The sequence below is a fragment of the Miscanthus floridulus genome, chromosome 18 (genome assembly GCF_019320115.1).
Source record: "Miscanthus floridulus cultivar M001 chromosome 18, ASM1932011v1, whole genome shotgun sequence".
NCBI classification, from domain to species: domain Eukaryota; kingdom Viridiplantae; phylum Streptophyta; class Magnoliopsida; order Poales; family Poaceae; genus Miscanthus; species Miscanthus floridulus.
Window position 1 is genome coordinate 19705364 of NC_089597.1, and position 71021 is coordinate 19776384.

The 71021-nt window shown below is 45.4% G+C and overlaps 4 protein-coding genes, 1 long non-coding RNA gene and 1 pseudogene across 6 annotated transcripts; 1 reads left to right on the forward strand and 5 right to left on the reverse strand.

Moving 5' to 3' along the window:
- Positions 1 to 8845: 8845 nt before the first annotated feature.
- On the reverse strand, positions 8846 to 10321 carry LOC136522324 (uncharacterized). The gene is made up of 3 exons (XR_010775858.1): positions 10110 to 10321; positions 9655 to 9685; positions 8846 to 8978 (listed from the first exon to the last, which is right to left on the reverse strand). It is a non-coding gene; the product is annotated as an uncharacterized lncRNA (long non-coding RNA).
- A 3795-nt stretch (positions 10322 to 14116) lies between these two features.
- Positions 14117 to 15095, reverse strand: LOC136522323 (early nodulin-93-like). The gene is made up of 3 exons (XM_066516156.1): positions 14888 to 15095; positions 14728 to 14789; positions 14117 to 14581 (listed from the first exon to the last, which is right to left on the reverse strand). The coding sequence occupies exons 1-3, from the start codon at positions 14976 to 14978 to the stop codon at positions 14360 to 14362; spliced, it is 375 nt and encodes a 124-aa protein (XP_066372253.1). The 5' UTR covers positions 14979 to 15095; the 3' UTR covers positions 14117 to 14359.
- A 12730-nt stretch (positions 15096 to 27825) lies between these two features.
- LOC136522586 (uncharacterized) lies at positions 27826 to 30171 on the forward strand (annotated as a pseudogene).
- A 2194-nt stretch (positions 30172 to 32365) lies between these two features.
- Positions 32366 to 36565, reverse strand: LOC136521183 (pre-mRNA splicing factor SR-like 1). 2 transcript variants are annotated; one of them, XR_010775502.1, is made up of 6 exons: positions 36385 to 36563; positions 36002 to 36300; positions 35534 to 35614; positions 34835 to 34906; positions 34578 to 34755; positions 33110 to 33247 (listed from the first exon to the last, which is right to left on the reverse strand). XR_010775502.1 is itself a non-coding variant. In XM_066514887.1 (5 exons), the coding sequence occupies exons 2-5, from the start codon at positions 36287 to 36289 to the stop codon at positions 32510 to 32512; spliced, it is 1179 nt and encodes a 392-aa protein (XP_066370984.1). In that variant the 5' UTR covers positions 36290 to 36300; positions 36385 to 36565; the 3' UTR covers positions 32366 to 32509. The 2 variants fall into 2 exon arrangements, 1 of the variants encoding a protein (XP_066370984.1); XM_066514887.1 differs by lacking the exon at positions 34578 to 34755 and having other exon boundaries at positions 32366 to 33247; positions 36385 to 36565.
- Positions 36566 to 39445: 2880 nt separating this feature from the next.
- LOC136519649 (uncharacterized) lies at positions 39446 to 40410 on the reverse strand. The gene is made up of 3 exons (XM_066513027.1): positions 40226 to 40410; positions 39940 to 40155; positions 39446 to 39862 (listed from the first exon to the last, which is right to left on the reverse strand). Exons 1-3 carry the CDS (start codon positions 40385 to 40387, stop codon positions 39578 to 39580), a joined length of 663 nt encoding a protein of 220 aa, XP_066369124.1. The 5' UTR covers positions 40388 to 40410; the 3' UTR covers positions 39446 to 39577.
- Positions 40411 to 40475: 65 nt separating this feature from the next.
- Positions 40476 to 41109, reverse strand: LOC136523412 (uncharacterized). The gene is made up of 3 exons (XM_066517101.1): positions 40957 to 41109; positions 40696 to 40869; positions 40476 to 40613 (listed from the first exon to the last, which is right to left on the reverse strand). The coding sequence occupies exons 1-3, from the start codon at positions 41107 to 41109 to the stop codon at positions 40476 to 40478; spliced, it is 465 nt and encodes a 154-aa protein (XP_066373198.1).
- Between the last annotated feature and the right edge of the window lie 29912 nt (positions 41110 to 71021).

Below are 71021 nucleotides of genomic sequence, written 5' to 3' on the forward strand. Positions count from 1 at the left end.
GTTTTCAGCATATAGCAGTGGTGGAAGAATTGAAATATGGCAGCAATCTAGAAGTAAAATGAAGCTCAAATTTTTACAGCTGCTAGATAACTTAATAAAGAACATCTCCACCAAATTTCGTGGTATTTGGATTTATACTTTGAGAGATATGCTTATTTCTTTGAAGGGTACAAAATCTATCAGAAAAGTGACAAATGTTGGATTGATATAGAGTCACTTTAATTGAAAGGTCCTCAAGCTGGAAACATGTTTATAAGTGTTTGAGGTACCTAAGTTTGGTTTTGAGATGATCTAGAAGCATGATAAGCAAAGAGTACAAGGCCATTTGATTGTGGAGTGTACTTTGCATATATTTGGTACTCAAATTGAAATATCAAGATCAAACTCAAGATGAAGTTGAAGTTTAAGTTCTAGTGACTATTGGAAATCATTTAGTAGAAAGAAAAGAACTTAAACAAGAAGAAAGAAAAGGACGTAAAGAAGGAATCAAGGTTACTCATCAAGTTAAGTCCATCACTTGGATCAATCAATCAAGTCATTTCAAGTGAGTATCAAGAATGATTCTTAGAGAGAGGTCACTTCTCCCTAGTGTAGGGGCTTGCCGCCTATGTGTAGGTAAACCAAGTGTGATACTTGGAAGGCTAACATGGAAGTGGTGATCCGAGGAACATTTGAGATGTTTAGTTGAAGTAATCAAAGGGGTTGATCAAGAAAAGCAAGCAACACCCAAAAGAGAGCTAATCATGATATTTCAAGTGGTATTCTCAAATTGATACTCTCATGCAAGCAAAGATCAAAAGATAAAGCAAGTCAGCAACAACAAGAAAGTGCACTTGATCATAAGTGGTATTCATCTCATATGGGTGAAGAATGAAATTCAACATGGTATCTATTGGTCTTTACCAAGCTTATAATTGGACTTCACATTGCTATTGGAGTAATGAATTGGAATCTATGTGACTATCCTCTACTCCAACATAGCAAAGGTATCATTGTAATGTGCATGATCATTTCATCCCTTACTAGTATGTGGTTAGTGCATATAGTACATGCTTCATAGGATCATGCATAACAAATGAAATGTTTACATTCATAGCCTACCACTATTGTTTGAATGATTACTTGATCTAGTGGTTAGTACATGAATTTGTTCATGAGCTAGTGATCCTAAGTACTTGATCTAATTTGGATTACTAACAAGTGACAAGTACAACATTGGCAAGATAACCCTTGCAAGAGGTGTAAAGAAGCTTGTCATTGGTTCAAATCGGACTTGGAAGCTTAGACAAATCAATTTAGTTCAAGTCAATCATAGAAGCTCATGATAGTGATAAGAGTACAAGCACAAGACAATAATACAAATGGATATCTAGTTTGTTTGTTTCAAATCGTATCTAGACTCAAGTATTTCATCAAAAATCTACAAATGATGTCTAGATCAACTCACAAGGGATATCCTATAAGTGGTACTCATAAAGATAGCAAATGTTCAAGAAATGGTTTATATTGAAAAATCCAACAAGTGGTTCCATACAAGAAGATTCTTTCAAGTGATATCACATCTATACATGGTATCAATCATGCAAGACGATGGTTCCACAAGTGATCCTCAACTTTAAGTGATCATCAAATGAAGAATGCATCCCTCATCTACAAGAGCTCAAGTGTATCAAATGGATGACCCATGCTATCACATAGGGGGAGGTGTCACACAAATTGGTATTAAGATCAAAGATCTTATGTGTGGTATCTTAAGAAGCCCTACACAAGATTCAAGTGGTACAACTTTCAATTGGTATCAAATTGGTATCTACAAGTGGGGTCATTCCAACAATCAAGTGATGTTCATCAAAAATACAAGACTCAAGCCTCAACCATCTACCCCAAAATGTATACCCTTGCATCAATGAGAAACACACATTTTATAGAAATTGATGACAAAGGGGAGAGATTGTACAAAGATATGAAAGCCTCTATAGGGGGCAGAGATAAATTGTGTAAGGGGAGAGATAAGATATGAAAGCTTAGGAGGTTGGACATGAACATGGACAAAGAGGGAGCAACATTGGAGAAAAGAGATGGATCAAAATTCTTGGACAAGAGAAGTACATAAGTAGAAGGAGCAAGCTCATGAACTTTGATTGATTGCATTTGATATGTGCATATTCATGTGCTTGCTTGCATTGCATAAGCTTTAAGATTCAATATGCATGCTTGTGTGGTGTATGCTAGTTGTAGAATTTGAATGATGATTTGATAACTAGCATGCATAGGAGGATAGCTAGACACTTGGTATGCTTTTCAAGTAATGCTAGTACCTTGCTTTTAATGTTGATCTCACAAGGTATCTAGTGCTTTTATTTCCAAGTGATATCTAGCTAACCATGGTGCTAAATTACACGCTTCAAAGGTTTATTCTATGGGGCTTCAAGTGATATCGGTATTCACGATCGGTGCGTCCGGTGCTGTGTTCGGTCGGCCCGAAAAACGGCTAGTGAAGGGGTAACGGCTAGTTTAGCCTATGGGGCTATAAATAGAAGTGGCCTTCGGCCATGGCTGGTGCTGAGCACCTTGGGGGACTTTGTGTCTATGCTTGAGAGTGCTTAGGAGCCCTCCATCTCACACATACTTGATAGTGATCATTCGATTGTGTGAGTGAGCGATTCTAGTGCGATTGCATCGTGAGGTTGCATCGAGTGGCACTAGGTGATCGAGTTGCAAGCTGGTGGTGCTTGTTACTCTTGGAGGTTGCCACCTCCTAGACGGCTTGGTGGTGGTCTCCGTGGAAGCCCGCAAGAAGCTTGTGCGGCGCTCCGGAGAAGAGCTTGTGATGGGCATTGTGCTCGCCCCGCGGGAGTCGTGAAGAGCAACTTTAGTAAAGCGTGTCATTGAGCTACCCTCACCTTCGGGGTAGGTTCTTACGGCGCCCGACGTGCGGGCTTGGCGGATGATGCCAATTAGCCGCCGAACCACCAAGTGAGCGGTCGACACAACGGGGACTAGCGTGTTGGCAAACACGTGAACCTCAGGAGAAAAATCATCATGTCAACCTTGTGCACATGTGTGTTAGCATATTTTTCACAAACATTTTCAAGGGTGTTAGCACTCCACTAGATCCTAAATGCATATGCAATGAGTTAGAACATCTAGTGGCACTTTGATAATCGCATTTCGATACGAGTTTCACCCCTCTTAATAGTACGGCTATCGATCCTAAATGTGATCACACTCACTAAGTGTCTCGACCATCAAAATAAAATGGCTCCTACCATTTATACCTTTGCCTTGAGCCTTTTATTTTTCTCTTTCTTCTTTTCAAGTCCAAGCACTTGATCATCACCATGGCATCACCATCATCATGTCATGATATTTATTTGCTTCACCACTTGGAATGTGCTACCTATCTCATGATCACTTGATAAACTAGGTTAGCACTTAGGGTTTTATCAATTCACCAAAACCAAACTAGAGCTTTTAGGTGGATGCACACTTGTTACTCTCTTTGCACTAATGAGGACCTTAATCTTGTATTCTCAAATATCAATCACCTCACTAGGCTCTTGCTCTCCCTTACACTCTTAAGGTGTTTCTCAGCTGAATAAATGGGCAAGAGACCTCCTATGGACGAGTGGAGTAAGTATTTATACCCCTCATTGAAAACATAATATTTGGAGGCTGAGTCATCACTCTGCGGGGTGACCGGACGCTCCGGTTAGGGTGACCGGACGCTCCGGTCAGTTATACCCACCACTGTGTCAGAAAGAGCCGTTAAGTTCTGATTGGACTCTGACCAGCGTCCGGTCAGCACTGACCGGACGCGTCTGGTCACGAAAAAACGCTCTCTAGAACCTTACTGATGTTGACCGGATGCTGGCACCCAGAGTCCGGTCACTTCACTGTTCAGCGTCCGGTCAGGTACCGGATCCTGACCAGCATCCGGTCAGCACTGACCGGACGCGTCCGGTCAAGAAAAACCTTCTCTGGAACCTCTCTGGAGTTGACCGGACACAGATACCCAGCGTCCGGTGCACTACCACTCAGCGTCCGGTCAGTACCAGACGACTGCAGTTGATCAAATGAACTGACCGGACTCACCCTCCAGCGTCCGGTCACAACCAGACCAGCGTCCGGTCAATCATTTGACCCTCCATTCACTTTCAACTCGAAATCCTTTGTGAATGAAGTTTACTCCAATTGATCTTAGGGCTATTTCTGAGCTACCTAGTGCTAGGTTTGACAAGTGTGCACCACACATAACTCAATAGACTTACCTAGGTCAAGCTACTAGTCCATACCCCCTTAATAGTACGGTCAAAGGAAAAACAAAGTCCTAAACTATTCTAAGTGTCTCTCCATCACCAAACGACACTTAGAACTAGTCCGCCCTTAACCTTGTCGTCCATCCTTTGAAAACCGAAACGATTTCCATCGACAGGGGCATGACAACCATGATTGCCCAATCAATTGTCATTACCATGACCTAACTCAAATTGCCCCTGCAAAACACACGTTAGTCATAGTAATCTCGTGTCGTCATTAATCATCGAAACCTAACTAGGGACATAGATGCTTTCAGGTTTCCTATGTGGGCACGGGTGTGTTACCTCCGGATGTCCCGGCGCTAGCCCTTCCATCGAACGAAGCGGCGATGGGTTGCGAGTTGCAGGGCTTGTGCAAGTGAGGCTGAGAATTTGTAGGAGCTAGCCTCGGCGGTTGGATGCCGAACAGCCGAACAGGGAGATGGTAGAAGGGCGGGCAAGAACCTGGTTTTGGGCGAAACCCATGTGTTTGTGGTGCCTCTTTGCTATCCACTCGTAGCTTTAGATGGTGGCGTGCATGTATCTTGGGATTCCAGCACCTAGTTTAGTGCTTCCAGTACGAGTACTTGTCATCACCGTCCAGAGTACAGAGAAACCGAAAACAAATGCGTGCAAGAAACAAGGCTAGTAGTTTAAACTGAATTACTGTGCCTGTTAGATGCCCAAGTCCCATGCATAATCATGTGCGCAGTGCTCAAACCCAGAGAAAACTTAACCAGGCTCTAAGTTGGCCGGCATCCGTGTGCTAGTGCACTGATGGATGGAGTGAAGGATCAAAACAAGTCTCCTCAAAACAAGACGGGCATGCAGCTGCATGCATGACTGCCGCGGCGGAACTGGAAGTGAGCATTTTTATTTTTATGGTTGGAAATCAGGGTGGCGCTCCCAGTTTTCGGCTGGGCAGGGCAGGTGCGACAGACTACGGAGACCACCGACCCCGTGGCGTCTCGACAGAGGCAGGGAGAGAGGTAGGGGCTGGCCGGACCGGCTGGGGCTCTTAGCAAGCCGGCTGGCAGGGCCGTCAGCGGACTCCTTGTTCTGTAGCAGGTCGTGTGGTGTCGGTCCACGTGTCTGGGGTAAGGCTCATGCACAACCTGCTCCTCCGTGTTGGGCTAGCCCGGGACCGCTAGCCGTCGGGTCGGGCCGTGTTTAGGCTGGGCCAAAAAAAAAAGGCCTCGGGCCAGGCTGACGGGATCGGACTGCATGGCCATATATAGGGGGAATTCCTTGCGTGCCATTAAAAAAGATCGCAATACCCTGTGTGCCCCTGAAAAAGTTCAGCGGTCTTCAGCGCCACTGGTTCAACTTTTTTGTGCCCTCCATGCCACTGTCGTCAGTTTGGGCTCTAACGTCGTCAAACTGCAGGTGTGAAAAGACGAAAATACCCTTAAGTCTAAATATGTCATTAATTTTTTTGAGCATCTTAACAACTTCAGATGAAAAAACTCAAAACTAGAAAGTTGTAGATCTCGTCGAGATCTATAATTTTCATGTAAAAATTATCTTCATTTAATTCCGCAAAAAAATGATATGATTTTTCTAAAATATATTAATCATATCAAATCATATTTTTTTGCGGAATTAAATGAAGATAATTTTTATATGAAAATTATAGATCTCGACGAGATCTACAACTTTCTAGTTTTGAGTTTTTTCATTTGAAGTCGTTAAGATGCTCAAAAAAATTAATAACATATTTAGACTTAAGGGTATTTTTGTCTTTTCACACGTACAGTTTGACGACATTAGAGCCCAAACTGACGACAGTGGTATGGAGAAAACAAAAAAAAGTTAGAGCAGTGGTGTTGAAGACCGCTAAACTTTTTTAGAGACATACAGAACATTACTATCTTTTTTAATGGCACACGAGGAATTCCCCGCATATATATACTGCTGCCTGCTGCCTGCTGCTTTGCCTTTCCGTTGCGAGCTTTTGCGCCCCCACACACTCCAGTAGTACGTGTACGGCATGGATAGCTTATCATCGGCTGTCTCCTGCGATTTTCAGATCCAATCCTATTACACCTAGTATGATCTTCATCCGGTAGTACTACCGTACTATATATTTAAGTATTCATGCATCCAAACTAGTTTTATTCACAACAGAGCTAAACCGAAACTCCTTTTCAATTCAAGAGTTCTGAGTTCCGACTTTCGAGTCCTATAGTCATAATCGTTGTTCACCAGGTCATGGAAAAGGTTAATTAGAATCTAAGTCTTTTCTAACGACGCTGGTTGGTGGCGTGTCCTTAGTTTTGGGGTGCTCACATGTTATATTATTATTATTAGCAGAAGAAATGTGTGTAATTTACAAATATAGACATGCTCACATGCCTACATTTTTGTTACTCTTTTTTATAATATAATATGTTGGTAAGTTAAAGTGGATAAAATGGGTAATCTAGATGCGAATTTAGGGATTATGCTATGTTGTTTTGATTAATGGTATTCTGGGCAATTCCTTAGAAAATGGAAGTAGATCAAGTGGCTATCATTGTCATAGTAAAATAGTTCATCACTTTTTTTTGGCTGCAAAGACAATGTATATGGGCACTGTTGATATGAAGACGATTTCTTTACAAGAAAATAGCGCATAAAGTTGCCTAACTGCTAGTATCAGAAATTAAATTTGCATGCATCCATTCTGAATTAAGCACCAACAGTACAAAGTAATTACAACGCTATATACTACAGTATATAGTATTGGAGTTTTGCTACCAGTACATCGATGATGATTAGTGCACGACTAGAGCATCAGCCGAGCAGCTTATTATTCAGACATCGACGACATCTGGTGGTGCCTGACCAGTGGGGTTGATGTTGGCCTTCGCCCACGGCAGCATCCTAACGCTCGCCAGCTGAACAACCGCAGCAAAACGATTAAGTTAGAGATAGGGCAGTTTCGCGACTGCGCGTGCCGCGTGCGCCACCCTGCATCTAATGAATCTACAGAAAAAAGAGCCACTCAGATTTATATTATAGCAGGTAGCGTGCTCGTGCGTTGCTACGAAATATCTAAACTTTTGTATAAAAACACATAGACGCACGATAAGATAACAATACTGTGAAATTAAATATCGACGTTAAAATAACATTTAATCCAAAAAACAAATTTTGTGAAATTAACATAACTTTTGTACTAAAAACACACGGATCGCACGATAAGATAACAATACTGTGAAATTAAATACCGACGTTAAAGTAATATTTATTCCAAAAAGCAAAGTTCGTGAAATTAACACTCTCACGGAGAGCGTGGCGTCGCAAGCTCACCAACTCTACTGTATAAACCTTTCCGTGTGTTGCAACAGGATAAATAATGTCCTAATAATTTGAGCATGAACATGTTGTATTGTTAAAAAAACGATAATGCGAGCATGATGTTCAATATTACAAATTGAATCTTGTGCATGGCTAAAACTCTCCTCGCTGGTTTGCAATCATAAAGGTATGCATTTATAGTATTGTACATTTGTGCATACGCACATAAAAGTTCATATCACTATAACAAGATTAATTGATTCATCAACTTTTTAAAACTAACCGTCTCCATGAATTACCAGTTTACTTCATACAGGACTGGTATACCAAGGTCACCCTTCTTCATATTTTAGATAATAACATAACATGATTTCAACCATATGCCCCTAGTATTGAATTATGATCCAGTTTAGTATGCTTTTGCCGCTTTGAAACATTGTTCCATTAGTAACTCAATGAGATGTCGACAATTATTTAATTTAATATAAAAGACTTGTAACGAATAGACTATAATTCTAGCATACTATAATGGGATTATTATACTTAAGAAGTCACAGATCATGAAATTGCAACAAAGCTACTCACCCTTTCTAGAGCACAAGTAGTTACAGGAGGCAAGCAAAATTTCAATGTAATTTAGATTTCAGAACTCGGTGTTGTATATAGAAGAAGGGATAGACAGTGTAGTCAAATAAGAAGCATCTCTTTCTAATTTTTTGTAACTTGAACATTTTTCAGTGACTCTGGAATAGGAGATGGTCCCTGCAGACGGCTTCCTAAGCTGCCATGGCATCTGTTCACAGTCAAGTTTTATATAGTATTATGCAAAAGAAAAACTTAAAATATGAAGGTATTCCTGTGTCCTTTATTATTTCCCCACTACCTAGGTAGATTAAAATATATCTGGCAATAAGGTATTAACTACTTAAAATCGCCACTTGCTATGAAGCTGATCAAAGTACAACTCATTCTGCATGGATACCCTTGACCGGACATCGACGAGGCGCGGAGGCCTCCACTCTCCTCTAGGCTCTAGATTTGGCGTTCCACGGCGGCAAGAACTACAGCCTAGCGATCCACTTCCGGCCCCGCAACATTAAGTCAGTAACTGGCCAGGAAACCGCCCCTAGAGAAGAGATCACAAGCAACCCATGACCACACAAAACCACGGATCAGAGCAAAGGCGATGCCTTTGGGGACCAATGGCGCGAGGGGAGCCGAATCCGATGTTAAGATCGCACCTTTGCGTGTCCCAGCGGTTGCGGCGGTGGGGGGAGGGAGACGATGCCGGAGAGGAGGATGCGCGAGTGCTGCGTTACCAGGGCGGACGTGAGTGCCACGAAGTTTGCGCCCGCCAGCCTAGCGCGGCCATTCGGGACTGGATCGCCACTGCTTGATCTAAATACCAAAATGATGCATATATTTCCTCAAAAGAAAACAAAATGATGATATACCCTCTCTTAAGCATGTTCATTAACTTATTGGTAGGAAGTCCACATAAACTAAATATATACTACTAATAACACTAAAACGGTTACACACCGTGGGAACCGCCACAACAATACCAGCTATTGCGGCATTCTTGCTCCCAGTAGTACAGCCTCTGCAACACGAAAACTATATGTGGATCCATAACGAAAATTCTAGGAAGCTCCAAAAACACAGAATTTGAATCATGAATAAATTGCACTGTGCTTCTGTTCGCAAGATGACCCAACTACTGAACTAAAACAGAACTGCTATGCTCTCCTGCTCTTATGCCTTATGATCAAGCAAATAATATTGCAAAGAATAACTAAATAGAGCATTTTAATTCCTATAGCTACTGCCCTGCCATCTGCTGGCCAAAGCTCCAGCATGCACAAGGTCGACATAAGCATGATGCATGAACAATTAAAATGTAATTTAAGAGATGTTCAGAACGTTTGTTTTTTGTAAATTCGTCTTCATGATGCGTGAACAATTAAAATATAATTTAAGTTTTAGCATAAAATCGAAATAATCTTATTTTTTGAAGAAATCAAAACAATCTTATTACAAACTGCCAGGACAAAACTCGATCTTAATATGTCACCTGCAGCTGTCCTGTTTATGAAAGTATGGCCCTGCATATAAACAATTATTGTTTAAAGTTATAGTAACATTAATTATCATAAATAAAAATATAAATTTGTATTGTGGTACTTGCTCGTAACTGGCTTGTTTAGTTGGATGACATAGAACCTAAATGGAGGCCTCAAAAAAATTGAAAGCGGGAGAAGCAACCTGAATACTATAGGGAACGTTCAAACAGGAATTACACTTGAAAGCTGGAGAAGCAACCTGAATACTAACCAAGTGACGATTGGCCACGAAAGTTTTGGAGACATATATACCTGGGTGATGATGCGGTAGACGGGGTTATGCACGGTTACGTCTAGTACTACCGAGATCGATGGGTGCGGCGGCCAAACTGTCAAACTGACGAGGACAATGGACTTTGCCCTACCAAGAGGGCAACAACTGTGGAAGACGCTGGCGGAGACGTACCGATCCTTTGACGACGGTGACCCGGTGGGGAGGGCCTGGCGGAGACGCACGCTAGCTGTCCGGTTGACCGTTGGACGCTGTTCCTTTCCTTTCTTCCACGGGCAGGACGAGTTGAACGGCGGCTTGCGCGATGATCGATCCACTACGATGATCGATGACGGCCAGAGCGACGATGGTTCGTGGTGGGGTGGGGAAGCAGGATATGGCGTCTGATCTCGTCTGCCTCTCTTTTGTGCGGTTGTCGTACAAGGAAAGAGAGGAGGAGAGAATATGAAAATCTAGGCTTGCATGTAATGTGATTTTAGGAAAGAGAAGTGACATATTTTTTCGCAAGTCTTAATTACGCCGGATGGACGTCTGTTTCTTCCCTTCCTATTTGGCCGGCCGGAGACGTGAGATTTTTTTCACGAGCGTTAATTACGCCCAGATGGACGTCCGTTTCCCCTTCTTCCTATTCGGCCAGGCAATTTGAGATTTTTTTTCACAAGCGCTTACGACTGGTGGACGCCGTTTGGCCGTAGGTTTCCGTCTATTAGTGGCATATGATGAGACGTGATCACGTGATTCTCATGTGGAGTGGTATTTTTAGGGAAGAAGCGCCGTGTGGGCCATTGTGGGGGGCGACGACGCCGGGTGGGATAACGAGCGTGGGATCGCACGCAGGCAAACCAACGACCCGACGTTGGATTGTCGCATCTAAACGGTGTCCACTTTTTAGTCTTTTTAGACGTGATGAGAGAAGAGATTGATGAGCCATGCTAACGTGCCGCTTGTGGTTGGTGTGGTCTTTGATGATGGCAGTTTTCTTCTTGATTGGTTGCATGGCTTCCTTCTTGATTGCACATGCACGATTCCTGTTTGCATGCACCATTGTGGCGCCGTGCATGGAAGGTGGTCTGGTTGCTCGGTTTCACGTAATCCTTGATATTCTTTCTTCCTTCCAAAGAAAAAGAATGAAGATTGGTCTATAATCAATCATTCGTGTATAGTGTTGAGCCTTGTCAAGCTTCTCCGTACCCAAGACATGTGGAATTCTGCATGTTATCACTATGTGGGCAAGAGGTGGTTAACTGGTTATACTTACCAGCACCATAAGACCAAGGCTATGTGTGACTCATAAGTCATAATCGGTTATTGTGTTATACTTACCTGCATCATATGGCAGAACTCATATTATTTGTAAATTTCTTCTGTGAATGGCGTAGTATGTTGGCACTCTACAATGGAATGTTTGCATATGTCATTATATCCTTTTGCAATGCTACCATCTCTAGGCTATTATTAAGTACATTATGCTCCGTGTGTTTGTTCACCTATGGTGCCTTTTGTTTTACTTTTATTTTTCCCTCTGTGATGGTTTACATGTGGTCCTTAAATCCTGCTTTTACAAGCTAAAAGCATGAAATGTTCATTATTGATCGACCAATAGACCTATTTAGATAGTTAATCTTGAGGGCCCATTCTCTTGCCACGGAATCATCCTCATGACATCCAAACTACTGAGGGCATGTACAGCGCGTCTTTTTAGCCTTTCTGCCGTGTGGTGTTTTTTTGTGCAAAGGTCCCTCGCGAGCCGGGAGGAGGCCGAGCCCGTCGTGTCGTGAGACGACGAGTACGGCTCGTGCTCCAAGACTCGAAGCGACGAGGACAGCCGCGCTGTACAGGCTTCGTCGCCAAGACTTGATCTGATGCGGCGCGAGATTAATCAAAGCTTGAGCCACGGCCGCTGCGCGCGAACCGCTGTTGCGACGCCCTGCTCCAGCTAGGTGGCAGCCGCGCGCGTGTCACCACCGGCCGCCCTGCTCCGCCACAGCTAGCCACCGCCGGCCACCCTGCACGCGCCGCTGTCGCCCGCCCAGCGTAAGCCACACCGGGCCGACACGCGCGACCCGCCCTACTCTGCCGCCGTCGTCGTGGTTTTGGTCAAGAAGCAAAAGGAAGAAGGAGATAAGCTTGCAGCACATGGGCTTGGCTGGCTACCACACAGCGAAAAGATGAGAGATAGAGAAGCCCCGAGAAAAACGGATGAGACAGGAGTCATTGGAACAGCATATGAACTGGGTTCATGGACCATGGGTGATGGGTCCACATGTAAGAGAGTGAGAGAGGAGCTACGGGAGAAATTGTTGTAATCACGTTGCTCTTATTTATGCGATATACATTTTCTATCAAATAGCAACACAATAGTGTACAAAAATTTATTTATCGTTGATCATTGCTTACGTGCAAAACATTAAACAGTATGTAGACAATGAAATAGGCTATGGGTTGTATAATCTGTCTTTTTACCGGTCTATATGATAAATTCGATACGCTTACAGACGGCCTCTTGTTTGTGGGTTGTACATGCCCTAACAGAGAGGCGGAGAGGATGAATGTTTGCCCCACGCCCTGTCAGCTGCCAACACGGCGTCGGTCCCCCGTCTCCACTGTTGTGGCGGAGTTTCTACGCCCGCCTCCCACCATCTCCAAAGTTGGTCTCCTCAGCCTCAGTAGTTGCACTCACGCCAACACATGCGCCTTGCCTTCGCCCGATGAAGATGACAATGTTGGCGTAGACTGGTTGAGCACGCTTCCCAAAGCAACATTGTAAAAAAATAACTAATTACACAGATTACGACTACTTTACAAGACGAATCTTTTAACCCTAATTAGATTATAATTTGACAATAAAGTACTACAGTACACATATACTAATGATGAATTAATTAACCTTAGTAAATTCATCTCATGGTTTACTGACAGATTCTGTAATTTATTTTTTCATTAGTATTCGAACACCGTATATAACCCCTCTGTGACACCCAATGTGACAACTCAGAAGTTTACATCCTAAAACTAAACAAGCCGTAGTATATGCGGAACTGGAAGTGAGCGGTTTTTGGTGGCGTTCCCAGTTTTCGGATGTGGAGACCACCGACGCCGTGGCGTCTTGGTCTGTGGGCTACTTTGCCTTTCTGCTGCGAGCTTTTGCGCCCCCACTCACTCAAGTAGTACGTGTACGGCATCGATAGCTTATTCTCCACTGTCTCCAATTTTCAGATCCAATCCAATCCGGCTGTACCAGTGTCTATATCTAAGGGCGCGTTTAGATGCAAAAAATTTTGAATTTTGGCTACCGTAGTATTTTCGTTTGTATTTAGCAATTAGTGTCTAATTATGGACTAATTAGGTTCGAAAGTTTTGTCTCGCGATTTCTTACCCAACTGTGTAATTAGTTTTTTTATCTACATTTAGTACTCCATGCATGTGCCGCAAGATTCGATGTGATGGGTACTGCACAAAAATTTTTAGGAACTAAACAGGCCGTAAGCTACTTTTATTGACAACAGAGCTAGACCTAAACTCCTTCCAATTTTGTTTCGCTGCATATCTGAACTCATGGTAAAAATGCAACTAGTGTGCTATGCATGGCATACAGGTTCCGTTCAGCTTACCCTATTTTCAGCTAGTTTCAACAAGATTCAGACAACGGACGACGCCTTTTGCCATTCTACTGGATAGGCTGGCTACTGGGCTAGCGATAATGCAAAAGGGCAATCTCACAAAACTACTAGCTGAGCCGCTGAGGCTTCAAGTTCCTTCGCACATGAATTATTAATTAATTGTTACAGTATTAGTAAACCAGTGTAAGTTTGACACGGTGCATGGATTCCGGACACACGTCAACAACTAAATTAACAAGCCACTGTCACTGCTCCAAGCACGTGCCGTATACGCAGATCAGTGACCCGTTTCGGCTTTCCAGTCCTAGGACTGGAAAAGGTAAAGAGTAAAAATTTTAGAAAATATATGTACGTATATACCAACATTTTTGTTACACTCTTTTATGATAGAATATCGTGTTTCGTGAGGATTATGTAGAGGTTTTGTCAAGGCTCTCCAGTCAGAGATGGTAAAAATAGTACACCATCTTTTTCTTTCTGCAACGGCAATGTATATGGCTATGGCCACTACTGATATGAAGATGATTTTTTATCAGAAAAATAGCACATAAAGTTGGTTAATTAGGAACGGAAATTAAATTTGCATTCATTCTGAATTGCCCACCAAAAGTACAAAGTAATTACAACGATATATAGTACTACTGGAGTAATATTACTAGTACATGGATGATGATTAGTGCGCGACTAGAGCGTCAGCCTAGCTAGCAGTTTATTATTCAGTCATCGACGGCATCTTTTTTTTTTTGGTGAAACATCGACGGCATCTGGTGCATATACTGACGAAGAGGTAGGTCGATGGATGTCTCATGGCCTGAAGAAAGCCGGGTGCAGGCGACCGGTGCCCTGGAAGGAGGTGTTCCTGAGGTGCTCAGGAGCTTCCTCAAACGAGTGCCGCCTCGCGAGCGAGAGGATCTTCTTGTCGGCGGCGATGAAGTAGGCCATCCCAGCAACCGTTGAGATGATGAGGGCCTGGCCGGTGGGGTTGATGTTGGCCTTCGCCCACAGCAGCATCCTCACGCTCGCCACCTGAAGAACCGCAGCAAAACGATTAAGTTAGAGACGTACAGGGTTGTTTCTCGATTGTTACGCGTGCGCTACCCTGCATCTAATTAATCTACGGAAAAAAGAGCTGAGATTTAGGGCATGATGGAATGGAATAGAAAGAAACTCACGGTGGGAATCGCGGAGGCGATAGTTGCCACAGCTGCCGCCTTGGCTCCGGCAAGGGTCGCCTCTGCAGACGACATGTGGATACAAAAGCATCAGTTCGAGGCAAGCTTGTTTGAGGCCATCTATGCACTATGCAGTATGTACACCAGTATACCTACGTACCTCGCGAGCAGCGCTTGGAGAGGGCAAGCTTCTGGTCAAGGGATGCACGGCTCACCGTCGACATCTCTCTGGTCTTTGCAGTAGCAGACATGCAATAGCAAAGGAAAGCTAGTGAAATGGCGAAGGAGCTAGCTCTGTTAGCAGTGAGCCAGTGAAGTAGTGAGTGGCACTGAGAGTACAAGGAGCGAGCGAGGACGAGGACGGTGGATGTGTTGCCAGATGCAGGGGAGGCCGAGGATTTATAGGCGGCATGCCGGCATACGAGGACCCCAAACTATCGGCGGACGGGGCGAGAAGCGGCGGGCGGGCGCGGACGTGGTTTCGGAGCAGCGGCGGAGCCCATTTGTTGTGTGCGCGCTGGGCGGTGCAGTGCAGTGCAGTGGATTGCAGTTTTCAGGATAGATGCCGTTGCCGTTCAGCTCCTCGTTCTATGCTATCAGGGGACCACGCTCTGCTCTGCTATCCTCCACGTGCAGGTCAAGGTTACAGAACCCCTAGTCCCCAACCCAACCCAGGGATTATCATACTGTGATGTGATGAATGATGTGGGTTACTACTTACTAGCTAGCTTCGGCATTATCTGTGTGCTACTGAAAAAAACTTCTTGAAACGAAGAGAGTTACCAACCACAACCACTACTGTGAGTTTGACACGCGATGGGAGCTAGTCATGCATGGCACGCGTGAACTGGCAAGGGGCAACAGGGTCAGGCTCAGGCCTTTGACACTGCTGCATGAGTGACCAAAAGTCACAGGTTATTAATAGGGGCTCGTTCACTTTGCAAATTTTTTTAAACCTGATAAATAGTATCACTTTCGTCTTATTTGGTAAATATTGTCCAATCGTAGACCAACTAGGCTCAAAAGATTCATCTCGTGATTTTCAACTAAACTGTGTAATTAGTTTTTTTTTACCTACATTTAATACTCCATGCAAGCGGCTAAAAATTGATGTGATGGAGAGAGAGTGAAAAAACTTGGAATTTGGATGACATCTAAACAAGGCGTAGATTCAAACATTTGGCGTATCAAAAAAAAAGTTCAAAGATTTGGCAGGGTGGCCGTGATTTTAACAGTGCTGTAACTGCGGTGACTGTGGAGAGAGAAGCAAGCAAGAGTTTCCCAACTCGAGAAAGTGACTTTTTCTGAGGACGACGGAGTTCTGGACTCTGAAGCCTATGCCCTCGGTTTTTTGGGCGGAAATCGTGGTGGTGCTCTCGGTTTTTGGCTGGCAGCAGCAGAAAACCGCAGACGTGACGTCCGGTGTGGACTCCCCGGTCCCACACAAACAAGGCCACACCCACACGACACGGGTTAGGTGTCGCAAATCTTGATTGGCGATTAGGTGTCCTCTTCTATGATTTCCTACGCACCACAGTAATGTAGGCTGTGCAGCCTTATCCACTGTTTAGTCATGCTCGAATGGTTCCAGACCTTGCCAATTGTTAGAATAAATTAAATTGTAAGAGTCAACCAACACTACGTCAGATTCACGCTACAGAAACGGGGCATTTTTACTGTAGGGATGGCTGGGGTTGAGGACGCCCCTACCAGTGGCGGACTCAGGATTTGAAACGAGGGTAGTCCTAATAAAAAATTTTCAACACAATACAATAAAATCTGAAAAAATTCGCTGACCAAAAAAATTGCAATAAAATCTAAAAAAGTTCACTCACTAAAAAAGTTGCAATAAAATCTAAAAAAGTTCAGTGACTATAGATCCAATCAGCCCAAGCCCTTCTCTCGCTCAGTCACTGTCCAGCGGGCCTACCTGTTAGGCTCTTCCCCTACCTCTCGATGTTGCCTCCGCCATCGTCGGCGCCCGTGCGACGAGGCCACCCCACGCGAGCGATCCACCTCATCGCTGACGCCACCGGACTGCTAATCCGATCCTTCTTCTAATCTAACCAACGGCCGAGAGCGGAAAGCCAGCGGCCCTCCCCGTAAACTACTCGACTAGATAGATTGCAATCACTAGCACTAGCATTAGCGTCGCCTAACTGGGCCTCGACCGCTGCTTTTTTTTATTACCCAGAAAAACCCCATTCCGTCACGTGGCTCCAGGTTAGGAAAGTTCAACGAACCGCGACGCCGGTGTGAACCCGCCTCCGCCTATATAAACCGGCCCCCGGCCCAGCCCTCGCCGTTCAACTCGATCACTTCTTCCATTCCCATTCGACACACACACAGCTCACTCCCTCCTTCAGTTTCGTCATCAGCTCACAAACCAAATCGAGAGACAGAACTCGATTCCAGCCTTCCAGGATGCTGCTGAACCCGGTGTCGGAGGCGTTGGTGCTGAACACCATCCGACAGCATCTCCTGGAGGAGCCAGCGGCGGCGCGGCCGGCCGACGAGAGCTTCGGGAGCCTGGTGGCGGACCGGTGGAGCGGCTCGCTCCCGTTCCGCACCGACGACGCCGATGACATGGTGGTTGCCCGACGGCTCCTTCGCGCACGTGAAGCCCGAGCCGGCGAGGTCCCCCGACGACTCGGCCTACTCCTACTCCTACTCCTACGACGGCTCCTCCTGCTTCGGCGGCTTCCTGGACCTAGCGGAGCCGCTGACGCCCAGCAGCGAGGGCGGCGAGGCGGCCGCCACGCCCAGGCGGGAGGAGGCCGCGGCAGCCGTGGCCAGGGGCAAGCACTACAGAGGCGTCAGGCAGCGCCCGTGGGGCAAGTTCGGGCGGAGATCAGGGGTGGAAGGAGGTCGGCCATGGGCGGCCATGGATGCGGCCCTGGAGTCCTTGGCGAGCTGCCCGACGGCGGGTAGTCCCGGGCCTACCTGGACTACCCGCTGGGTCCGCCACTGGCCCCTACAGTGGGCATCTTCGGACCTCAGCAGCCCAATCGCCCCTACAGATAGCACTGTAGGGGCGACTGGTAACCTGAGCCGCCCTTACAGTTGGTGCTGATCTGTAGAGGCGGCTCAATCACCAGCCGCCCCTATAGTGCCCATTTGTAGGGGCGGCTGCATAAGCCGCCCTGCTGTTCGACTGTAGGGGCGGCTGAATTCACCAGCCGCCTCTACTGATGGACGCACGAAATAAATAGTAGCCACCCCCTTCTTCCACCTCGGGACACACTCTTTAAAAAAAGGTTGGGAAGGTATTGGGCTCCTCCTAAAATTGCTTACTAAGGAGGAAGTTTTGATCTCAAATCCTTTGATGGAGAGGCTCTAAAAAGTAAGGAAAATGCTTCCTCCAACTCTTATTTGAAGTTTAATTCGTTGGTTAGTGAGTAATTTGATTTTTTGTTTTCTCTCTCTTCATAGAGCTTGAGCTAGTTATGAGTGAAATTGGACCCTAATTTTCACTATACTAGAATAAATTAGTTAGGGAAGTAAGATTGCACCCTTGTTAGTACAGCTTTGTTGATTTTAGTGTAATATTAATGAAGTTTGGTGTATGTGTCATGAAACCCTATATCTAGATCTAGATCTAGGATTTTTTTTTTTCTTTTTCCAATTTTTTCTTTATGTGACTAGGGTTTGCATGTAGGTGAATGTGTAAGATTTAAATTGTTGCTAATGTGTAAAATATCCTCTACCATGGCTACTAATTATTATTTAATATTTATTTTGATTCATTCTATAATGTGTGTTTTAATTAGTTATGGATAAATAGGCCATTAATTAATTATCCTCTACCATGAAATTGGAATGGAGGTTTGTATGAAAGGTAGTGGATGAAATATTAAATGTTGCTAATTATTTTCTTTGAAATTGTTTATTTGAACCAACTAATTTATATTTTAAAATATTTATGCATTAATAGTCAATTAATTAACTATCCTCTACTACCATGGTGCGTGTCTCAGGTATATACCAATTATTCTCGAGTAATATTCTTTCTTTGGTGTTTTGTTTCTATAAGATGGACTACAGGAACTCTGGATGTATGGTTCGTTAAGACACGACGTTCTTTTCTGTGATGAGGTGGACAAATTCATCCAAAGCCGTAGAGAAGCATGCAGCAACGTTGAAAGAGAATAGTGACACGATTATTTGTCCCTACAAAGATTGCAAGAACCTTATTGCATTTCGAGATGGTGAGTACCATCAAAGAACATCTGATTAGGAGAGGATTTGTTCCGGGACTACACATTGTGGATTCATCATGGTGAAACAGTGGTTGTTGATAACAACGACGATGATCTAGTTGATGAAGCTGAAACCCAAGCATACTTGTCTCGATTCACAAACGATCTTGAGCAACAAATGGATCGTGACTATGGCAATCAACAAGGTGATGGCTTTGGCAATCAACAAGGTGGTGGCTTTGGCAATGAACAAGGTGGTGATGATGCTGGTGGTGCCAGCAATGATGGCGAAGCACGTGAGGGGGATGCAGATGACGGTGATAACTTGAATGAAATGCTTGGGGGCCTTTGGACCAGAAATATTAGAAAAGAGCAAGAGAGGTCTAGAAAATCTTTAGAGTGTGACAAAAGCATCGAAGAAGACTGTGTATGATGCTGAGAAGGGCTGTTCGACATACTTCACACTGCTACGTTTTGTGCTTGAGCTACTCATCCTGAAGGCTAAGTACGGCTGGTCAGACTGCAGTTTCGATGATCTGTTGTGCCTCATGTCACGGTTGCTCCCACGGCCGAACATAGTTCTCGCCAACACATACCAAACGAAGAAGGTTATAAGTCTACTCACATTGGGGGTTGAAAAAATCCATGCATGCCCCAACCACTGTATCCTTTTTCGGCGTGGCATATCGTTCAAGACTTTAGATACATGTCCTAGGTGTGGGGCTAGTCGGTACAAGAATAATGACCTTCAAAGTGGGGTGGAAGCTTCCTCTTATTTTACTCCACCAGCTCCCACATTCCGACCAAAAAAAATGATAACGTCCCCCAATCATCATATGACTTATATGTGTGCCTCCCCTCCCTCTAAGGATCAGGTGACTAGCTTCTGAGGAGGGCACCACTAGCAAACTGTACAAAGGGTTTAACAAGTATCCAGCTGTTGATAACCTCAAATGGTTAAATGATTGCCCGGATAAATATGAAAAAGGCAAGAACTTCCTACCAAACCGAGTCATACAGTGCTTGCCACGTGGAATAAGAAAGTTCCACGATTGGTACTTGCGTGCTCAGATAACAGAACTAGAAATCTTACAAGCATGGATCCCTACCGGCATATTTGGAGCCCCAGGTGGGCAAATTGCCGTTGAGTTTAAGGATATCTAGGCATGCTTCCACCTCGGACGAAATGGAAATGAATCTAATTCGCATATGGTGCCTGTAAGTCCTTGCCCCTCTTGATATGATATGAATGTAATCTTTTAATTTTGTTGTAACTAACCCGCGCCGTGATTTGTAGAATGCAAGTGGACTTTGTGAAAAGAGGCCAGCTCTGAAACACGGGTATATAGACCCTTCACCTATAGCATCAACAAATTTTAATTACCCTAAAGAGTGGAAACTAGATTGTAAAGAACTAGGAGCTGAAAAGACACTTAAGAAGAAAGAGGACATCAGGAACAAGAAAATATTGGAAGAGTCCCTCAAGGTTGCGGCATACATTGCCCTATGTTTTAAAAATCTTCAACAACACGATAATATATGGATACCATACCACTTCAAGTAAGTTCGACTGTATACTTAGCTTTGTTCAATATACTTTGTTCGATGCAAAAGAGCTTATGTGTTCCTTCTATGACTAAATTCATACAGCGATCACTGGATTTGCATAGGCGTCTAGCTCTCACATAGCATGGCATGAGTCTTTGATTCAGCGGATTTCCCAGTCGAGACATACAAAGACTTCATAACGATTGTCAAGACGTATACATATTGACAATCCTCATTTTAGCTACTATGTTTGTATATATACTTGTAAGGTTCAATGTGGGATACTAACAAGATGCATTTGTTAAAACCATTGGAACAGGGCATTCAGGCACTATGTCCAGGAACATAAAGGGAGGCATCATCCAAATAGGAAGGAAAAGTTGTATGTCAAAACTCTATGTGCGGTAAGTGTCATTTACTTTGGTACTCCATATATTACCTGTCTGTCAATAGCATTACTTAACATCTCCATATGCAAAACACATAGTGCCCCAAGCAGAAGCCTGTGAGTCTACATTGTGGATACTACACATGTATTGTGGTAAGTACCATCGGTGGCTACAATAGAAACCCCAATCTAGTAAGTTTGAACCTCTTCGCTCATAGTATGAAAAGTTTGCATATGTTGTGATATAGTAAACTTAAACTTGTTCTCTTGTAGTTGGAGAAAGATAAAGACACGAGAAGGAACCCACACAAGGATGACGAGCTCTTAGAGATGGTCGGCGACCTTTGTAATTTCATAATGGACTAGATTGTGTATCATAAAGGCACATACCATCATTTTCTTTCTGACTTAGGTAGTAATCCTCTATACCAACACCTTCGGGAGATTGATAGGTTAGCCCTAGGCTGTTGATGACAATGTGGACTTGTGGTATGATTTGGATTAGACTTTGGAACGGTTTGGACTTTGTTTTGCATGTGGACTTATGGATTTCTTAATGGACTATGTTATAATGATGGACTTCATAATGGACTATGTTGTAATGATGGACTTATGTGAATTATGATTTGTGATGATGTTCTAAATAATGGTCTTGTGTTTGTGGATGTATATATGTATATTTGTGGCGGTCAGATTCAAATTTGAATTATATATATATATGTGGTCAGATTTGAATTTGAATTATTTTTTTTGCTGAAAAATCTATAGTAGGGGCGGTTCTTGATTGAACTGCCTTTACAAATACACACAGCAGGGGCGGCTGGTGATACAGCCGCCCTTACAGAAGTCAACTACAAGGGCGGCTGATATTACCAACCGCCCTTACAGAGGGAACTGTAGGAGCGGCTGAAAACACCAGCCGTCCCTACAGAGGGCACTGCAGGGGCGGTCAGAAAACCGTCCCTATAGAGACACCCTCTGTAGGAACACCCTGGGAAGGGCGGCTGGCGCAGCCGCCCCTACCGTTAACTTCAGTAGTAGTGCAAGCTATATAATAGTTGTCTCTTATTTCTCTTTTAAAAAATTAGCATTACTCTCATCTGTGTCTCACCTTTTCTTTCTTAATCTTCCTCATATTATGACTGGACCCACCATTGCATAGACTCTTGTTTCCAGCTTATTACTTAAATGAGAGCTAAGTTCTCCTCTCTCTCTCTCCACTTCTCTCCTCCACATCTTCATAGGAGTCTACGTCCGTCCATCCTATAATAAATTATGTTTTATCTCTGAGTACGAGAATTAAATAAGGATGAAAAAGATAAAGTGCACAAAGAACAAGAAAGAAAGAGAGAGAGATATATTGAAAATAATAAAAAAGGTTCATTAGTAAGTGGAATGTCAACTAATTTACAATAGGTGTAAAATGAAGATCAAACATTATAGGATGGAGGGAGTACGAACAAAGCTGCAAATAAACCTATTCCTTTTCTTTTTCATGTGGACTATGATCTGTGTTTACAATATATTATGATTAAGTAAAAATCTCATCAATATTCTATTACAAATAATTTGCTGTAAATATGTTTCTTATTTCAGCCAAAAAACGATGAAAGTCTTTTGCTTCATTTTTTAGGGGTCATGCATGGGCCTTATAGGCTTGGCCACACACATGATGGGAAAACGGAGGAAATTCACGAAGAACACCTTATTTGAACACATCTCGTATTGTTCGATATCTTGAAATCTTAGCATACTTTAGGCGACGTCGAACATGCTAATGTTAGGGAGTATTATGCTCTAGGACCTTAGAGTGGGGCTCGGAAGAGACAAACCGACCAGGCAATTGCCTTTCTTGTTTGGACGATATGGATCCGCAATTGCCTACGCTACCTCTCTTTGCGCGATTAGCAGGAGATCATCGGGTCGCAGGGGCGGATCTAGCGGGGGGGGGGGGGGGGGGGGGGGGGGCTCAAGCCCCCCCTACCCAAACCGAATCAGTGCAAATTACTGTAGAGCCCCTATGAATTTTTAGGCAAAGTTCTATAGTATAGGGGGGGCTGAGACTTAAGATCAAGCAGCAGTGTTGTTCAGTCTCCCCTAAAATATTTCCTGGATCCGCCGCTGTCGGGTCGGGTGACAGCCCATAGCCGCCTCTTTCTGCCGTCGCGGGGCCGTCACCCAGACGACGAGCACAGCACGGGCATCAACACGACACTGCCCCCGGACACACGCTGGACCTCCGCGCAAGGTTGCCGTCGACGCGGACCCACAGTGCACCTCGCTCGATCGGCTTCTGAACCGTCGTCTCCAGGTACTTATCCATTCAAGTTGCAGGCTGCTGAAGGCCACGTAAAGAGACACATCGCCTACTCTGTGATGTTCCTGAAAGCGTTACCAAAAACAAATCAACTATACCAATCCGACAATACTGCTACTTGATGAAAATCAGTCCTTAACTTATTTTATTAAAGTCTACTTCTTTTGTGTTCAGTGCTTTACTTTCAGTGTACCAATATCGGAACCAGTATGATACATCAAGTTAGTTTTCAGTACCACATTTCAACAAGTGGACACTGTTTTAGGTACATGTGTATCAAAGCGATTCCCCGTCATCTCAGAGATGATTAATTGATTGTCCGACATGTCTGTCTCACTTGTTGTACTCCTTCTGTCCCCAAATAAATCAATTTCTAGAATTCGTGTTAGTCAAACTTTTTTAAATTTGAGTAAGTTTATAGGAAAAAAGTAACAACATCTATGTCATACAATGATCACCTTATGAAAATATATTGTATGGTAAATCTAATGATACTAATTTGACACCATAAATCTTAACGTTTTTTCTACAAATTTGGTCAAAGTTTAAAAAGTTTGAATTAAGACAACTCTAGAAATCTATTTATTAAGGGACAGAGGGAGTATTATGCAGGGTGTCTGTCTGGTTTGGCAATAGTTTTGGAATCCCAAAAGTCATCTTCAAACCTTGACTGTCTTTGTGCTTCATTTGCATGTTGTTGAGTTCGAGTACATCAGGTACGTACCCCATATTCCAACTACAAGTTAAGAAAATTCCAAGAAGTTCAAAGCTAACTTTCAAAAAATTCAGAGATTCAAAGTTAACATCTAAAAAGTTCAGATAAGTTAGAGTTAACATTCAAACAATCATGCTGCTCCGGCCCGTCCTCGCTACTAAAGCTGTGCATGCCTTGCTCAACCTAAGACCGACACTGCAGTGACTGCACTAGATAAGGGTAACCGTGTTGCAGTGCCGTTCTAGTTAACCCGATGTCCCGATCAAAGGTTTAACTTTATAAGCTGTTAATAGCCAACATAAGCTGAAATTAGCGGACAAACACTAAGTTTTTCTGTAGCTTATTTTAATAGCACTTATTCTCACCATCTCCATTTTGTACTAAAAAACAACGCAAAAGCTAAGCTAGTCATGTTTATACCCTATTTGTGTAGTTTTTTTTTAGAAGCGCTTCTCAGAGAAATTGTACCTATAAACACTGAATATCATAAATATCGGATGAAGTTTAAATTGGTTTATAAAAAACTGGCTTTATTCCACCATAAACACTCTCCAATTTATTGTACATCACAACTGTATGTACACCAAAGAAATAACACACAACATATTATAGAGGTGGAGCAGCGGTCGTACGATAGAGTAAGGGTGAGTGAGTTGCCTATGCTGGTGCCATCGAGCGTGTGGGTGCGATATTGAATGAATTTAAAGAAATTTATAGATTTTTTTTGCGAGAATTGGTGAGGATATGGATAGAGACTAATCCTTTTTCTTTTAAACAACAATGCATGCTTATTTTTAGTCATCGTGAAGTGATACAATGGTTTTTGGTCACGGTGCACCTTTGCTTTACCTTGTTCTCGGCACTATTACCTGCATTACACACACTTGTATTAGGAACAGCTAAATAAAATCCATAAAATTACATGAGAATTCATATATAAAATTCAAAAAATGTTACATAAAATGGACGTATGAAAGAAATCCAAAATTCATATCTAAAATTTACAAAAGAGAGCAAGAACAATCTATGAAAAACGAAGAAAAGAAAATACTCTGACGTAATGACATCATAACATGTTGTTACATTAATTCTTCACCGAGGCCACGCATAGAAAAATCTTCCTATAAAACAAATGAATCTAAGTGCAATACACAGAAGGCAAACACAACACAATCATGAGGGAATATGCATCATCCCTCTTGAGCCATACATGCAAAATAACAACAAGCAGATAAAAAGGTAACATAACTCTTCTTTGCGGTAGCTCTTCTCTGCGGTGAAGACACAAGAGGTGCTATAAGTACTGATATGTTGCGACTATAAGTACTAATTTGTTGCTTAATATGCATATTTACATTAATTTTAAATGTATATCTAGTGGTTGGGTAAGGGATTTTTTTTTGTGTGGGACTGGGGTGGGGTTGGGGGCATATGACCCACTTTGCCCAACACATAGCTCTGCCAAACCCAGCAGCTTGGCTTGGGTCGCTGTGTCAGCACCGACTTAGTCCACCAGGTGGCACGCAACAAAGCCAGCAAGAGAAACAGCCTGCAAGAGAAACGGCGCCGATTGCAGCAGATGTGAAGAAGGAATCGATCACGCCGATCTTCTCGTAGAAGGAGGGTGGCGCGACGCAAAGCGAGGGCGGGAGCAACGATGTCTGCATCGGCGGCCTGAGGGTGCCGGAGCCTAGCAGCAGCAGGAGAGCTAAGGGAGCGACCGTGAGAGTACCATCCGGCGGATGGTCTCCCAGAGCAGAGCCATATATGCAAAATAAACAACAACCAGATAAGAAAGTACGGGCTATAAGTACTATTATGTTGCTTAATATGCATATTTATATTAATTTTAAATGTATAACTAGTGGCTGAGTAAGGGTTTTTTTTTTGCGTGGGAATGGGGTGGGATTGGGGGGCATATGACCCCCTTTGCCCTACACGCAAGGGAGCACGCAGTGCATACTACACCAACACACAGTGTGACAGAGAGGCACCCCAACCCTTCCATTGAGGCCCGACACCAAGACGCTTCCACTTATGAACAGCTAGCTAGCTAGCGTGATTGATCAGCATCTCGATCGACCATGGCATATATATGCATGTTGCATTGGTCGAAATGATCGGCAAGTTCGGCGTACGCCTTAGTTCAGTAGCCGGTTACACACATGCATGGCTTAGCTTAGCTTGCGAGTTGGGCACACAGACGCTAGGTCACTCTCACGCGCGCATGTGATCTGGTCGATGCGATCAGTTACTAGCAGAAATATAAAACAAAATTTGCATGCCAGTCAATGCATGTGGGCAAAAAGCAGCTAGCTAGCCCACAATTAACCAACGTAACGTAACGAAACGAAAATTCACTGACGAGGACGTAGATAGTTCGTTTTCCTACCAGCTCCAATCCTGCATGCCGCTCGTGGGTGGGTCCCGGCCGGCCAACACCTCTATAAACTATTTTCGTGGCCGCTTGAACAAAGATGGTATAGGCGGTCCTTGCTGTGGACCGTCTCTATAAATTATTGCTAGTTGACTGTACAATCGCTTCTGAAAATCAATTTTTAGGGACAGACACTAAAAAAGACTGTCTATAAAAATAAAATCATTTACTTATAAATCATTATATATAGAGGCGATTCGTGATATGCGCGACTATGCACAAAATTTTGATTCCAACATACAGTAAATATTCCTGTTGGCGCAACATTTAATTATTCCTCTCCCCTACTCTCCCTCTCTCTCTCTCTTATCTTCACAACGCTCTCTCTCCTCCCTTCCTAACCTTATCATGTCCTAAGTCGCAAAAAAAACTTATCACGTCCTGCGCCGGCACGAGGCGGTGAGGTGGGACCAGCGAGGGCAGCGTGAGGCGGTGCAGCACGACGGTGGTTGCTGACAGCCTACATGGCAGGCAAAAATCACATTGCAGGGTCCTATTGGCAATCAGGTAACCGACTGAAGAGCTATTGTCAATCTGGGAGCCGATATCTGCACTCCGCAGTTTGTTTCTCTTTTTTTTTTGCGGTTTCCGTTTATGTCTTTCGTAATATGGTTCTTGTGTTGTTTTTCTTCCAAATGCCCTCCGTTTCAACACCGTGCCACCCCACCGTGTTGCCTCATGTTGCTGATGAGGTCCACATGGTGGTTGCTGCACAATTATCCTAGATTGTCTGGTCGTGGCTGGTGACACCGTACGCGCGTGCTACCTTGGCCGCCGTACTGTCGGTTCAAGCCGTCTCGTCATAATCGCTGTTCCTGTGCACGGCTCTGCCGGGCTCGTGCTGCTAGTTGCATAATAAAATGTGGTTCTGTCACAACGCACGAACATGTTTTGCTAGTATAAGAAAAAAACGAAAAAAAGTAAAAACGGATAGACGACCGAAATAAAAAAACTGCAAAAAAGAAGAACAGAACGAACGCAACACGTATAAGAATGTAAAAACAAAACAACTAAACTAATTTTGCAAAATTACTAACTAACTAGTCTACATCTTCTAACTACGTAAATATTACCTAAGTATCAAATACCTAAAGTATATACTAATTTTTGGATTAAATCAGTAAAAAGTTGAGCATACAAAAAAGGGGGGAAAAAGTGTTCTGACGTTTGGGGAGGACCTATCGGCCCCTAGCATGCCGATATTCCTATCGGCCCCAATAGGCTCGCATATCAGACATATCAGCAATCCAAATGCCGATTGGAGCCTATCGGCTTCTGGATTGCCGATTGGTTTCCTATCGGCTTCTGGTTTGCCGATTGGATTCCAAATTTACAATTTCACTGTTACAGCTTCTAGATCTACAATTAAATATTAATATAGTATTTTTTAGCAAAAAATCATGCACTGGATTCTTTATTTATGTGGGCCCCACATGTTCCTCTGCTTTGCCGTTGGTCTCGTCAGCCTCAGCCTCAGCCTCAGCCTCAGTAGTTGCACTCTCGCCAAGCTGCTTGGAGCATGCCTTGCCTTCGACCGATGAAGACGACGGAGACAAGCCTGAGCGGCAGCGGCCGGCGCGACCTCGGCGCCAAACCCTCCGACGACGACGAAGCCTGCGTGGACTGTCTGAGCGCGCTCCCCAACAGCGTCCTGCTCAGCATCCTCGCGGGTCTCGGCGACGCCGCCGCCGCTGGTCGGACCAACGTGCCCTCCAGGCTCCAGCAGCTGACGCTGCTCCCGGAGCTCCGCTTCGTCCCTCTCTCGTCTCATCGCGTCAGCGCTGGCCGGCCACGAAGCGGAGCTCAGGCACCTGAAGATGACCGGTGACGACCCAGGAGGCCAGGACGCGCGCGGCCCCCGAGCCCGTGGCGGCATGGCTCCGCGTCGCCGAGCGCCGCATCTCCGGCAGGATCGTCTTCACCAACCAGGCGCCCGGGACCGGGAGAGACGCCGACGCCGACGCTCACGAGGCGGCGCTCAGCTACCCCTTAGCGTGGGGACACTGGACGCCGACGCCGAGTCCGTGGCAGCCTGGCTCCCCGCCGTGGCGCGCCGCCTCACCGGCCACCTCAGCTTCACGAACCACGCGCCGGGGAGAGACATCGACGACGACGGCGGCGGCGGCGGCGGTGAGGAAAGGGGCTCCCTTGAGCTGCCCTGCCTGGCGAGCGCCACCAGCGTGACCCTCGACCTCGGGTGCGGCCTGGGCCTCGCCGTCGCGCCCGTCGGCGTCTTCGCTCGGCTCACCGACATCTCCCTGACCCGCGTCCTGTTCCGCGGCCCGTGCGCGCTCAGCGACGCCGTATCATCCCCGCGGTGCCCCTGCCTGGTCAAACTCACGGTCCGCGGCGCCCGGGGCCTGAACAACCTCACGATCCGTTCGGATTCTCTCCGGGAGATGACGCTGGACAAGGTGCGCGGCCTGGAACAGCTCGCCGTGGCTTCGCCGGCGCTTGAGTACCTGAGCGTGTTTGGCTGCGCTTCATTTTTTATTGGGTTCAGCCGGTCGCCGACATCTCAGCGCCTGCGCTGAAGGTGCTCAGGTGGGGGATCTGTTTGATCCGATCTCTGTCCACCTTGGTACCATGAAGCATCTAGAGAGCGTGTGCCCCATCATACTTCTTGTGTATGGATCTCCGGCCATTGCGCCCGATCCCGATCAAGACTGTCTAGGGCTGTTGCGGTGTTTTAAGACCATCCAACATCTCCACCTCACACTAGCCTACCTGCCGGTGAGTTCACTGAGTTATAGTTCCTCTCTTATTTGGAATCATGTTGTCATGGCAAGATTTTTTTTCTCTACTATGTTTATTGATGACTTTACCTGGGCACATATTTGAGAGCTGGACGCTGACATCCATACTAGTTGGACCAATAAACATTTCACATAATTTCCTAATCTAGACAGAACAGACAGAATTAAGAAATTGCCATGAACTACACTATCTATGATAGTCTATATTTAGAAAACAGATTAGCTTTGCTCTGTAATTCAGAGAAGTGCCCAAATGAAAAAAAGAATGGATTTGTCATTGGACTTGTCCAATTCAGGGTGTATACACAAATGTATCGCTGATGATCGTTTTTGAGAAATTCAGCCATGGTATATTCCAGTTTTTTGCTTTGCTCTTGTCCCAGCAACATTTCTTAGCACTCTCAATCTTCACTCTAACTCTCTATTTCCAAACTGATATATGATCTCCTTTTTTCTATGGTGACTTCCTATGGATGCACAGAATATTGATGACACAGAATACTGGATGGAAGACATGACAATTCTCCCAGACATTATGACTTTGGATGTGAGAGTAATCGCAAACGAACACAGTTGTTTCTTATCTTTTGCCATGGAATGCGCTAGGATGATTTTTATTTAAAATCGAAATGTGTACACGGTTGTTTCTTATCTTTTGCCAGATAGTGTTTTGTTCTTTTCTATATAGATTTGCCCTTACATGACGCTATAATAATGATCTTTTTATACAAACTAATAACTTCTAACCATCTAGAGCTACTATAGGCTTTTGCTGATGATGAATGCTTAGATGATGAAGATAAAAAACCTGTTATTGCAGGAGGAGTGGTGGTGGAGGACACGGGCGATGATGAGGACCTAGAGGTGGAGGATGAAGATTTTGAATACTTGGAGGAGGAAGATACTGCTGATGAATATGTGGGCTCTTAATACTAGCTATATAGAAAAAAAATTACCTATAGTCTACTGTTAGTTACTTAGCCAACTGTCAAAGCCTTTTGTTTAATGATTTTGTGAGTGCTCATTTGTACCATTATATTGTAATCATACTAAAAAGCAAAACCAATCACAGGATTTAGGTACGCAAGCGGACTTGTCTACAAACCTGCAAAAATGCTTTTTTTGCATGTATGATGGCGATAATCATTTTCACTGTCGGTTTAAACTAGGGGCGATAATCCACTTCATCATAATCTCCCACTTTCACCAACTAAGGGGCGAAACCGATGGTGATAAGGTCTCCGGACCCGGTAGTGATAAACCTGATGTAGTAGCCTTAGCGTGACCAGGCAGCTTGTAGTTAGCTTGCTAAGATCATGAGATGGGGTGCAGCATCCTTTTTCTTATCTGACCTCACCGTTACCCGAATAAAATGAAAGACAATTTGAACGGATGTGCTAGCATCCGGACGCTGCCCGCACAGGGAGTGAACGAGCGCCTAGCGCATCGGGCTCGCGAGCGAGCGCACCAGTAGTGGTCCCGCGCCGCCCCCGACGTCGTTCGCGTCGTCGGCCGCATTCCATGTGCAACACCCAATCTACTTTTGAAATATTCAGATACAACATATAAAAGAAGACAGATGAAACATTTGAAACAAGTGTCTGAAACACTTGCAAAAACGCCTTAAAACATTTGAAAACCATTCCAAACATATGCAACATCCAGATGAAACACTTACAAACATACGTATGAAAACACTTGAAACATATGCTTGCAACATGCATGTATATGCAACGTCTAGATATACTTTGCAACATCCAAACACTTGCAAGTCATCTGGAACAGAAACATTTGGAACATACGCTTGAAACATACGTGTATAGCCGTTACAACATGTGCAACATCCCGATCTACTTTTGCAACATCGATATACAACACTTGCAACATATCTCGAAAACATCTGAAACACTTGAAACATACTATTGCAACATGCGCTTTCAGCGTAGCATCTGCGCTGCTTGGACAGGCTCGTCGACGTGGAGCTCGACGTCGGCACGAAGCTCAAAGCCACGGAATGGCGCGGAGGTCATCAGTGTGGAACTCATCGGTGGCACGGACCTTAAGGGCAGGGGCAGGTGGATGGAGCATAGACGCGGCGAGAGGCGCGAGTCCAGGAGCGAGCTAGCGAGCGCCTGGTGCGTCGCGCTCACCGTGCGCGGCGCGGGGGGGGGGGGGGGGGGGGGGGGGGGGGGCGAGTGTGGGGTCCGTCTGAACGGACGGATGCACTATAAGGAGCGTTTCTGCAATTTGAAACATCAAGCTGTCTAGTACTAGTTTCACACCCATGTTAAGCAGTTAAGCGTAAGCAATAAGCATGCACCTGGAACTGGTAAAAGTTGTCTCGTCTTCTTTTTTTCTTTTCACATCTCCATCTCAGCCTACCTAGCGCAATTAGTAAACCAAACCAGCTGGAAAATAAATCTTGCACTGCTTCTAGAAATTAAAACAAATTAAACTCCTCTATTTTCTTCTCAACCAACGGCTCGTGAAGGCAAAAGTAACTACAACAATACACTGGATCAAAGTGCGGACCTGTTTGGGATAGCTCCAAGTGCTCCAGATCCAAAAAAATAATAAAAAATTACCCAAACACCTTGGCTCCGCATATTTAAATCCGTCAAAACTCCAGATCTGAGGCAAGATCCATGGATTTCTAGAGCAGACTTCTAAAAACTCGTGGATTTCTGGAATTGGTCAAAATTATCCACCATCCTGACGCAGTGTGCGCTCTCCCATTCATGGCCGTGTAGACCCGTCCCCGTCGAGCTCGCCCGGACCAGCCATGGCCGCCGCCATCCGCGTTGGCCCCGCCAGTCTTGCTGGCCCCCGTACGCGCCGGCCCTGTCGCTGGTCGCGCAGGCCCTGCTCGTGCTCGCCTATACTTGCGCCGGCGAGATTGCCCTCGATAATCTGGCAAAGAGAGTTGCATATATTTGATTTGATTTTTTTAGATGTTCTCAGCAGCAGTCATGCTCTGCTGAGAAGATTTTTGCAAGTAATGTGGCGTAGCCCCGCCCCCAAAATGAATCTTACAAATTAATAGTGTTGTACATTTGCAATTTGAGCCAGCAAGGCTACATTGTACACTTTTTTGAAAAAAGGAACATACGTTGAAAATATACACGTGGTTATTGCGTCATTCTGGCTTGCTTATCACAAATGTGATGCAAGACACAGGCATACAGCAAACAGTCAATGCCAATGACGTCAGAGCACATTTTGTAGCACCAACCATGGGCACAGCAGAACCTCCACGTAAAAAAGATTTGACAGCATAATGTCGGAAAAACTTGATAGTAAATCTTTCAAATCGCAAGTTCAAGTTAAGACATACAGCCCATCATTTCTTGAGTAACTTCTGACACATGATTTTTGGATTCATGGGCCTAAATGCACTGCCGTGGTGTCCCTAAACATGAGATTCACCTCCACCTTGCCCCTCCCAGTCGGATTACCTCTTCCGTTCCAGAATCCCTGTGAGCTCTATCATCGCCAGCATCATTCTTTGTGTTTGTTGCATCACCGTATAAATCCTTTAGCTTTGCCAGGTTGGATGATTCTGGTGCCCTACCAAATGGGCTGGAGCGATGTTTGTCACCGTCAGCTCTGCCACGGACTGGACTCCTGCTCCTGCTCCTGCGGGAGCTTGAATGCCTATTTCGGTCAGAATCCCAGTCCCTCTTTTCACGGCCTCGCCTTTCGTCATCCCTATCTGAATAACTCTGGAGATGATGATCCTGGTCTCTGTGATCACGAGCATAACGATCATGCTCCCTATCCTTGTACCTGCCACGATCACGATCTGAACGATCCCTCTCAGAGTCATGATCACGCTCAGAGCTCCGAGTTCTGTGCTTCCTTGGTGGCGATTTTGCATGGTCACCATCATAACTTCTTTCCTTGTCCTGTTTGGAAGGTAATGTTCTTCGGACTGGGGAAGAATCCCTTGTCGATGCACGGTGTGGAGCACGCTGACCAAAAGAGACAGACAAAGAAGCCTTTACGGAAGGAGGCCTTCTGGCAGTATCATTTGATTCAAGCCTATTGGAATCCCCAGTCATTCCTGACTGCTTTATTGGAAGCTTCAACTTCTCAAGATGGTTAGTGACCTGTCGGAGAATTGGGAGGGGCACTCGCGGAAGAAGACTGTCGAAATAGTACTGCAAAAAAATAACAAATATCATTGATGCTTTGTTTTAACATGTGAAAAATAATAATCCTCAATTGAAACTTATCTAATAGAGTAACATATATATATATATATATAGGGTAAGGCTATTCTACAGCTGGCCATAGAATAACTTATTCTATAACCACCTTGATTTACGATAATGTTTAGTTCTATATATATATATATATATATATATATATATATATATATATATATATATATATATATATATATATATATATATATATATATATAAAGAAACACTGAGGAATTGCATGAGAGTTACCAACAAATACAGACTGGTACGTCAAATATGATGGTGATTGAATAAACAATGATTGTCATAGCAATTACGCTGGCAATTGTACGCACCTCTAAAATTACTACATTACTACAAAAGATTAAACAACTAAACTGTTCAGTGATCAGGATTGCAGGAAAACCATAACAATTTGTAATTCAACGTGATCGGCTGGGGCTGGCTGGCTGGGCTGGCTGGCCAGCCCCCTCACATGGACACTATTCACATGAACCAGCCAGCAGTATTTCTCTCTCACATAAACGAACCAGCAACGATACGAACCAGCCAACCGAACAGGCTGTAGTCAAATGTTTTGCAATTGCCTTCAGCAAACTGAATTAACCATCGTTAATGTTATAGTGTATCAGCTGGACCCGTAAATAGAGTGCAAGGACAAATCTGCTCTAGAGTAGCAACAGGAACAGCAGAACAAACCAGAAAATCTTAATTTATGTCACTGCTTACCTAACTAGCGTGGCAATTAAATGTATGAACTATTGGGCCTTGGTTAAATTATAGAAGAATTTAGAGAAATTTGCAATACAACATATCAGAGCATCTGACTGGGAATAAATGTGGATTCAAGCAGCAAAAAAGAAAAAAGTGGTTTTACAGTTAACTATCAAATCAGTATCCCGATTACTCATCTTTTTTTTTTCTTTTTAGTACCATTTCCAAAAAAACCAACTATATCATATTTAACGCATTGGAACCCTCTCGTTTTTCTCTAGAAAAAACTGGACTTATTTCTTTGATAACATATCATATACACCTTCGGCAAAGAATCATGTCAGGATGAAAAAAAAATCACAAGAAACCAATATGGGCAAAAGCCCCATGGGCATACATGTTTCATGTGATATAATCCTCAGCAAATAAAAAAAAAGAGTAAATTATCTTGCAAACTAGCAAGACCAAACCATTTCAAATGTTATGAATCCTTCAACGACTTGAAACATAGGTTAGAATAGCGAAAAACAGTGAAAAAAGAAATTTTGAGCAACACATCATGACAAACCTTATACAGTGATGTTACTGGCGGAAGAGATGATGTCTCCTCTTAAAAGCAACTCCACAATTGAAATTTCCCCTCAGTATGCCAAATCAACAGGTGAGTGATTCAAGAAAGACTAATTGCATTTAGGTTCAGAAAATAATATGGTTAATGATCTCTGCCCTCGGATGTAGTGGGGTAACTAAGGAGACATTGTGATAGCAGCTCAGGATACTGTTTTGTTGTATGGAAGAATTGTGAAATAACTTCAAGAGATATACCTGACCAAGGAGGAGATCACGCACATAAACGCCCATTGTAGTCAATTTACCATTTGAGCCGGGGGCAAACTCCTGAAAGAGTAGGACATTAGATTAAAGACATGGACACTGGAAAGAACTGTAAAATGTTTTTTTTAATTACATCATAAAGAAGCATAAATATTTTACAGCTATAAACATGGGCAAATCAATGTTAGTATAGGCATGAAAAGATATTTTCACAGATAGATCCACATGGCTAAGCACTTAGTTCATACATGTGTACATCGTTGCGTTCCAAAGAAGTAAAAGCTAGGACAGGAATGGTGGATTCCAGAGAACCACCAATTTTGCTTCCAAGATTGCACATTTCAATATATCCTTCAGTACATGTTTCAAATGTCGGTTCTTCTCTGGTTCTAGACTAGAATACAGACATAGGAACGAACTTGTGTACTACCTTTAGTTTTTTATAACTATATCTGATTTTTTGTACAAGCACTGCTCTTAATACATAGCAGGTGCCAATATCAAAAGATTATCTTTGTTTAGGTTACACAAGTTTATCATACCATTTAAGTGGAAACAATGCAACAGAAACTTGATATAATTCAGAAACATATGGTTGAACACTTGAACTAGCAGTTGTTCTTTTGCTGCTTAATTTAATATGAAACAAACACAGCAGAAGCAGAAGTGCTGATGCAATAGAGACAATACCTCGTCATCCTTGATATAGGGTTCATACCAAGTCCACAGTGTCTTCGGTTCTGCAACATATCGCAGGTAGAGGAATCCAATCTGAAATAAACCAACTATTCTTAGAATCTGATAGCCAAATTCATTTGTTTGATAAACTGAACATTTGAGACACCGACATGCTAGTGCCATGTGTGAATGGGCATATATAGCACTTGGTTAGTTCCATGTAAATACAGCCAACTAAGTCTATCACTACTACCCACTACTACATGTACTACAGGAGAAGCTTTAGCTAATGACAATACACTGAGGGCCATTTCTAGTCATGTAGAGTTCAATGCTTTGGCAGAGTCTGATTCCCTAACTAAATCCCCCAAAATTGTAACAGTCCGCATGCAATAACTTGTTCTAAAGCCAGACACAGCAAACAGATCATTGAACAGAAAACCGAGACTAGGGGACGCCAGAGGACAGAGGTTCACTTACAGCTCTGATGTAAGGGGAGTCCTGGTGCTTGAGCAGCCCGTGCATCTGATTGACGGTGAGCTTCATTGTGAAAAACTTGTAGAGGAGGCAGAAGGCGGAGGAGGGCCCGCGGCAGTTGCCGGTCATCCAGGGCTCGACGTGGTCCACCTGGTTGTAGATCTCGTCGACCACCTCGTGGTAGGTCTTGTACTTGAAGAGCTCCTTGAAGTAGTCCGAGGAGAGGATGTTCACGGACAGCACCTTCTCCATCAGCCCCTCGATGGGACGGCCAGACGACTGGATCTCCATTCCCCCCACCTCTGGAATCAACAGATATCAAATTCGAACCACGCCGGAGGCCGTAAGGCGCATGCGGGTTGCAGAGAGAAGATTCGAAAGTTTACCTCTTTTCTGTTCCACCTGAACGCGAGCCTAAGGGCGCCCGGGGAGACGCCGCCCCGGCGGCGCGGCGCGATCGGGACGGCGGCGGCCCGGAGGAATCGCTTTGGATTGGGAGGGTTCGGTAGGAGAGGGACCTAGACGAGAGGCGGAGGAAAGGAGGAGCCCGTGTGCGTGGGTTGGGTCCCGGGGTGACGCGCCTTGTTCTCAGTCACATCAGGGCTGTCGGCTGGATGATCTACGGACGGATCGTACTGGGCCAGAGGGGCCAGGCCTCGAGTGGAAACATGGAACCCATTCAGAAAACCGTATTTACTTGGCTCGAAAAAAATTGAAAATCTAAATATTCACAGTGCATCCATATATATACTCACATCAAAAGATTAAGATATAAAATCATTTTAAAGAATTTCAGGCACATGTGCATCATAAGGGATTTTGTCTTCCGATGTACGTGCTCCTGAAATTTAATCATTTTCGTATGCAGGATGTTCGGCTGCACTTAAAATAAGCCGCAGCGACGGCTTAAATAGTAATTTGTGAGAGGAGTCAAAGAAGCATCAGCTTTTGTGTATGACATATGTGGATGCACTATGGATATGTCATGTTTAAAAAAAAATAGTGATCAAAATAGGTTTTTGAACTGGTTTTCACGTTCCCACTGTATATTTTGTTTGCTCTCAAGTGAGATGAAATCTTGCCTGATTCGTATAGCATTTCGATATAAACCTTCTAGCCTCGACTGATGTACTTCTGCTCTATGCTATGATGCTCAAGTCACTATGGGTGCTCTACGCGAAATTCACGTATACAAAGAGTAAATAACTGCATATACGGATAAATATTTGGTATAAACTCATCGTCCGGTTTGAAAGACATACTTATAAGGTTTTGTCCTCTAGTGCACATGCGGATAAATTTTGTTATTTTTACATGATTTTGCCCCCTAGTTACCGAAGGCCTTAGACGAGAGCAAATCTAGGTCATGTTTCTTTCCGCTTATAATCCGATTCTCACTTAAAAAAACGAGAATCTTGCCGGACGCTTCCATTATTCCTGATTCTTTTACTGCCGCTTCAAAACTTTGAACTAGCATAACTGAGAATTGAAAAAAAATTCCCAACAGTATAATGATTATAAACAAATTGATAAGTGGAAACAAATAGGATCCTGTTTGATCCGAGGGGCAGCGGCCAGGCCAATTGAGAGCTGCCCGGTGCCTTTGTTCGCTGTGTTTTCTCTAGTTTGGTTGATAGTGTTCTTGGTAGTGTCGTAACGTTTTTCACCTCGGTACCAAACGTACTTTTGCCTTGAGTCGAACCGAAAATAATGGGGGGAAAAAACTTTATTTCGTACAAGTTGTTTCAAGCACCAGCTATCATAGAAGCAAGCTTTATACAAAATCCTCACAGGTCTATTCCAGGTAGAGGTAGTGTTCGTGAATTCCTATTTCCTAGTAAAGTGTCGCTTTTTTTTTTTTAATCCCGTGTCGCTTATTAGTTGTCCATGATGTTGCCTGCCTTATGCAATCATATTGGGTGCAGAGCTATCCACTAGCCTTACGGTTTCAATTTGACTAGTACAGCGCTACTGGTGAATAAATGTGTTGGGCGAAATATGTTCTCTATTTTTTGCATATGGTTTACAATTTACACGGTATACATAATAACTCTTCTTTCGCTAGGCTTACCGTTGAATTTGTTAGTGCTCGGAGTTGGCAAGCGATTCAATTTTTTGCAATTGTATACTGCCCGCTTCTAACGGTGGGAGGATAATAGGCCGCTGCACCACGAGCCCAACTCAGGGCCCAGAGCCTCACTATAGCAGCAGACCACCGCCTTTTTTGGTTGTTGCCGAGTCATTTCTTCTTTTTCCCCAAGAGCCCAACTCTGGCCCAATAGCTGACCGCCATCTCCCTCTTTGTTTTTCCCACTCGTCATTTCTTCTTTTCTCCCTGACCCCAACTCGGGTCCAATAGCAGACCACCATATTTCTTTTTTCCCAGTCCTGCATTTCTTCTTTTCTCCCTAGACTTTGTTATTCAATTCAGTCTAATCAGTCATTGATGTTTTTATTTTTCCTATTTTACCTTTTTCACATCTGTTTCTTACCAGGCTTAGCCGCTCCTTGCCGGCGGGGGCCTGATGGCGACGCCGGTCCGTTCAGTTCAGCTATGATGTCGAGACACAGGACTGGCAGCTGGGGTGAGTATGCTGTAAACAGGCAGGCACAGCTAGCGTCGCCATCACCGGGGCCTCCCGCAGCGGCCGGGCGGCGGAACTGAACCGACCATCGAACCGGCGTCGCCTTCAGCCTCCCCGCCGTGGCGGCAGCGTCGTGTCGTGCGTGCCATCTTCGCTGGCAAGTAGCGACGACCTTCGTCTCCGCGTATATGCTCACTCACTCGCGTGACATTTTGTTTCCATATACCCATGTTAACCCGATTCATTTCACTGCCTCGTGGCTCGTTCCCCACGACGCTTTGGCCAGAATCGGCCTCTTTGCCGACTGCCGAAAGCAGTCGGCAAAGGCTGAAAAACGGTCGGCAAAGGCTTTGCCGACCGTTTTTCGCCTAGGCAGTCGGCAAAGGGGTGCCGGGAGAGAAGATGTCGGGAAAGAATTCTTTTCCGACTGCCTTCCGGACAGCAGTCGGTAAAGGCTTCCCCGACGGCCGTATAACCAGTCGGTAAAGACTCCGTCGCCGTCCCGTCCCGTCTCCTTTGCCGACCGCCTTCCTGGCAGTCGGCAAAGGCTTTCCCGACTGCCAGGAGAAAAGCAGTCGGCAAAGGCTTTCCCGACTGCCAGGAGAAAAGCAGTCGGCAAAGGATTTCCCGACTGCCAGGGGAAAATCAGTCGGGAAAGCCTTTGCCGACTGCTTTTCTCCTGGCAGTCGAAAAAGGCTTTCCCGACTGCTTTTCTCCTGGCAGTCGGCAAAGGCTTTGCCGACTGCCAGGAAGGCGGTCGGCAAAGCTGGAAAATTTTTTTTTTCTCTTTTCTCTCCTGTTTTTTCATATACATATCACACTTTAAAGTACACAGATCACACATTTATATATATAAGCCAAATGCACGCATATATAACACGAATTCACATATAGATCACATCCAAGCATCCATAAGCATTAATATCCATACAGTCCACAGATCATCGAAACATAAAAAACAAGTGCGCAAGTCCAACATCAAACCAAAAGAACTTCACTCCTCGTGCGACCCACGGTCCCTATGCTCATCCTGAACTGAAGGCCACGAAGACCATGAGGACTGGCCTTGCTGGAGCGGCGCCGACGTGTAGCGGTGCTCCCACCCGGTGTGCGCGTGGTGGGTATGTGGCAGAGGGTAGCTCACCGCCGCTCCGGTCCCGTACTGTGGAGGCCGAGGAAGACCGCCACCCGGAGGCCCGAAGTATGTCGGAGGCGAAACAACCTGCCACCCAGGAGAACGTCCATCTGGAGGAGTCGGGTTCGAACCCGCTGACATTGACTGCACAAAGTAGACATGATCTCATTAGTAGCTACACAGACCTCGTGAAAACAATGGAGACCAATATATATACTCACCGTACTCCCCGTAGGGTCAATAGGTGCTGGACCGAACATCGTGGCGGGTAAAGGAGGCATGACAGCACCAGGGATCTGAATGCTCTGAATGTAGCTGGCAAAGTCCTGCCTCCAGCGCAAAGCCTCCTGCCGATGGGCCTCCTCTCTGGCCGCTATCTCCCGCCGATGGGCCTCCTCTCGGGCCTCTGTCGCGGCCCGCAGCTCGGCCAGCTCGGACTGCAATGTCACACCCAGGTAATTAGGTACATATGTAAAACCAATTAACGAGGAATGGAACTGAAGGTACCTGAACCGCTGCCAACGTGGACGGCTGCCGACGGCGTATGGGGACGTCGGAGGTCGTGCTGGTGGACCTACGAATCTGACGAAGGCTAGGAACGTTGGTCGGATCGATTGCGTTGTTGGCAATCGAGTACTGGCCGTGCGGTTTCCCTCCTCCCGTCCTCATCACGAGGTCTGTGTCCAGGGGCTGCTGGGTTGGATCGTAGTCCGGACCATAGCGCTGGCGAGCCGCCTCGGTGTACCGGGCCATCTTTTCATAGACTGTTCGGGTTGGTGTACGCCTCGGGCCCATCTGCCGAGCTGAAGACGTTGTTCGGATCAGACGCTTTGCCCTTGTTCGACAAAGCGTAGCCCTCGTACAAGTTGATGACCTGCCCGTCATGGTAGCGGGACTGCAAGGAACACACAAGGACGATTACACGTAATGAGATAGAATAAATAAATAAATAAATAAATAAATCGACAGAAGCTTACCCATGCGTCACAGTACTGTCCGAGGGAGCGGCTCCCTTGGTGGTGTGCCGGCCCTTGCCTCATCTTGGCACGTTCACTTCGACTGCGACGCTCCTCATACGACTCCGGCGTTCTCCAGGCGTCCACAATGGCCTCCCAGCAGTCCATGTATGTTTTGCACCATTCAGCAGGAAACTACATGACATGGCAGAAGATGAATCAGTAGTAACGTCTTCTACTTCATTTGCATGGAAGGAATCATAAGCAATGTTCCTTAATTACCTGCATGTAGATGTCCTTGGCAACGTCGGTCTCAGGGTAGTGGAGCATCTTCTTGGCGTCCGCGGGTGGCAGCCTCTCAAGCTTCACGTCAGCGTAGTAGGTGACGAGGACTTGGACGTGCGCCTCGTAGTACATGTCCTTCACCCGCGCCATGGCGGCCCGGTCCTACACCACCGACGCCCGGTCCTCGTACCCCTCGTCACATGTGAACCAGTCCTACATGTTTCATTAGTTCAAAAACGTCCAGCGAATGTGTATCGACAAAGCAGTGCAATAAGAACTCACCCAAAACTCCATCTTGATCTTTGTCGCGATGGGGACCTCGTGTGCGTCCTTGACTTTGTAGAAGTCCGACCAATGCCAAGGCACCACCTTGGTCCCGTCGTCGAGTTCGATAAGGCCAGGGTAGTGCTTCTTAATCAGGAGACCCAGCATGCCATTCGGACTGCGTGCACCACCCCCGCTCACAATCTGCCAGCCTCTGCACAAGTCAGTAAGAAGAATTGTTAGTCTGAAGTTTTAATGTTAAACATGTCATATGAATAAGTCGTAAAAACATAAATGGTTACTTACTTAGAACCTTCAGGTCGAATCACAGGACGGTGCTCTTTGCCGACTCCATCATTTCATAGAACGCCTTTGCGGTTTCCCACGCTGGTAGACCTTGCGCGAACCTGAGGAAGTCGAATCCCCTGGTGTCTCCTCCTCCCCCTCCTCCTCCTCCCCCTCCTCCTCCTCGCTGTCGTCTCCGGTCTCCTGCACGTCGTCTGAGGGAAAGAGCTGCTGCCCTCGCTGTCCTACGACGTGACCGAGTCTCCTCTGACGTCGGCACCTCCAACGCCTCGTCATCGATGCCTGTCGGTGTCGGGGCCCGTGCGTAGATCGACTTTGTGTTTCGCCGCGGTCTACTTCCGCCCGGCATTTTGTCCTATGCCTGCAAAAACAAAGACAGAGATTAAACCAATTAGCACATGAATTAGAATAATAACAAAGTAATAATAACAAAGTAATAATTGCAAAAACAAAGTAATAATTAAACAATATGCCCACGTCTGAATCGGAATTTCGGCAGCACCTCCCCGCTGTTCTCCAGATACACGTCCCCGTAGGGAGTGTGTGTATCCGGAGAACAACCGGGAGGTGCAACCGAAACTACGACTCAGACATGAGCAAGACATGGAAGCTAACCCATCTACGCATCCGTGGGCTGTCCAAAAAACGTGGACAATCCGAAACAGATACGGTTGGAAGTACTACTTCCAACTGTATCAATTTCGGACGGGAGACACCTAACTTGGTGACGCGACCTAGACCATGATACGGGAAGAGGGGTTATACCTAAGGTGCCGAGGTGACGCTGTGCAGGCCGACGACCAAGGCACGGGGCTACTTCGGATCCTGCGCTTTTCTGAAACACAACAAAACAATATAAGTACAAATTTTCGGCAGAACCTCCCTTGTACGGAGAGGTTTCCAGAACCTGCAAAAAGAATTCAACATCACATACACGGCTCGATGGCCGACATCACATACACGGCTCGATGGCCGACATCACATACACGGCTCGATGGTCGACATCACATACACGGCTCGATGGCCGACATCACATACACGTTGACTGAACACATTCCTCACACAGCTCGTTGACTGAACACTTGTTTTCGTCTCAAAATTCAGCACGGTTCTAAGAGGGTGGGGGGCGCTAAATAATAGAAGGCTAAAAATGCAACTAGCCGTATACTAATAGATATTAACAAATAACATAAATGATGATATCTATTCAAAGTGCTCTTATGCCCTACAAGCTACAATATGACTGAATCACTAAATATTCAAAATCGAAAATAGAAGCTGATCTGGATCTCAGTAAAACAGTAGGCAGTAGCTCACCGAGATGTGCAGCTGCAGCAGAGATGACAGATGCAGGACTGCAGGAGCCAGGAGCAGGGGGGGCAGCCGGCCAGTCGGGAGCAGGAGCCTGGGCGTGGCCGCCGGCCGGGCCACGGCGGAGGGCAGCCGGCGGGAGGCGGCTTGCCGGCTTGGCCGCTTGGGGAGGAGACCAAGAGAAGGCAAGGAGGAGAACGGGCGGCGCCGCAGCGGGCAGCGACAGGGAGAGCCCGGGAGGACGAGCGCCGGAGGCCGGACGAGTAGCTGGGAGGGGAGATGGCCGGCGGGAGGGGGGGGTCTGGCGGGCGCAGGGGGGACGAGGCCGGGGCAGGCGGCGCTGCCGGCCGCGGCTGGCCACGGCGGGGCGGGGCAGAGCGCTGCGCGCGGAAAGCGGCCGGCAGGCGGCCGGGTTGGAGGGCCGGCGCGGCCGGGGAACGCGGCGGGGAGGGCAGCGGCGCCTGCGGCCGCGCGCGGGCGCCGGGCGCGGGAATCTCGGCGCGGACGGACGCGGCGGGGAGGCGCATGGGCGGGCGCGCGGGTGGCCACGCGGGGGCCGTCGGCGCGCGGTGAAGCGTGGTCGGGGGCGGCGCGCGGGTCGCGGGGTGGGCGGGGGTTGAGTGGATAGGGTTATCCCTTCCTTTTTTTTATTTTTTTTAAAACAACAGAGCCTTTCCCGACTGCCGTAAAGCGGCAGTCGGCAAAGGCTTTACCGACTGCATACAGTCGGCAAATCCTTTGCCGACTGCCTCCCCACGGCAGTCGGCAAAGATTTTTTTTTTTTTGGTTTTTTGGTTCCAATTTTTTCCTGTGGGCTAAACATATTGTTTCAAGTACAATGTACAAATTTGGGACCTTTTGATGATATTTTGCTATATTTTATACAATTATTTTATTTCCTTGCATTTTCTCGCATAGTCCAAATTTAAACTGCAGGTGCATAAAATAATCAAACGCAGCCATTCGAAAAATAATATTCATGTTGAAGAGTGTATTTTTAGACCATGTACATGAGCCCACCCAAAAATTAGAAGGTCTTGTCCACGCGAGATGACAATCCCGGTGCGGTAGAAGTATTTTTCAATTATAAAAAATTCAAACGTAGTCTGAAAATCACGAAACTTGGCAAGACATCATGATATCGTATGTGGAGACTATGGTAAAAAATTGAAAATGTTTCGAATAAGTTTCGTCGTCTGATGTCCAAAACTCTGATATCTCACATGTGATCACATATGATATCACATGTGAGATATGGGAGTTTTGGACATCAGATGACGCAACTTGCTCCAAACATCGTCAAATTTTTACCATGGTATCCGCATATGATAACATGACACCTCGCCAAGTTTCGTGATTTTCAGACTTCGTTTGGATTTTTTATAATTAAAAAATACTAATACCGCATCGGGATGGTCATCTGTCGTGGACAAGACCTTCAATTTTTTGAGTGGGTTCATGTACATGGCCTAAAAATACACTCTTCAACATGAATATTATTTTTCGAACGGCTGCGTTTCATTATTTCATGCACCTGCAGTTCAAATTTGGACTATGCGAGAAAATGCAAGGAAATAAAATAATTGAATGAAATATAGCAAAATATCATAAAAAGGTCCCAAATTTGAACATGAGATTTCAAACAATATGTACTGCCCACAGAAAAAAACTGGGATAAAAAATAATAATAATAAAAAAAATCTTTGCCGACTGCCGTGGTACGGCAGTCGGCAAAGACTTACTCTTTGCCGACTGCCTAACATGGCAGTCGGGAAAGAGCTTGGCAGGCCTTTGCCGACTGCTAACGGAGGGCAGTCGGCAAAGCCGACGGCCCGGAATTCCGTCCCGTCCGACCACTTTTGCCGACGGTCTGTCTTTGCCGACTGTCTTTTGCAGTCGGCAAAGACCTCTTTACCGACTGCCAGCCTTTGCCGACTGCCTTGGAGAGGCTTTGCCGACTGCCAGGCTCTTTTTCGACTGCCAGAGAAAAACAGTCGGCAAAGAGCCCCTTTGCCGACTGCCTGGAGAAAGGCAGTCGGGAAAGAGACTGGCAGTCGGCAAAGCCTGATTTTCCTGTAGTGGCGACGGCGGTTCCCTCGCGCGCATGGCTGGGGTTGGCGCTGTCACGGGGCCCGGCTCCAGCTCGAGAAGAAATGCAGGTGGTTGGTTCGGTTCGGTCAGCAGCGCCGGCCCCCGGCCGTCGTCCTGCTTGCCAGCCGCCGCCGCCTCCCTCTAGGCTCCGGGTCCGGCGTTGCCTGAGTTTTCTTGGCTTTCTTCTCTGTGGCGTAGCCGGCCATGATTCGCGTGGCCGCATCTCACCAACACCACCACTTACTGCCCGACCGACCTGCACGTACGCATTCACGCACTCGTCGTCTCCGTCCTCCAAAGGTGAAAGTGAAAGCAACGGTTCCGTCTCCCCATCTCGTTGCTCGAAGCTTCCAAGGACTGCAACTTTCGTTTTCGCATCGGCCAAGCGAAGCAAGCCGCCAAGGCAGTTCGAAGGAATCGGGGCTGGTTGACCGTTGCTGTGAAAGGACGAGAGTGCCCCTATGGGCGGTTTGTTCAGTTCAGGGCAGCCGGCAGCGGAACCACTGGGCCCGGGTTACATTATTAGTCCAGTTTTTTTTTTCTGCTCCTTTTCCTTGTTCTAGCTGCCCGACGGTTCTACACGAAATTTGGTTCGACCACAGGTACTGCCATACTGGCGGAGTGGTGGGTGGTAAAGCAAAGAAAGCGATGTATCTTGAGCGAGCGTTTGGTGATTGTTGTAAGATTGCAGAAGTGATTAGTTAGTTTATTTGTACATCATTAATTCATATTTTAGAAGGTATCCACCGTTAAATTACGATATAGATCGCTTTAGATTTATTCTATGTAATTTTTCTATTTTTATAAAAAAATATATATCAACATTTACAACAAGAAAATAATTTTATTAAATATGCAAAAGAATGTCTTGACAAACTTTTTTTTTGCGCAAACAAACTAATATTTGATATTGTAGATGTTAGTATATTTTGCCAAGAACCTTTCTTCCAAGTTAGAGATGACAAAGCTAAAGAGAACTATAAATTAGAGAATTTTGGGATCAAACATATTTGCATCCATCTTCTATAGTGGGTGGGCTATTCTAGTTTTGTACTTACATAGAATATCCAGTACTGAAATCTACGTGTTCCTATAGGGTTTTTTTTCCTATTTTTCTAGAAAAATCAAAATACCCTAATGTATTGTTTGGATGCATGTGTATCCATTTCAATTCACATGTGTTTGAGTGGATTGGAATGGAACTATGTTTAATTTCACTCTAATCTACTTCAACACATGTGGATTGAGATAAATACATGGGCATCAAAAAAGGCCTAAGGGAGTTTCCTTCCCTGGAATGGAATATGAAAATTGTAGGGAAACCAAACCTTTTCTTAGGGGTCGGTTGTTTTTTTCTCAGGACAAATTAAAGACGTACTCTCCTCAAAAAAAAAAAAAAAAGACGCACTCTCTGCTTGTGCTATATTGCTAGCACTTGGATAATTTTTCTAGGAATACGTAAAACAGTAGGGACATATCTCTAAGCCTATAATCATCAATGAGTACCCAATAGGATAATTCTGCTACGGCTTAATTATCTACGGTCTTTTATCTAACATGTGGGTCTAATCATTAGCCAATGCAGGATCTTGCATATACGCGACAAGTGTGTAGCCCACATGTTTACATGTGTTTAGCTCCTTATTCTAAGGTATAAAATATGTATGCAAAAAAAATAACAAGAAAATAATAGAATTGGTATGTAAGGTCATGTTTGGAGGCAAAGTATTTTTGAAGCATTAGAGAAATACTATAGTTTTTAAAAGCTGCCGGGTATTTAGATGCAACAAATCTTGTAGCCTCTAAAACCTTGTCAAAAATGTAATCTTTTTAGAGTTTTAGAAACTTCACTCATGACCTCTTTTTTCTAAACCACGGTTTTATGTCTCTTTGGCTTATAAACCACAATTTTGTGATACTATAGTTTTCAAAAACCACATCATCCAAATAAGCGATAATATGTAACTTTCACGGCACAAAGAGGATAGAGGTCGTTCCTGATTGGCGACCGTACTTCCCCAACTCTTTCTTATCTCGTAGCCGTCGATAACAACTTTTCAAATGATTACTCAGATTTGCTCACGTCCCTGTGGATGTGCTACTCATCATAATAATCCATTGGTAGACCGAGCAAGGTAGAACACGCACAAAACCTTAGTTCAAATGTTTTTTTTTACAATTTTCTATTCTTCACGGAAATCTTATCGACGTTCTATCTAGATAAAGAGTGCCTTTATTTAGAATACTGCAAGGATGGATAAGGAATGTCTTTGTTTAGAATGCGAGGATAAAGACACACAAAATATATGTTTCATTGTTTCATGTAAAAAAATGAAGATTCACGAACTAAGACAAAAATAGGCATATTGATTTCTTCAAGGAAATGTAGTCACGTCACAAAGGGTGAGCACTGGGCGGCCGTCGCAACCAGCATGCCGCTGCACACTGTTGAACATGCAAATCTCATCCGCGCACCCATGGAACGCAACGAATCCAACCGGCGATTTACTGGCCTCGTCCAAGATGAGGGGCGGGCGCGCGGCTGACTTGACCTGCCCACGCGGGGCGCGCGTCTGGTCGGCACGGCGCCACCGCGGCCAGTGGCCAGCAGCTTCGCGAAGCTGGTGGCGCCTCGTTTTTTTTTTCCCTTCTTCCTCTTGGAGGGAACGGAGGACTACTCATGGCTGGCTGCGGCAGGTGGCCAGCCCGGGCCGGTGGCCTGCCGTCTTTCAGGTAGGGCCCAACTACCTGCACCAAACCGTGCTACTTCTGCTGCTGCCGCATCTCTCTCTTCCACCAATAGAGAACAGATCTTTAATCCTCGGTTAAAATAGGTTCTAGTCTCAGTATTTTTTACGCTCGGGACAAGATAAACCTTTAGTCCCGGTTGGTGGATCCAACCGAGACTAAAGGTCCCTGCCCAACGGCTACTGCGTCAGATGAGGTGGCAGGGACCTTTGGTCCTGGTTGGAGCCACCAACCGGGACTAAAGATAGACTTTTACTCCCGGGCCGTGGCTGCGCCGAGGGTTGGAAAGTTACTTTTAGTCCCGGTTAGAGCCACCAACCGGGACTAAAGGTCCCCCTTTATATCACGGCCGTCTCCTTCCTCCCCAAGCCCGAGGAGGCCCGAGCTCAGCACATTTTGAAGCTCACTGCACTAGTGTTCTTGCTTCCTCTATCCATTCTTCGATTCCTCCGTCGATTTCTTTGATTCCTCCGTCGATTCTTCAGTTGTAAAGGTTACCAATCTCGTACTCTTATTTTTCATCATTGGCTTATCTCATATTATTCACTATATATATATTGTTTTTATAGTGTTTTTTTATTTGTAAATAATTTGAGCTCAAAATAACTTATAGTTTGCATATTTGGATGAAGAAAGGTTAAAGTAGGTATTTAAAATTAGTATTCACTTTTTATTTCTAGCATGCATAGCACACTTCATTGTTTAGAGATATAGATAATTTTATAGTTTCTTAATTTTATTTGTTTATAAAATGAAAAATTTATAGTGTATTAAAAAATAAGTATAGATAGTAGATGGTAACTGTTTCCAGGTCATCGGCCTCTCATGGGTTTCCAAAGCGACTTAGGCCGGGCCTCCCTCTCATTCTATGCGGCAAGTGTCGTGATGAGACGAAAATTGTGATGGAGTACCGGGTGAAGGAGGAGGGTCCCAACAATGGCCGTATCTTCTACAAGTGTCCGGATCGCAATGTGAGTTATTTTATCGTATTTTATGATTATGATTAGTTTATACCTATTTTCATAATGGTTGTGATTAAAGTTTTAATTTTTTGTTTATACCTAAGTATCTACAACCTTCCTCCTTGGTTATGCATGAAGCGGAAGTTCATTATGATGCCTGTGCTCATCCAAGGCCCGAAGCAACCTGGCAATGACATCGATGTGTACCTGAGACCACTTATTGACGAACTTCTCATTTTGTGGAATAAAGAAGATGTACGTGTGTGGGATGAGTACAAACAGGAACACTTTGATCTGCGAGCATTGTTGTTCGTAACAATCAATGATTGACCTGCTCTAAGTAATCTTTCAGGACAGTCAAAACAAGGGATATAATGCACGCACACACTGCTTCGGTGATATTAGAGGTGTATTCTTGAAAAAATGTCGAAAGGTCGTGTACCTTGGCCATTGTCGATTTCTTCCTGCAAATCACCCCGTAAGAAAGAAAGGTAAGCATTTTAAAGAGAAGGCAGACCACCTGACCAAGCCTCGCAACCGAACCGGTGAGGATGTACTCGATATGGTCAATGATGTGAAAGTCGTCTTTGGAAAAGGACATGGCAGCCAACCTGTTCCGAACGATGCTAACGGTCACGCACCCATGTGGAAGAAGAAGTCCATATTTTGGGAGCTACCATATTAGCAAGTCCTAGAGGTCCACAGCTCGATCAACATGATGCACTTGATGAAGAATCTTTGTGTGAACCTGCTAGGCTTCATGGGTGTGTATGGAAAGCCTAAGGACACATTTGAAGCACGACAGGACCTGCGTTGTTTGAGAGAAAGAGACAACCTACATCTAGAGAAGACAGATGATGGACGCCATTACTTACGTCATGCCAGCTACACTCTAAGCAAAGAGGAGAAGGAAATCATGTTTGAATGCTTAAACAACATCAAGGTACCATCTGGATTCTCCTCGAATATAAAGGGTATTATAAATGTGCCAGAGAAGAAATTCTGTAACTTAAAGTTCCATGACTGTCACGTTCTCATGACGTAATTACTTCCAGTTGCATTAAGAGGAATTCTACCTCCAAATGTACGTCTAGCCACCATAAAGCTATGTGCATTCTTCAATGCAATTTCTCAGAAGGCAATTGATCCAACTGATCTAGCTAAACTACAGAATGATGTGGTTCAATGTCTCGTCAGCTTTGAGTTGGTGTTCCCTCCTTCCTTCTTTGATATCATGACACGCCTCCTAGTTCACCTAGTCAAGGAGATTTTCATTCTCGGTCCTGAGTTCCTACACAACATGTTCCCCTTAGAGAGATTCATGTGAGTCCTGAAGAAATATGTTCACAACCGTGCTCGCCTAGAAGGAAGCATCGCCAAGGGCTATGGAACAGAAGAGGTCATTGAGTTCTGTGTTGACTTTATTCCCGACCTTGACTCGATTGGTGTTCCTGAATCGAGACATGAGGGGAGACTAAGCGGAAAGGGGACACTAGGGAGGAAAACATATATTGGTACGGAGGATGATTATTTTAATAAAGCGCACTACACAGTTCTACAGAACTCCTCTTTGGTAGATCCATATATTGAGACACACAAGGATCTCTTACGATCCGAGTTTCTAGGGAAGACTGAAGCTTGGATTACGTGTAAGCACATGGAAACTTTCGGCGGTTGGTTGTAAAAAAAATGTCAAAGTGATGAGAGCATCCATGAGCAACTGTATTTATTGGCTATGCAACCATCATGGCATATCGTCACATACAAAGGGTACGAGATAAATGGAAACATATTCTACACAGTAGCCCAAGATAAAAGGAGTACCAACCAAAACAGTGGTGTCCGCATAGATGCCACAGACCCAAATGGAAATAAGCAGACATATTATGGCCGCATAGATGAAATATGGGAACTAGAATATGCACCTACTTTGAAGATCCCATTGTTCAAGTACCAATGGGTCAAGGTGACCGGAGGCGGGGTAACAGTAGACAACGAGTATGGAATGACAACAATAGACCTTAGTAATATTGGGTACAAAGACGAACCATTCGTCCTTGCCAAGGATGTGAATCAGGTGTTCTATGTCAATGATATGTCTACCAAACCAAAAAGAGGGAAAAACGATAATGACTCAACCAAAGAGCCAAAGCACCACATAGTTCTTTCAGGGAAAAGAGTCATTGTGGGAATTGAGGACAAGTAGGACATGTCAGAAGATTATGAAAAGGATGACCGAATTCCGCCCTTCAAAGTGAACAAAGACCCTAGCATCTTGGTAAATGATGAGGACACTCCATGGTTACGACGCGATCATAACCAAGGGACACACGTAAAGAAGAAGTTCACTGCTGTGCCCACTTGATGATATAGTGATTTAATGTAGTGTGTGTTTGAGATATTATGTAATAATTATGAATTTAGATGTTTATTATGTCGTGTTTCAAATTAAATCAATGTTTGACTTGGTGGGATTTCTCTCTCGAAAAGTTAAATTAGGATATTGAGTGATGAAAAATTAAAATATTAACGTTAAAATGATGTGAAAACAAATTTCCTATCCAAAACCAATAGTTTTAATAATTTTAATTAAACACTAAATTTTTGTATTAATGAAATAATAAATATTAGTTACATTATGTTTTATAATTATAACAAAAAATAAAAAAAAGTTAGGTTATAGATTTTTCCTATGTGCAATAAAGAAAAAGAAAATTCATATTTTTAACAAAATAATTTTATGACTTTTATTTAATTTACTATGTATTTAACAAGACTATTGCATTTCTATTAAAAATTTTGCTCAAAACAAGCGGGAAACGAAACTGCAGCTCACCTTTACTCCTGGGTGGGAAGCCCACCCGGGAGTAAAGGTGGGTTGCAGTTTCGTAGCCCGCCAAAAAAAAACCTTTGCTCCCGGTGCGTGTTACCAACCGGGAGAAAAGGTATACCTTTACTCCCGGTTGGTAACACGCACCGGGAGTAAATGACCTTTACTCCCGGCTGGTAGATGGCACCGGGAGTAAATCTCCCTGGTATATAAGCGCCAGTACCTGGCGCAGATCGATCCCCTCCTCTTCTTCCTCGTCGAACACCGCCGCCTTTTCTCTCTTCTTCCTCGCGCCGCCGCCGATTCGTCTTCCCCTGCCGGCGCTGTCGCATGCCTGTCGCTGCCGCGCGCCGGTCGCCACCCCACCTCGAACACCGACGCTGCCGCACACCGGTCGCCACCCCGCCCGACGCCGGTCGCCTGGCCCCCGCGCATCAGCCCACCGCCGTGACACCGGAGCCCGCGCCTCGCCTCGTGCGGCCGCCGACGACCTCGCGCCGATGACCTCGTGCGGTCCTCCACCGCGCGCGCCCGTGCACCACCCACCACCGTGCGCCAACGACCTCGCGGCGCTAGCTGTTGCCCGCCCCGGCCCGACACGCGGGCCACACCTCCACCGCCTCGGCCCGACGCGCGGGTCAGCACGCCGGCCGCCTCCACCGTGCCGCCGCCCCTAGCAGTTCGCGCTGAGCACCGCCCCCGGCCCGGCCCGCCTCACGTCGTCATCGTCAGCATAGACCGCAGTGTGCGCGCCCCCGACGCCGGTCGCCACCGCGCCGACACGGCCCGGCCCGCTCTGCTGCACCGACCACCGCCCCCGCCCACTCTGCGCCGACATCGAGACCACGCCGCTCGTCTTGCCGTACGTCCTTGTCCTCGATTGCGATCCATATGTTTTCATCATTTGTATTCATATGCATGTATATATACGTCGTGGAGCACCGCCGCCCTCCTTCGCCCATGCGTTTCTATGTATACGGCGGAGCACCGCCGTCCTCGTTCGCCCTAGGGTTTAGGGTTTATACGGTGGAGCACTGCCGTCCTCGTTCGCCCTAGGGTTTAGGGTTTATACGGCGGAGCACCACCACCCTCGTTCGCCCTAGGGTTTAGGGTTTATACGGCGGAGCACCATCGCCCTCGTTCGCCCTCGTTCGCCCTAGGGTTTAGGGTTTATACGGCGGAGCACCGCCACTCTCGTCACACCGCCCTCTCTCGCGGCCTAGTCGATCAACATTCGTATTATCGTTATCGTTAACGCTAAACAATCACACTAGGGCGAATTGTGTCGGTGACTAGGGTGAACCGCGTTGTTGATGTCACCGACGTGGTTCGCCCTAGTCACCGACGCAATTCGCCCTCGGCCATTTATGTATAGCCCTAATTCGCCCTAGTACCGACACAGTTCGCCCTAGTGTGGCGAATTGCGTCCGTGACCGAGGGGCAAGATTTAATAATGCATACTGTTCGTAGATTTTACGCATGTAAGCTGATTTGACGTACTATATATTGGTTTTGTTTTTTGAAGCTAGATGGCCGACCCGAGAAACATGGATGAGGAGGAGTTGATGATGAATTTGATCAACACTGGCACTCAAGTTGCCGGCGATGATGGTGCTAAAAATAATGTGCAAGAGGATGCAGATGACGGGAGTCAGTACTTAGCTCTTGAACAAAATGAGCAACAACATATTGGCTAAGTATATATATTTTATTATTAGCTATATATATTATCATATGTCTTATGTGTGCTCATGACATTAAAACAATGTTTATGTTTTGTAGCCCTCTGGATCGACATCAACAACTACAACGAAGAGTAAAAATGTTCGAGGTCCCAAAAAGCCATTGGAGGGCCGCTTCATCATCTCGGAGTTCACTGTGGATACAGGCGAACCGGGGGGCCAAATAAAACAAAATTCATGCACCACTGTGGTTACCTTGTACGGGTTCGGCTCCCGATCAGTACCCGCGAATGGAAGAAGAAGACCAATGCTCCTCATATTAGTTTTGTCTCCGATCGTGACAAGACGTTAATTTGGAATGATGTCTTGGAACATTTCACGCTCCAAACAGATGGTTATGATGATATAATAGATGGTGATGAATTGAAGGAGCGAATTAGGGATTGGGCAATGAAGAAGATGGCCACCCAGTTTCAGACTTGGAAGAAACACCTATACACGACAATGTCAAGAAGAACATAGCACCAGATTTCACTGTCCCAGGCCCGATCTCAAAGCAGAGGCCCTATTGGGATGAGTTTGTATAGTACAAGATGTCGGAAGAGGGTGTGAGTCGGGTGATAAAGAACCAACGTGATGTCCAACAAAAGACATACCACCATAACTTGGGATCAGGTGGCTACCCGACTACCATTAAGAAGTGAAATAAAATGGAAGCAGACCTTCTTGCCAAGGGTATCACACCAGAATCACTCGAGTGGGGAGAGCGTGCAAAGAATTGGTTTTTCGCTCATGGGGAACACTGGACCAGGAGACAGGGAAGTGCGTTTATGGCGCAAGACTGCAAGAAGCAGCAGAAAGATTGTTTTATGCTTAGAGAGCTACTACTAGTGGTGCGTTCAGGCCCAACAGAGAGAAGGATGAACTGACATACGCCATCGGGACTATTGAACACGGTGGCCGAACTAGAGGCAAAGGAAGTGTCTTGTGGGAGCATGGATTCTCTCAGGACAGACCTTCCTACAGAAGCCACCAGAGAAAGAAGGAAGAAGAGGCACAGCGGCTCCAGAGGTTGGAGGAAGCGGTGCGTGAAGCACAGGAGCGGGGAAAAAACCTTGAAGCGAGAATGCAGGAGGAAATTAGAAGGCAAGTGCAAATAGCAGTGAGTGCAAGCAAGCAGGCATCAGAGCTAGGAATCAACATTAGCCAATCTGCTCAGTTGAAAAGTAGCTACGCTTCCACGGAGATACCAAATCAAGGGGACACAGGACTGCGCTTCCCTATGGATGACGTCACTAAACCTTGTACATCGTGTGAGCTACACATTCTAAAGGGGAATTCCACAATAAAGGTGGCTATCGGTCTTGTTAATCCTATCGATCGAACCAAGACACCAAGGATTCATGGGAATATAATCCAAGAAGGATATGCTACCATCTCGGTAGATAAAGCTAAAAAAGGTTTTAGTGATTTGCCTCTTGACATTCCTGGAGGTGATGGCGAGAAGACTCTAGGAGAAGCAGAGAAGACATTCATTCTATGGCGCAAACGCTACATCATCATTCCCGGGATGTCGCCTCCACCTCCTCCTGAACTACCTCACCATAGGTGCGGATGAAAACACTACATCATTAATTTATATTGGCTTAAATAATTAACAATCTGCTCATAATAATATGTCATTCCTTTTTTTAGCAGATCCTTCCCCAACCTAAGTCTAATTGTTCAATCGCCAGATCATCATAGTGCTCTGTACGATGACAATGTGTTGGAAGGCGAGGCTGCATCCACACCATCTCTAAGGAGGTCTCCAACGCTGCAGCCGCCACCTCCAAGGAGGACTCCAACGCCGCTGCCACCACCTCCAAGGAGGTCTCCAACGCCTCCCCCGCCCCCGCCTACCAAGAAGCCAAGTACTAGCAAGAGGCTAGCCCCGCAAACGAAGAACCAGCCCCCGCTGGCAAAGAAAGCCACCGTGAAACCAAGGGCTATTCACAAAATAATATCTGAAGAGAAGGAAAAAGTAACTGATGCATATAAAAAAAGATATGTCCAGATTCTATGACAAACTTAAAAAGGATCAAGAAGCAAGGAGTAACCCAGAGAAACCGTACTTCTTCGTAGCTCCAGATATTCTAAGAAAAAAGGTGGCTTCTTACCATCAACAACAGCGGGAATCTCGTAAGCCGTCCAAAGCAACGTTAACGGACTATGACCGCACTCTCACCAAGTCAATTGAGGTGGCACAGAAAAAGAAGCGGGCAGGGAAAGGAGTTGCACAACTCGGACAACAATCGCACCAATCAGTCCCCCCGCTAGTTGTTGGTAATGAATATGGTTCGAATTTAGGATTAATACATCAGACAAACATACCTCCGGATGTCGATTTGGATCACCTTGGTGAATTTATCGAAGAGACTGGTCTCGACCTTTACCATATGTTTGGTGATGGAAACATTGAGAGTACGGCGGAGGTTGATATTTGGAAGAAAAAATTTATACTAGGCCAAAGTCTATACAACCCTCAATCCTTAGGTGATCTGGGGACGCAAATGTACCTGCTAAACAAGTGGTACATGCAGGCGTCTACCGGTAGAGACTTCTGCGTTGGTGTCAGAATTAGAGACGAACATTGGTTCCGTGGCGAAGATGTTATGTATGTTGACTTTGCAGAATTTCATCAACTATACCACCTGACCTCTTTGGACAAAGTTATCATTAGCTGCTATTGCCTGTAAGTAATAATTCTTTCGATCTATTATTAAACTCATCATATGTGTGTATATGCATATAAATTATCCTAACAAGTACTATATATATGCAGATTTACAATGATAGAGCGCAGAAAGAAAGGCTGCAATAAAATTGGTTTTGTTGATCCCCATATAGTATTCAAAGACCCAGTTACTTCAAAGCCTAATTGGAAGTCTGGGTCAGAGAGTAACCTCATGAACTTCTTAGTGAACCAACGCCACAAGAAGGATATACACTTTCCCTACAACTTCAAGTGAGTGTTAATAATGTCGATCATCCTTAATGGCTCATATGTTGATTCTAGTTAATTAATGAGTGTTATGCGTTATATCCTATAAACACATGCAGCAATCACTGGATATTGATGGACATCGATCTGGTGAAAAGTCACTTGATAATCTATGACTCGATGAGAAAACCACAACAAGACTACCAAGATATGATAGATATTATCCAGAGGTAATTTCGGTATCTCTAGCAACTATATATGCACACAAACATGATGATTAACTATATCTGATGACGTGGTAAAATTTTTATTGGGCAGTGTTTGAAAAACCTTTATTGAGAAGCAACACATGGGAAAATACAAAGCGCCACTGAATGTAATCCCTTTGAAAGTAAGTCCCCTAAATCGCATCATCTTTATTAATTAAACATATAGCTTTCACCGGATCACCAGATTGGATGACAAATCTTTTTCTCGTAAAGTGGTGTCTGAGGCAAGAACAGGGAAACAACTACTGTGGTTACTATTGAAGGGTCGAGATGGCGACTAGAGGGGGGGTGAATAGTCTTTTCTAAAACTTAATCACGTTGGCTAACCGATACAAATGCGGAATTAAAACTATCGGTCTAGCCAAGACTATACCCCACTATATATGTTCGCTAGCACCTTGCAAAGATAACAATTATGCAACAAAGGTGCTGGGCTAGCTAGAGCTCTACTAATCAATTCTAGGTGCAAGGTCACACAAACCTATGCCACTAGTACTTTATGCAATGAGGGAGCTCCTACACATGCTAGTAAGCAAAAGCACAAAGCTAACTAAGCTCACTAGCAATGCTCAATAACAAGGCAACTAATGCCTAATTAGAGAGCGCAAATACTTAGTTACACAAACTAAGCAATGTGACTAACAAGGTTACTAAAACCAAATTAGCCACGCAAGGGAGCTACTTCTATGCTACACAAGCTAGAAGGTAATTAGCAAGCTACACAAGCTATCTAATTACAAGAGCAACTACACAAGCTTAATATGTATAAAAGTAATTGCAAGCTTGTGTAATGGGGATGCAAACCAACGGGAAGAACAAGGTTGACACGATGATTTTTCTCCCGAGGTTCACGTGTTTGCCAACACGCTAGTCCCCGTTGTGTCGACCGCTCACTTGGTGGTTCGGCGGCTAATTAGCATCACCCGCTAAGCCCGCACGTCGGGCGCCGCAAGAACCCACCCCTTAGTGAGGGTAGCTCAATGACACGCTTTACTAGAGTTGCTCTTCGCGGCTCCCGCGGGGCGAGCACAAGTACCCCTCACAAGCTCTTCTCCGGAGCGCCGCACAAGCTTCTTGCGCGCTTCGACGGAGACCACCACCAAGCCGTCTAGGAGGTGGCAACCTCCAAGAGTAACAAGCACCACTGGCTTGCAACACGACCACCTAGTGCCACTCGATGCAACCTCACGATGCAATCGCACTAGAATCGCTCACTCACACTATCGGATGATCACTATCATGTATGTGTGAGATGGAGGGCTCCCAAGCACTACCACATAAGCCACCAAGGCTCTAGTGTGCTCCACACCAGCCATGGCCGAGGGCCACTTCTATTTATAGCCCCAAGGGCTAAACTAGCCGTTACCCCTTCACTGGGCAACGGTCGGGCCGACCGGACGCTCCGGTCGTGTTGATCGGACGCTGGACCTCAGCGTCCGGTCGCCCACAGATGACCACGTGTCCCGGTTCCAACGGTCACTTGACCTCCGGTCTAGCTATCATCCTATGTCCATTTTCCCGAGAGGGACCCAAACCCATCTCAACCCTGCAAACACCACCTCCTTTGTAAATGTGCCAACACCACCAAGTGTACACCACCATGTGTATGTGTGTTAGCATTTTCACAATCATTTCCCAAAGGATGTTAGCCACTCAACTTGCCACGCCACTCGATCCTAGCGACAATGCAAAGTTAGATCACTCGAGTGGCACTAGATGACCGATATGCAAACAAGTTTGCCCCTCTTGATAGTACGGCCATCTATCCTAAACCCGGTCATAAACTTCTCTACACACCTATGACCGGTGAAATGAAATGCCCTAGGTTATACCTTTGCCTTGCGCATTCCATTCCATCTCCTCCAATGTCGATGCAACACATGCACCAACACGATCAACAATGATATGATCCACTTCATATCATCACATGATCATATTGGTTCATCGATCTTGACTCTCCTTGCTCTTCACCGTTGCCATCGTCCATCGGCGCCAAGTCTTGCTCAAGCTTCACCGCCACGCGGTCCATCACTCCAAAGCCTTCGACTTGCCCTTCACGCTTGCAACTGGTCCATCAAGCCAAGTCATGTCTTGATCTTCTCCACCTTGATCACATGACTCAATGTCATGTCTCATGTGCAATAAGCTCCTTCATCATCACATGTGTGAGCTTTGCAACATCTCCAAGCCATTTTCACCTTCATGGCATATGTTGCTCACACACATGTACCTGTGGACTAATCACCTGTGTATCTCACATAAACACAATTAGTCCACCTAAGTTGTCACTCAATTACCAAAACCAAACAAGGACCTTTCAACTATGTTTGCAAGTTTATCAAGGAGGTCTCCCAAAGAACTCCTACAGAGAGACTCAAAGTACGTTAAAAATACACTATATATTCATTTAATTATTATTATTGATTGTGTTACTATGTCTTTATATATATATATATATATATACATATATTAATTTATTTTCCTTTAATTCAAACCTGTAGGCTCGATGGTTGGAGGAAAAGGTCATACGATAAGACCAGATCAAAGCAATTCAAGAGTCTATAGCCGGATTTTTTAATGACCAGGTCATCGATTTCAAGGGCGAGTTCTACTTCGATCCAACACTGCCATGGAAGCCAAGCTAGAGGATGAGAGGAAACTTGTTATATCACAACAACTGTAATGCAATCTTTTGTAATATATGCACATGAAATAATATAATGTAAAATACACATATGCATGCATGCATGTAAATATATATATGATGCATGCATGCATACATACATACATATATATATATATATATATATATATATATATATATATATATATATATATATATATATATATATATATATAGTTCTATGCTTGAATTGTGTCATTTAATACGTTCGTTGTGCTTGAACCGGAATATACTAATACGACTTCGAAAACATATTTTAAAAGGAAAACAAAAAAATGAAAAGAAAAGAAAAAATAAAAAAAAATAACCTTCAGTCGCGGTTGGTATTACCAACCGGGACTAAAGGGTGCCGGCCTCGTGGCATGTCAGAAGGCACCTTTAGTCCCGGTTGGTGTTATCCACCGGGACTAAAGGTCCCCCTTTAGTTTCGATTCCTGACCCGTGACTAAAGGACCCTCTTTAGTCTCGGATGCTTGCTCCTGGGTGAGAAACCAGGACTAGAGGGGGTTCCTCGCCGGAAGTAAAGGCCGTGTCTGTACTAGTGTTGCTCACTCACCGATCGATCGCCGGAGCTGCTGCATCTCCTTTTTCCTGATCATCTCCATTTCATGAACAGTTGGATTTGGATTGCTTGGAATTTCAAACTGCACGATCGATCGTGTCAGGCGATTACGGGGATTGTTGGATTCGGAGTCAGAATGCGCCGGCGGCCGAGAGTTGCATTGCATGCAGATCCTCATTTCTCAGGCCGTCCGTTTCCGTTCGCATCGCATCTCCTTTTTTGAAGCAAAAAGACGAAGTAAAGAAGCATGGGTTATGTTATTAGGCGGCAATCAAGAGCCGCCCACGCAGGATGCGAACGTCACGCAGCAAGTTGGACGCACCGTATAAGCTTAATTAGCAAAGTGTTGGAGCTGCTAATGAAACCGTGATTTTGGCGTGCCAAACTTTGTTCTTTTAATTGTTGTGGCTGATATACAACATCGTAGCGGGAAAAAATAATTCGGTGGGAACTCCTTGACTCGTGATGAGAGGCAACCGTGAATTTAAGTCACATATCTATGTATAATAATTAACCACAGGGGTGAGAGGACTATAGTTTTTTTCTTTCCAACTGATTCTTATTAATTTAATTATGCATCGAATCCGCGACAAGCTAGTGTCTATGGTTGCCTCACACGGATAATCTAACCGCTTTCTTTTTCACTATTGCAGCCAGATTGTGATGAGAATTAATGTGACGAGCTTTTCATATTTAGCGTGATAAATAAAAACCGTAGCACGCGGGGGAAAATTTTTTTGGCAGCCTTTGAAAATTGAAAGGCGCCCAAAGGATTTGACGATGCTGCATTTGTCAGTGGGTGGAGCTGCCATGGTCGTATATATCCTGCTGCCGCGCGCGATCGAGGCAAGCCAAGTCAATTGTATTCGGCCGTGGGATTAAGAATCGATGAAACTTTGGGAGGCACTGCTGCGTGCTGCCCGTCCACTTTGAAAACTGAAATAAACGATGACCGTGCGACCGTGCCCTTAATCGTCAATTCACTGGTGCAGTGCATGCCATGCATGAAAAAGGCGGCAAGTACAGTGTGACTTCTTGATAACGATGGCATGCTCGGAGTGCTCCCGGCCTTGAATATAACTCTAATTCCTTTTATTTAAATAAAAATGCACCATAGAAATCTACATACTTCATAGTGTATCTAAGAATAAATCTTGTTTGATACGAGACAGATGTTTATGTATTTTTTATATATATACACACCAAAGCTGTAGAAATACTTATGAATTAAGACAAGATTAAAACATTTTATAATTTGAAACTGGTGGAGTACTTACGTAGGTCGATGACACGACGGAGAGGTTTGTCTTAGGAGGTCGGCTACTTTGGGCTGGCCGCCGGCCGCGATCGGTTATGGAACAGCATGAATGGAAATGGTCCAAGTAGGAAGGCTGCAGGAAACAATTGTTAATTGAGTGGGCTTGTAGTTTGGTCAAAATGGACGGGATTACATGTATGGAAGTCTAATTAAATTAGTAGTAATAAGTAGCGCTGTATGCAAATGCAGTCAGACTTATGTGGGGACTCCATCTACTTGGTCAATTCTTGTGCGATTTCAAGTACTCTTTTGCGGTCTTGGTCTAGTTTTTCTTCTCGGACTTGCTAGCGCCCGGACATTCTATCCGGGACGCTAGCGTCGGACGGTGCTCGCTCGCCCACGGCTGACACACCCAGCTCCCTCGAGTCCGTACCCATCTGCTTTGGAGGCCGTGCATGGGCCCACACATGCGCGGGGACCACTTCGAGCCCGCTCCATTTCACGCGCCCGCATGCACGTAGCAGCAGTAGCACCAGCAGCGCGCGGTGACCCACCGCGGCGCACTAGCAGCAACAACATGTGCTTCCTGGAGATCTACTTTTAAAATACCCAAATAAAACTAACATACGTCTGAAAACAGATGAAACACTTGAAAAATACGCTTGAAACATGCGTGTACAACCATAGCAACATGTGCAACACCATATCTACTTTTGAAACATCCAAATGAAACATTTACAACATACGTCTATAATAGATGAAACACTTGAAACATGCGTGTATAGCCATTGCAACATGTGCAACACCATGATCAATATTTGAAACGTCCAAATGAAACATTTGCAACATACATTTAAAACACCTGAAACATTTAAAACATACGCTTGCAACATGCGTACATAGCTATTGTAACATAAGCAACATCCAGATGAAATGTAACACCCTCGGTGTTACACCGTTAATCATTTACTAAAATATGTCATGAGCATCATGTTTATGTATTAATGCATGTAATAAAGTGTGTAGATCAATTTCTGTAACTCGAAACGATCAACTAAAATGCGGAGCGAAAGTTGATTCGATAGTCATGTTATATCACTGAGGGTTTAAAACTAATTTTTATTAAGCAAAAATGCTATAGAATATGTGTGTGATACTTAAATAAAGTTTGAAGTACAAACTTTATAGATGACAGTGAAATACTTGCGGTCGAAAAATGATATTACTAGCTAATATTTCCACTACCTTAGAAATCGTAAATGGAAATTAAATTCAGCTAAAAAACTTAGAATTTTTCAAGTCTGCCGACTGCTAGACACTGCTATGTTTAGCAATTTATTGTGAGAGATTGGGTTAATGAATGGTGTAGTGTTATAGCCCGATTTGGGTCTCATGTGTCATCTTGTGCATGGTGAAGATGGTTTAGGTCCTAAAGCAACCGTTTGGTTGTGTTGAACGCTTTAAAATTCGTGCGTGTCACTGTCTCGGGTTGGTTGGCGTGCGTCGGGTGCGCGGTCACCGCGCGGCCTTCCCACGCCCGCGCACATGGCCGCGTCCCACGCAGTCAATCGTGCCGCCGCGCTTGGCCGGTCGAGCCGCCTGGGCTTGGCCGAGGCCGGCCGCAGCGAGCCGCTGGCCCTGCGCCCTACTGCTCTGCCTCGCGCTGCCGTCTTGGGTGCCGCCACGGCCGCGCTGCGCTGCCGTCGCATCCGCACTGCCGACGCTCCTCACGCCGTGCCGCTACCGCTGCTCTCGCATCGTCGTGGCGTCCGCGCCGGTCCACTACATCTCTGCGCTGTTGTCGGCTCTGTGCGTGCCACCTCTGCCGCACGCACGTGGGCGAGCCGTTGTCGCCATGCCATTTATGGCACTATGGCGCGCGGGCCACGTCGGTCGGACACGCGCACACGTTGCCCATAGTGCCGGTGCGTGGGCCTCCTGAGCCCACCGCTCGCGTCACGCCAAGGCGTGGACGAGCCGAGCCCACCTACCGCGCCGTCTCTCTCTTTCCCTCTTTCTCCCTCTGTTTTTCGCCATCATTGCGTCGCGTCACGGTGAAGCCAGAGAGCGAACACCTCTCATCAATTCCTCATGCTCACGTCTCCACCTTCACGTCCCCTCTCCAGCCGACCCCACCCCCTTTGATTGTGGCTCGGCCGAGCTCCAATTTTGGAGCTTTGCCCGCCACCGTGCCATTGAGGCCCGTCACCGCCCGCGTCATGGCCAGTCTCCACCACTTCACCCCACGCCAATCCCTCTGCACGACTAGCTCGTCTTGGCTCCCTCTTCGTCGTGCGCACGCTAGTTGCAGCTCTAGTGCCGCCTCCTCGCCGCTGTCATGGCCGTGCCTTTGCGGTCCGCTGTTCACCTGCCGCGCGCGCACGTGGCTAGCCTCGCTCGGGTCATCTCTGGCCGAGACAGCTTCTCGGTAAGGTCACTGGTGGGTTGTCATGCTCACCCACTATCCCTACCGCCTTGTTATTGCTGCAGCTGATCAGAACGCCGTCGCCATTACTGTAGGGTGCCCGTCGTCGTGGAGAGGTCATTCTATGGCATCCTGGCTCGTGCAACCACCGCCCATCGTCTCGCGTCGAACTCTAGGTGAGCGTGGGCCTCGTAGATAGGTCAGCGTGGGTCCCGTGTGGCCGGTGCAAGCGCCAGTGTCACCGCTCGCCACGTCGACGCGCGCGGGGGAGGCCAAGGACCTTACCGTTGTAAAGAGGAGGAAGTTCCAAGGGTTTCGTTGCAAAGTCGCTATCTATAGAAATAGTAACGTGGACTGCGGGTTATTTTGCTCATAGTCCAAAGGCGTTTTTGCTAATGTGCCAGCACGCGCGGGACTTCCTCACCGCGGGCCGCCTCCGCGCGTGGGCCGCGCCTCGCCTGTGGGCCACCGCACGCTCTCGCGCGCGCACGTTGCGCCGCGTGGGCCGCGTTCGGCCAAAATCGGTTTAGTTTTTTCGTGGAGAATAGAAATAGCTTTCCATTTGTATTTCTGAGCTGATCTTTGGTAAATCATATAAAATCATATAGGTATCCAAAATTTATGAAACTAATTTTGTTAAGTTCCTAAAATTGTGCTCTATATGTTGGTGTATTTAGTTCATATATATATTTGTTGATATCAGGAACTATTAAATCATTTGAGAGTGCTTAATATTATTAGGTTAAGTATTGTAGGAATTTTTATGGCAATATGGTGATAGCTGTAGATTTGAAAATTTTACAGTAGGTTCATGGTATTATTATGTGCTCACTGTAATTTTTGTAGCTTTAGAGTAGACTTAACATAAGGGTAGTTAAACGCTCTTTGTTTCAAATATACATTAAATTATTAGTAGAAATAGAGATATATCCTTCATTTGTAAAGCTAGGTGTTTGTTAGTTGAACCCAACACTTTACTTGATGAAGATGATAGTCAGCTTAGTATCTTAGTCATTAGAGCTAGCTTAGTAGTTTACCATGTGTATTCTTAATTTAGGAGCTGTTGTTGCTAAAATACTAAGTGTTGCATCATCATCGCATGCATATAGAGAACGAGTTGGCGGAGATCGTGACCATCGTAGACCACGAGTTTGAGGAGGTGGTCAAGGAGTACAAGGAGGAGATCCTCGTGCAAGAGGAGGTCCTAGAGCCGCCACTGACTAACTGAGCTGACACCGCACTTGCCCAAGGCAAGCCTCGGTGCATAACCCTTGTGTTAAATAATCACTGGATATATATATATATATATGTGATGTGCATTTATGTTACAGGCTTATTGTTGAAACTACATGCATAGATAAACCTACCTATGAGTCCTACTAGCATAGGTCGAGTAGCTGCTATGCTTAGGCTATCGGTAGCGTGAGTAACCTGCCGTTACTTGCAATAAGTGATTATTATTATCACTCTCATGATAAATGGTGAAAAAGAAATAGAGACCGGGCAGGGATATGGTATGGGTATTGGTGGGTATAAGAGGTTGTGTCCCGTGGCCAACGGAGCATAACTTGGTTACACTATTTTCCCTATCCGTGTCGGTTAAGGACCATCCGTTGCATTGGATTCTAATCAGGTCACGGACTTATTATCCTGAGCACATACTTGTTTATGGGAGCAGGGAAGGCTCATTGCTCTTTTGTCATGGGTTTCGGCTCTTTCTGGACCGACTGATTGGAGGCGGGGATGGTGGAGGTCTAAGCACCACACTGAGTCTGGGACTCAGGTGTGGGGGCTTAGACTCCAAGTTTGGACGGGACCTAGACCCCTTGACAGGAGAGTGGTGGGTTGGTCCTGCTTGTGCCTAGGGTACAAGCAGGGCATGTGTTTCGAGGTACCCAGCTGGGCTACATTGGTTCGTGAATCATCGTGTAATACGGTATGACTTATCTACGATCTAGCACCGTAGTAAGAACTGGAAGATGAAAGGTGGTGAAATAGATCTGATTGCTCAACCCTTTCTTGAAAGTAGAACATGTGTTTACATAGAATGGTTAGCTAATGAACTAATCATGACTGCTAATAAAACACATACATAAGGATTCAATACTAGTGTTGCTTTTTACAAAAAGGAAACCTAACAAACCATAAAGCTTATCATATCCTTTGGAGTTGGGAAATTATTCCCACTAGTCGGGTGAGTCTTGTGAGTACATTGTGTACTCAGGGTTTATTTACCCCTATTGTAGGTGCAGCTTGAGGAGTAGCTGTTGAGTGGAGGATTCTTCTGGTGGGCACAGACGGATCCTTGTATCTTATCGCGAGATGTTTATTTCAATTCCGTTGTTTAAATTCCGTACTCTGAACTTGGTATTGTAATAATGTATTTATGAGAACTCTTGATGTATGAAATGGACTAAGTATTGTAAACTCGTTCTCATTATTGGACCCTGGAGGAAAAACGTGGATTGTTCGAGTTTTCTCTTGGGGTGTGCTCAACGGAACCGTCCGATGTAGCTTGCTTTCGGGGTGCTTAGTGTCTAGTGAAAGACAAGCGCCTCCGAAGGTGTGTTATTTCGGGCGGTTCTGCCACATGAAACACTTGAAAATGTACGTCTGAAACACCTGAAACACTTGAAACATGACATCACCGACGACATGGCCTACCTGGTGGGGAATTGCGGTAGCTTCCTCCTCAACGGTGGCCGGGGCGGCGGTGACAGACTTGGAGGTGACGACGAAAGCCTCGGCCTCGACGGCCACGGCGGTGTGCTCAGCATCGGGCTTCGGCGCAACGCTGAAAGGTCCTTGTTTGGTTTTGGTAATTGAGTGACAACTTAGGTGGACTAATTGTGTTTATGTGAGATACATAGGTGATTAGTCCACAGGTACATGTGTGTGAGCAACATATGCCATGAAGGTGAAAATGGCTTGGAAATGTTGCAAAGCTCAGACATGTGATGATGAAGGAGCTTAAATGCATATGAGACATGACATTGAGTCATGTGATCAAGGTGGAGAAGATCAAGACGAGACTTGGCTTGATGGACCGGTTGCAAGCGTGAAGGGTAAGTCGAAGGCTTTGGAGTGATGGACCGCGTGGCGGTGAAGCTTGAGCAAGACTTGGCGCCGATAGACGATGGCAACGGTGAAGAGCAAGTGAAGTCAAGATCGATGAACCAATATGATCACGTGATGATATGAAGTGGATCATATCATTGTTGATCATGTTGGTGCATGTGTTGCATCGACATTGGAGGAGATGGAATGGAATGCGTAAGGCAAAGGTATAACCTAGGGCATTTCATTTCACCGGTCATAGGTGTGTAGAGAAGTATATGACCGGGTTTAGGATAGATGGCCATACTATCAAGAGGGGCAAACTTGTTTGCATATCGGTCATCTAGTGCCACTCGAGTGATCTAACTTTGCATTGTCGCTAGGATCGAGTGGCGTGGCAAGTTGAGTGGCTAACATCCTTTGGGAAATGATTGTGAAAAGCTAACACACATACACATGGTGGTGTACACTTGGTGGTGTTGGCACATTTACAAAGGAGATGGTGTTTGCAGGGTTGAGATTCGGCGCCTTCGGGAAAATAGAATGCCTATTTTCTATTGTGCCGGATGCAAATTCTTGTGGTTGGCACATTGGAGCAAGGGTGAAGAAGTTAGAAGTGAAAATGAGTTGATCGCAATGATGCTGGCGTCGGTCTACTGACCGGACGCTGGGTCACGCAGCGACCAGACGCTGAAAGGCTGCGTCCGGTCAAACTGATGGGTCTGCATTGTACCGAGGGTATTGCACCGAACGCTGGTCTGTGTCCGGTCAAGGTGGACCGGACGCGTCCGGTCGAAGAAATACGCCTCAGGGAGCTTACTGGAAACGACCGGATGCTGAGGATTCTGCGTCCGGTCAGTTGAAGTTGCTGCGTCCGGTTAGGTCAAGTGACCGTTGGAATCAGGACACGTGGCCGTCCGCGGGCGACCGGACGCTGTGGTCCAGCGTCCGGTCAACACGACCGGAGCGTCCGGTCGGCCCGATTTTTGCCCAGTGAAGGGGTAACGGCTAGTTTAGCCCTTGGGGCTATAAATAGAAGTGGCCTTCGTCCATGGCTGGTGTAGAGCACCTCAAGGGACTTAGTGTCCATGCTTGTGAGTGCTTGGGAGCCCTCCATCACACATATACTTGATAGTGATCATTCGATTGTGTGAGTGAGTAATTCTAGTGCGATTGCAGCGTGAGGTTGCATCAAGTGGCACTAGGTGATCGAGTTGCAAGCCGGTGGTGCTTGTTACTCTTGGAGGTTGCCACCTCCTAGACGGCTTGGTGGTGGTCTCCGTCGAAGCCCGCAAGAAGCTTGTGCGGCGCTCCGGAGAAGTGCTTGTGAGGGGCATTGTGCTCGCCCCGCGGGAGCCGCGAAGAGCAACTCTAGTAAAGCGTGTCATTGAGCTACCCTCACTCAAGGGGTAGGTTCTTGCGGCGCCCGACGTGCAGGCTTAGCGGGTGATGCTAATTAGCCGCCGAACCACCAAGTGAGCGGTCGACACAACGGGGACTAGCGTGTTGGCAAACACGTGAACCTCGGGAGAAAAATCATCGTGTCAACATTGTTCTTCCCGTTGGTTTGCATCTCCATTACACAAGCTTGCAATTACTTTTATACACATTAAGCTTGTGTAGTTGCTCTTGTAATTAGATAGCTTGTGTAGCTTGCTAATTACCTTCTTGCTTGTGTAGCATAGAAGTAGCTCCCTTGCGTGGCTAATTTGGTTTTAGTAACCTTGTTAGTCACATTGCTTAGTTTGTGTAGCTAAGTATTTGCGCTCTCTAATTAGGCATTGGTTGCCTTGTTATTGAGCTTTGCTAGTGAACTTAGTTGGCTTTGTGCTTTTGCTTACTAGCATATGTAGGAGCTCCCTTGTTGCTTAAAGTACTAGTGGCATAGGTTTGTGTGACCTTGCTCCTAGAATTGTTTAGGAGAGCTCTAGCTAGCCCGGCACCTTAGTTGCATAATTAGTATCTTTGCAAGGTGCTAGTAAACATATATAGAGGGGTGTAGTCTTGACTAGACCGATTGTTTTAATTCCGCATTTATATCGGTTAGCCGACGCGATTAATTTTAGAAAAGACTATTCACCCCCCCTCTAGTCCGCCATCTCGACCCTTCAAACGCGTAGCGCTAGGAGAGGACGTTGGGCACCGCGAGCGTCTGCAAAAGGCGGCGCACGACGACGTCGTGCATGCACTGCAACGACGGCCAGATGCTAAGCGGTTGGAGGAGCACCTTCGCGGCCTTGGCGGTCTCAACAACCAGTATGGCGTTGGTAGATCCCTCTTGGGGCGCGGGCTGTCTGCCCTCGGCGGCGGCGTTGGGGGCGTCCTCCGCCATGACTGCGACTTGCGGGGGAGAGTTCGGAGTTGACCAAACCGGAATCCACGGTGCCGCGGGCTCGGGGCGAGTGGAGGTCGCGTGAGTCGAGTGAAGCCAGACTTCGAATGTTCTGGAGTGGTTATTTTTTTACAAACTTATGGAGTGGAATGTTGAGGGCAAGACGCAGTGGGCCGTTTAAGCTGTCGTGGCCCACGACAATAGGAGCGTCCGGACGTCCGAATGTCATAAGCAGAGCATTTCTGTTTCATTTTCTTGATGAGAAAAGGAAAACACGCTTTATAATCCTTTAGCTACATACACTCTGTTTGGTTAACATTCTGACTATTTATTACAGCGTTTGTTCGCCGTCTGGCCAGTTGTTGTTATATGTACTTTTTTATAAACAAGTGTATGTAAAAATTAAGTGATCAATAAACAAACAAACTTATATTCCCTAGCTTTACATAATCCTTAAGTTGTCCTGAACTGGTTTATATTCTATCCTTTTCCTCTTCTTCCACGCCTATAAATTTGATTATATAATCTTACAGGGCTAACAGCAGAATAAGGACCTTTGTGCACAGGGCTTGTCGTTTCCCGGCAACAAGCAAATGCTGTTACACTGTGAACTCTTCACTCGTGGCTCCCCCAGCCGGTCCCCATGGTTTATTGGCGACAACGCAAGTAGGTAAAAAAACTAAAAAAAGGACCATACTGATGATAGTTACTAGGAAAGTAGTAATGAACATTTTGTAGTACTTCACACGTGGTATAGCTGTGTGTGTGTTGTGTAAACATCAGTACTCCTTCGTCCTTTACTAGCTAGCTCGTCCTTAGTACTACTTCGCCAGAGGAAAGGGACAGAGAGAGGACAATTGCTAGATTCACAGAATTCTAGTTTACATAGGATTTGTTTATATACCAAAGAGAGAGAGAGAGAAAAACGCAGAGGGAGCACTTGTTAGCAAAGTCGTGGGAGCTGGCTTTGTTGTACACTTGCACGGTCGCACCCTACCTCCGGATGACCGGATCGGACGTACATAGCGAAGAAGGGCATTGTCCATCGTGCTTCGCTGCTGCCTCTACTCGTCTGCAGTTCCGAGGACGAATCTTGTCTGCTCTGCCCGTCTGGCGTCCGCTCTGTGCTGTGCGTCTCCTCTCTTGGTCTCGCACTCTCGCATGCAGATGCAGCAGCGAGACAGGCGCCGCACGCCCTGTTTGATCTGGCCCAGAGGCTCGCGTCCCTCTGCACCGGCAATCGGATGGCATGAAGGAAACTCCAGCTTTCCCGGCCCACGTCACGTGCCTCCTGGTCACGGACATTCGCAATGTCTAATACAGTACTACAGTACGGTGCCTGTGCTAACGCCGCGTCGTGATGGCAGAGATGCACATGAAAACTCGAATTTTATATATACACATTAATCGAAAAGTCAGGTTTGGCACTGTTGATGATACTTAAAATTTATATATACACATTAATCGAAAAGTCAGGTTTGGCACTGTTGATGATACTTAAAATTTATATATACACATTAATCCAAAATTTATATTATATACACATTATAATCATATGATCAGCTCTTCGCTTCTCTGATTCTGATTCCGAATCTGATAGCGAAGATGTTACTGAGCGTCTTGCCACTGTTGATGAAACTTGATGATAACAACCTTGCAGTGAAGACTATCTTAAGTTGCTCAGCAGCATAACATCCTGCACTTTATGTAAAAGTACAAAACAGGTCCAACATCCTCTAAAAAAATATAATCCTTCGGGTCCAACATCGCATAAAAAAATAGTCCAGAAGTATTTACGTAGCTGATTAAAATTATAGAGAAGCATACATTTTTTAAAAAAAATCATTTGCACCTGAATCATATAAGGGGTTATATAAGCTCGAAACTTATATAGTAGGGAATCATAATTTATGGACTTACTCATTTAAGGATTCATAATAGCAGGAGGTGTTTATAAACGATATTCTTGGTGCTCTTGCCTGTGTGGAAGCAAACTGCCGAACCTTACTGTTTTGCTCTCGTTCTTTGGTGTTTATGGCAAGATGCATTAAGATGCACAATTAGTTGACATAAAGGATCACCAAAGCACACAGTTCAGGAAATCACAAAGTTGGGAGAGAGAGAGAAAGAAACAAAGAATTCAAAAGTGCTATTTGTTTCTTTTTTTCTTCTTTGGATCACCTAAAAGGTTTGCATGTCTTTGTATTAAGGTAGAAAAAATATTTAATACAACACACCTTAGAGACGTCCTAGGTGGTCAGAAGAGTAGTACATGAACGCTAGGAACATCCCTAGTGTA

What these genes read in the sequence shown, in the direction of transcription:
- LOC136522323 (XM_066516156.1), bottom strand. Translation starts at nt 14,978, where the DNA reads ATGTCTGCTACTGCAAAGACCAGAGAGATGTCGACGGTGAGCCGTGCA. An exon ending in CTCCAAGCGCTGCTCGCGAG is followed by an intron (nt 14,790 to 14,887) that starts GTACGTAGGTAT and finishes TGTCGTCTGCAG; the next exon opens with AGGCGACCCTTGCCGGAGCC. An exon ending in TCGCCTCCGCGATTCCCACC is followed by an intron (nt 14,582 to 14,727) that starts GTGAGTTTCTTT and finishes GCGGTTCTTCAG; the next exon opens with GTGGCGAGCGTGAGGATGCT.
- LOC136521183 (XM_066514887.1), bottom strand. Translation starts at nt 36,289, where the DNA reads ATGGAGATCCAGTCGTCTGGCCGTCCCATCGAGGGGCTGATGGAGAAG. An exon ending in ACTCCCCTTACATCAGAGCT is followed by an intron (nt 35,615 to 36,001) that starts GTAAGTGAACCT and finishes GGTTTATTTCAG; the next exon opens with ATTGGATTCCTCTACCTGCG. An exon ending in GTGATCTCCTCCTTGGTCAG is followed by an intron (nt 33,248 to 34,834) that starts GTATATCTCTTG and finishes ATTTTTTTGCAG; the next exon opens with TACTATTTCGACAGTCTTCT.
- LOC136519649 (XM_066513027.1), bottom strand. Translation starts at nt 40,387, where the DNA reads ATGAGGACGGGAGGAGGGAAACCGCACGGCCAGTACTCGATTGCCAAC. An exon ending in CCACGTTGGCAGCGGTTCAG is followed by an intron (nt 40,156 to 40,225) that starts GTACCTTCAGTT and finishes GTGACATTGCAG; the next exon opens with TCCGAGCTGGCCGAGCTGCG. An exon ending in TTGACCCTACGGGGAGTACG is followed by an intron (nt 39,863 to 39,939) that starts GTGAGTATATAT and finishes TACTTTGTGCAG; the next exon opens with TCAATGTCAGCGGGTTCGAA.
- LOC136523412 (XM_066517101.1), bottom strand. Translation starts at nt 41,109, where the DNA reads ATGGCGCGGGTGAAGGACATGTACTACGAGGCGCACGTCCAAGTCCTC. An exon ending in CCAAGGACATCTACATGCAG is followed by an intron (nt 40,870 to 40,956) that starts GTAATTAAGGAA and finishes CATGTCATGTAG; the next exon opens with TTTCCTGCTGAATGGTGCAA. An exon ending in GACAGTACTGTGACGCATGG is followed by an intron (nt 40,614 to 40,695) that starts GTAAGCTTCTGT and finishes TGTTCCTTGCAG; the next exon opens with TCCCGCTACCATGACGGGCA.